We start from the raw sequence: 64297 nt of genomic DNA on the forward strand, positions 1-64297 counted from the left end.
ATATCACTTTTTTGTTCTCTTAGGACAAGAAGCTTTTACGATTGCAATTAGTCCTGTAAGAACCTTAGTGCTGCTTCCGGAGTGGCAGGATATTCAGGATGGGTAGGGTTAGGGCATAGCAACCGCCTCCTGTCTAGATCCATGAGGAAAAATTAGGGCACTAATCTCAAAGTCATGTCTCCCCGGAAGAAGGGGAGGCCAGCTCTGAACCAGCCTCTCCAGTCAAAGTAGGTAGAGGGTGGCACACCCTTGTTGAGGCTAGCAAGAACCTCCGAGGTTAGGGAACGAACCCAACCAACTCCAACAGTCATCTCCTGCAGAAGACTAGACCTATCGAATTGCTCCTGCAACCCAGAATCTCGACATTTGCGGTTAGTGATGTGCCGCTCCTGGACATCCATAAGGTTGCCCAGATTTAAGTGACACCTCGGTCTTTGCTGTGTCCAGTGTGGGTTTAACGGGAAGGTTATATTACTTAAAATTACCAGCCAGTATATTACTTAAAATATATGCGTAATTTAATAGCAGTATGTATTGAAATATACAAACTTAATTTAGCAAGAAACTCAAGGTGATTTAAACACTGAAAATACTTTAAGATGTATAATCTATAAACGACAGTCTTATTAGAACTCTATTTATTAATTTTCAAGACTCTATTTATTAATTTTCAGTTTTACCCCATAAGGACAATGTTAAATTTGGAAAAAAACCCTTTACGCCTAGACTCTTTGAAGCCGTTTGGTCGTAGAATTATGGTGGAATTTGGAAGATATGATTAGTACACATTCAATCGCTTATAGGTTTTTCTTGCAAAGCGTGTAATTTTTTGACATTAAACTGATGAAGTACATAAAATTTCAGATTTTCTGAATAACCAATACAAATGGAAGAACTAAAATGCGCCTTGATGCGTATTAATTGTATTTTTAAAATGAGACACTTCCCACAATGCAACGATTAAAAATAAGGGCGTAAAAGTTTTTGGAGTTGAACATTGTTCTTATGCGACTAAAATAAAGATGGCTTTACAGTACAGCAGGGTTTTAAGATAGAATAGTAGACGCAGAAAAAAGTAGATTAAATCTGGAGACACATAACCTTTGCAACCAAGACACAACCAACATTTTGGTGTCTGTCCACATTGATTGAAGTTTAGAATGTCATTTTTCGTAGGTTTAGAATTTAACCTCTTGGTTTCGTTACTAATTTCTTATCCTTGACTCTACCAAAGATACATGGTGAAGAACATTAACATTATCTATAAGTATGTTTTTTATGTATTTTACCAACATAAATTTACTATTTAAAACCGTTACTTTTGATAAAGATTCACTGGATTTCGCAGTTACGGTTGAATGGTTATTTATTTTAGAAGGCGCGTTAAAAAATAAATATTTTAAAATGTATGTGCTGCGAGCAAAAGCAAGCAAGTTTGATGAAGTGTACTAATGGCGTGTTTACGGTTGAACTTCTGGCACTCAGTGAGTGTTCTGTGTCTTTTTGTGGAACATGAAGGCGAGCTAAACCCCTCAGGGCTAGGTAAGGCTGTCAAGGTCACACTTGTTTGTAAAAACATAGACTTCAGCATTTAAAACACTTCAGGAAATAAACAACTCAGACGATCAGAATCCTGGGGATTCTGACACTGCAGTCTTCCCTTGTCCTCACAGGATCCTCAAGGGATTCGTAGATAACGAAATATTTAAAGAAATGTTAGATCTTAGCCACAACTAAACCAAAAATTCACTTATTATACCATTCTTCAATAATATTCAACTTAAACTACATTTTTGAGATGTGAATTAATAATCACAGGTGTGATTGATATTAAGGCTTTCATAGTTTAGCCGTTGCGGATTCTGAGATAGATTTAGCCTTCCAGGAAAGGGCTTGTGATGATGCATCTGTTCAAAGTCTATTAAGAACAATCAGACCTAATACCATTTCATAGGTGCAGATATGGTGGAAAGTGTTGATTCAATGCGAATATTGAGTTTAGCTCCAGTTAACCTTCCTCTTAAGTGCAGCAACTGAGATCTAATGTTGTTGCTGAATTGACTCCTGGAATCTGGAGTCGTTCTCTCCTGAAGGAATTTTAAAATAGTCGGCGAAGAAAAACTATGAAACTCAAATAAACTCATAACTCATTGATGTGTCATTGTTTCGACATCAGAGACTCTTAGACTTCAACAATTTAGTGCCAAATACTCAATGTCAACTCCTTGTCTGAGCAGAAAGTCTGTTATAATTCAAATCACCGCTGTGAGCTGGGTAAAGTAAGGTGAAGATGTCTTATTTCACTAGGCAAAGTTAAGGCTAAGAAGCCCACTGACACTTAACCTGGAGACCAACGGCTTAAAGGTGACTTCCGAACCACCACCAATGGCCGGGTAGACGGGCTGCTTGCAAGGACAGGATCGCTCAGCGGCCGCACATCGAAGCAGCAGCCACGCCCGACGTTGCTTGATCTGGTTAGCTTTTGGGTACACTTTGTCTTATGACTCTTCCTACAATATTTTAGTGTATACAATTTAAGTGTTTTCCTAAAATGTATTTTTTAATATTTACAAAATTATATTAGAGATAACTAAATGTCGACAACATTTTAAAAGTCTTTGGATTATATTCATATCACCTTTAAAATAATACCTATTCCATAATCTTAAGAGTATGTAAAGTCTTAAAGGGGTTTGAAGTTTCTTGAGTTAAATTGAAGATTTCAACCAGTTCATACATTTTTACATATGATTAGTTCATTTCTCTCTCCCCGTTTAGATTGCTGTTTAACTTTGGACACACTGTTTACGTAGGTAAATGTTATGTTAGGAGGGATAGGAATAGGATACGAAACATATTGGGTTGGACGTTAAGAACAAAAGATACTTGTTGATAAAATTACTAGTACTTTAATTCTAAATATTACTGGAGCGTTCTGTTAAAACATTTTCCTAATACACAGCCTTCCTTAGTTCTGAGACTATATATGTTGATGTATTATTCCAAAACAAAGAAATGTGCGGATAAACAGACCTGACTTAGATTGGTTTCCAATTCCAGTACGATTTAGTAAAAAAGATACACATTTACTTGTAAATCTGTGTTTATTTCTTTTTGAGACGTATATCATATTTGCAATGCTACAGGCAATGTAAGTTTTAGTACCAGTGCCACCAAGAGGTCAGCTATTTGTTCGGTTTACAGCCACCACGACGCTACAGTTACTTCTAGTCTCGGCCACTACGAGCGCTGTAAAATTAATTCTGTTCTTTGCCGCCAGGCACCGTGGTGAAATAGTACTCCGTGGAACCGCTAGGTGCGCCGTTGTAGAAATATCTTCTGTTGAATTAAATTATTGTTTTATATTTTAATAAACTAAACTGGAGTTTAAAGATTGACAATTGTACAGATATAAATTTTAATTCTACATGTAAAAAGAATCATGTCATATCATAGATCATGAACATACAGAAAATTATATTATTGGTATTAATTGCTTTTAACTCTCAGACGTAAATCAAAGTAATGTAGGAGTCATATGACCATACGCCCATATTGTACCTGACACCGAAATAAAACACAAATTTTTAAACTAGTTAAATTTTGAAAGCTGTCTGTCATTTTCTCTTACCTGAGAATTGATGGGCAGCTGATAATAACTTCACGCAGTTAAAGTAAAATACACCCTGTAGTCTGTATAGTATTACAAAAATATAAAGATTATCTGTTGACTATTAGTCGAAGAAAACTAGCTGAAACGTGGAATATATGGAATCACTCAATATTCTGAAAGTTGAAATGTTTTCCTGTGGAAATTGTTTTTCTACCTACATATAAAACCAACATATTTCATAGAGACTGAGCATCCAGAGACCAGAAGCACTCTCAGACCGTCTCTTAAGACATGCTTTGTCTAAAATCCTCCATTGTCTTAACAGGTTTGTCTTAATCAAATCAAATTTTGTCTTAACAATGGAGGATTTTAGAGACGAGGAGCTTCGAGTTCGTTATTATCTTAAGACAAACATATTGTAGATGCTAGAACATGTGGCGATAAAACCAGCCAGATCAGGAGTTGAGAGAACGGCAGACTGGGCGGGCATTCATAATAGCCTGTTCTCATAGGTCAGAAACTTTTAAAGGATGGAATCGTATATAGGCCAGTGTAAGATGTACAAATAATAATGGCCTTCAGTTTCTAGAGTCAGGAAGTGTACCACGAGCTGCTGGCTTCAAAAGGCGGAGAGTTTCTAGATTGTACAATTCCTACTGTAATCTTAATACGGTTTACATACTTATTTATTTATTTATTTATTTATTTTATTTACATGCAACAAATACAGGTTACACACCCAATTACATTGTGCATGTTTAAACATGCAATATCAAGATGACATGCAATAATATTCACACATTCAAATAAATTCAATCCAGTCCAGTGTTCACCAAAATAGTTCCATTAAATAGATTATTAAGCCTAAAGATAAATAACAAATACATATATATAGATATAACAACGTAACTATAATAAAATTATAAACAAAAATAACAACAATAATAAATAATCATAAATATTAACAAAGTCAAGATAAGCCATAACAAAAAGAACGCGCGCGCGTGTGTGCGTTTTTAATCACGTATACACATCTTAATAAAAAATATTGGTAGTGTAGTAATTTGTTAAATGTGTGTATGTAAGGTATTAGATAGTCTAGCTCAGTTTATATCCCTCTGACAAAGTCTTTTGTATTGATTAATACTATATGTAAAATATATCAACCTCCCCAGGCAAAGAATTATGCAATCTCATCATTGTATTCAAAGGTGATGAAAAATGTGCCATTGTACGAGAAAAATTAATGTGAAACAAATTTTGGGATCTAATTATAAAATGATGGAGTGTTAAAAATTAATTTTTGACAAGCAAAATGAATCCATTACTTCACCTCTCAGCAATTTATAAAGAAAAAGTAAATTCGCTAAATTTTCTACGTTTTTGAAGGACTTTCCATTTCAAAAATGCTTAAAAGTTGATTTATATGAAATCTCGAAGGTAAAGTGACCAGTTTCTTTAAAATATAAATATCGTAAAAACCTTTTTTGTACCTTTTCAATTAAATTAACGCGATTAGCAAAATAAGGATTCCCATACTATATTGGCAAATTCTAAATTTGATCGGACAAGTGAAATATACAATGTTTTTAAGGTTGAAATTGAATGAAAATTTGAAGACTGTCTAATAATAAATCCCAAGTTTTTGTAGGCCTTATTTACAATAGATGAGATATGAGGATTGAAAGTTAAAGTAGGATCCAAAATTACGCCTAAATCCTTAAATTCAAATACCCTTTCAAGATTACTACCATTTATGGCATAGTTATTCGAAATTGATATCTTTTTCCTTGTGAATGACATTACTTTGCACATACTAATATTAAAAAAAGATCTTATATTTACTAGTCCAATCTACAATTGCATCCAAATCCCCCTGTAATGCGTTGGAATCCTGAGGGCTATTGACTACTTTATAAAGTTTAAGGTCATCTGCGTACAGTAAAATTTGTGAATTTTTTGTGCAGTTAACAATATCATTGATAAACAAATTGAAAAGTACTGGGCCCAAGTTTGGACCCCTGAGGAACCCCTGAAGTTACTAAATATTGACTAGAATTGTGCCCCATATAAGAAACTATTGTAACCTATTAGAAAAGTAAGAAGAAAAAAAAATGTACCAATTTAGACGAGAAACCTAAATTATGCATTTTACTTAAAAATTAAACTGTGATCTACTCTATCAAACGCCTTAGTTAAATCTGTAATATATTACATCTACCTGAGAGTTATTATCCATTTGAAAATAAGACATATTCCGTAAAATTTAACAAATTTGTAACAATTGATTTCTTAGCTTGAAACCCATGCTGCCTATCAGACATCAATGGAGTCATAAAATTTACAATTTTTTTTACAAATATAATAATCTCAAATATTTTTGCAGGAGTTGATAAATTGCCAACTGGGCGATAACTCTGTACAAGCTTGGAATTTCCACCTTTAAAAATAGGTGTTACTCGAGTTAATTTAAACAAATCAGGGAAAACAACAATTAATTAAACAAATGTTAAAAATTACACAAAGTGGTTTCACAAATATTTCACTACAACCCTTATAAATATATGATGGGATTTTATCTGGGCCAGCAGATCGTTTACAACTAAGGTATTTAATAGCATCACTTACATCACCCTCAAATATCTTATCAATAACTAAGGCTAGGGAGGATAGACAAGTTCCAGGGTCAGTGAACTTTCCAGTTAAATGGGATGGAGTGAAAGTAGATTTAAAGTATGTAGCAAAATGCTTCCGCTATGTTACTATCCCCTTTAATAATCTGACATCCATCTGACATATGATTATTAGCATTCTTATGATTCCTTGAATTCTTTATAAAATCCCCAGAATTTTCTCACATATTTATTGATGCTACTTTCAACACTATTTAAATAAATATAATAATCCAATTTTATTCTACATTTAATATCTTTCCTTAATCTTTTGAACTCTCTCTTAAATCTATCTCATTAAAGTTTCGTGTTAACTTCCTTCTAATTCTTATTTTTTAATTTAATAATATTTATTAGTTCGTTACTATACCATACTGGATATCCACGTTTCACTTTGTTCCTCTTTGGACAACAGTTATCAAAAACTTGATAAATTGCTTTGTAAAATAAGTCCACAGCCAAATTAGGATCATTAATATTATCCAAAAAGGACCAATCAATGCTCCTAAGACCATGATACAACTCTACAAAATTTGTTTTTTTTTAAATTATAACTACTAATGCTGTTGTTATTACTATTTCCTGACTTATTCCAACCATAATGCACCATTCTAGCTTCCAAATATAAAGCAGGGTGGTAATTGTCCTCATTAACAATGGGGCTGTCACAATGATAGGCCAAACCCCAGTTCCAGCCAATTTGAAATAACAAGATCCAATGTTCTGCCCTGGTGATTAGGTATAAAATAATTATGCATAGACAAATTTCCCAAATTCATAAAATTACTTAACTCATTAAAAATGCTGTCATCTTTTTTCTAAATCTTCATGAGGAAGTATTCTTAAGTTAAAATCCCCAAGAATGCAAATTCTACATTTATGGGTACTACATAACCTTTCTACAAATTCAAAAAACGTAATATAAGCATCTAAATTAGAATTACACCTAAAGTATACTACTCCAATCAATAAAGTAAACCCCTTCCCATCCCTAACTTTAACCCATATCATCTCTTCTGACCTATCAAACTAACACATGCTCAGACTGTAAACAATTATTCCTAACAGCTAATAAAACTCCTCCCCCCTTGCCCATTCCACTCACTAGCCTATCCCTATATCTACGAAAAATACTAAACTCATTATTAAAACATTTTTCTCCATTATTTATTTCAGGAAGTAACCAGGTTTCTGTCAATGCAATTATGTGATAATCACAAGCCAAAACATTAGTTCTAAAAGTAAGTAGTTTTTGACCTAAGCCCTCTTACATTCTGGTAGTATATTATTAAGTACTTTATTACACTTATTCATGTTAGACATAGAGCACATTTGGAGAAAATGAATAGAAAATATAATTTAACAGTATAAGGCTCATTCAGTAAATAACCACATAATACTACCATATAACAGGCCTACTAGGCCTATATCAACCAGGCAACTAACTTCAGTATAAATATTGTACATTAATATAATACTGCTCATGATAGGCATACATAAATAATAATAATAAACATTACAACTAGCATTGTTCAAGCTTCTAAATTATGTGTTCCAAACTTAAGCTTAAAGTGTCTAACCTAATAGCTTTGTAAACAAACCTAGTATAAATATAACTAGCACCATGCAGTGAATAATACAAATAAGGAGGCCTACCTTTTTGGTAATAACATATTTCACTCTCGATACAAAAATACACAACAATAAACACCAAACCAAAATGACATGACACTAACACTAGGGTCCTCCACTCAAAGCCCATCTAGGCTGGCTTCAGTAAGAATTTTCACAGCTTTATCGTTAGTAGCCTTTCTCACGTAGATGGAACAATTAAGGGTCCCATACGTATTGGTAGCCTTTCTTCCTAGCAACTTCTCTAGGTTTCTGCAGTAGCTTCCTATTTGGTGATGTGAGCGATTCATTAACATAGATACTAGATTCACTGGCATAACCCAAGTCAGCCGCACGTAAGTGCTTCTTAGCCTTTCTCTTCTGTAAAAATTCATCTTTGTCCAGTCGGCTGATAAATTTTAATTATAATAGGCCTCTTTCACCATCTTCGCCTATTGTACCATCCGATGAGCAGCATCCACAAGATTTGTGGACCAGTCCTTGAAGTTTATTGCCATCGCCAATCGTTTAATCACGTTTTAAATACCACTTCGTATTTCATACATACACACATGAAAAATACAGCTGTGAGGATGGCACGTGTTAAGCTAAATAAAAAGTTATAATGTTACAGTTTGAATTTAAATCCGTTAAGAACCTAAAAGCATAATTGATCACATGCAATATTCTATTTTGTTATTTTTACATGATTTTGTAAAAGGAACTTTTGTAGTTCTTGAAATGAATTTAAAAAGATGGTTATTATAATTATTAGCACAGGTTGTGCTAATTAAATGAATAAATTTATGAACATACATGAATGAATAGTCAAGGACGTAGCCAGTGAGGGGATTCAAGGGGGCCGGACCCCCCCAAATTTTCTATTTTGTTTTTAACTTACTTTCTTAGTAAACGATTGTATTATTTAAATAATTCAGTATTACTGATATGTACTGCTGAAAGATCGTTCTCAAAAAAGAAACGGGTCAAGAAATTTTTAAGGAACTAAAAAGGACCTTACTCTTTGTCCACTACAAAAAATCAGTTGTCTGGACCCTCCCCCCCCTAAATTTTTCCTGACTACGTTCTTGAGAATATTCAATTATTTTAAACATTGGAAAATTTATAAAAGAACATTATAAAACATTATTTTTTGTAAGACATGAACATATACTGTTAGTTAAAATAAACAGTGTTTAACTGCATTTTACTTATCAAAATATTTAATATTATTAAAATTTTAATCTACAGAAATGTGACAAAATGTTTTCGTATTTATTTAGTATTATGGGTCTGCGATGGATGTAGGCAGTACACCTCGTAAGTACACATCGTACCTCGACTCCTGAAAATAGTTTACACTACCACCAGCTCAGGTGAGGATTAGGCCTGGGTTTTATTATGTTACGGCATTACAATAACAGGTTAAACAACTGAAAAATTCAAATAAAAGAATGAATAAGTTTCCAAATAAATATCCTTATTTTTATAAATACAAAACATATGACTTACTTAATTTGAAAAGATAATGAGAGTTATGAAATTTACCATCGTAATATATGTTAAAAAATGTCCAACTAAACTTTGCTTCCAATTTTCTTAATGTTTTATTACACTTTCAAATCATCCATTTTCAACAAGAAACTTTAATAAAAGAATTACTTAATTTGGTGATGTACAACAGGTTACGTACATATGGGAGTACTTACGCATCTTCCACTCTCTCTGTGACGGAACTAAGACAGTAAATATACTTGTATCGTATCTATGCATATCGATGACTAATGTTAGTCGACATAGGCAAGGGCTTTATAAGAGAAAATTACATATTTGAATCAGTTTTAAAAGCGTTGAGTTGGTGCAGTGCATTTGTAGCTTGGAATTTTGTTGTTTATCACAACTTAACTAATATATACTTACTTAAAATAATCTTCCTGAATACTGAAAAAGTAGAACAAACTTCTTTTATCACTCCATGTAAAAAAGGTTATTTAAACTGGGCATAAAAGTTACAAATATAGACGACTGGCTATACAATTGTGCAATTTACGCAGTGTGTACAAAGTTATAGATTTACGAAGTAAGATAAATTTATATAAAATATTTAATGTGTATTAAGTATAAGAAAAATACATGATTTAGACAAATTTAATAATAAAATAAATTTTGTATTAAGCCGGGTCCACACTGAACAAATGTTTGACAAAGATTTTTGACAAATATGTTCGTTGAGGTGATCAGGGACAAACATTTTTAAAAAGTTTGGTCAAACATTGTTTGTCAAACAAAAAATTACTGTTTGGCCAAACATTTCAGTATTTGCTAAAAACAGTCAGTGCTGAGCTATCAAATGGAACAGACATGAACGATAATTTGTTGTACCGTCGTCGTCGCCTTGCTTGTATAGCCGCGGCCGCGGCGTTTGTGTTCATCAACTCACCTAGACCTCGAAGATGGTGGCAGAGGCAGCTGTTGCAAAGGAGGTACGAGTATAGTGGTGAGGACTTGCGTACTGACCTGAGAGCTGGCTGTTTGTTCACTAAACTTTACACGAGTGTCAAATGCAGATTTTGAAATACTTGCTAACATGATAGGACCCATGGTTGCTAAGAAAAATACAAACTGGCGAGAAGTGATAAGTGTGAGTGATCGTTTGGCTATAACTTTACGATTTTTTTAGCAACTGGTGATTCTTACCATTCTTTGATGTACTTATATAAAGTATCAAAACAAAGCATATCCTAAATCGTTCCTGAAGTGTGTTTCTGCCCTTGTTAGTAATGTTGGAGGACATATAAAGACCCCCTAGCAAACCAGAAGAGTGGAAATCGATTGCAACTGATTTTAAGCGAGCTTGGCAGTTTGACCAATGCATCGGTACTCTACATGGCAAGCATATTGTGATACAAGCTCCAGAAAAACAGTGGCTCTACTTTTTTCAATTACAAGAGTTACCACAGCATTGTGTTAATGGCACTTGTAGACTCAGATTACTCGTTTATCTATGTGAACATTGGATGCCAAGGACGAATATCTGACGGTGGTGTTTTTAAAAATTGTAGTTTGTGGAGAATCTTGGAAAATGGAACAGGTCTACCTGAGGAAGAAGCTTTACCTGGAAGATTATTTGCTGTCCCATATGTGATTGTGGCAGATGATGCATTCGCCTTACATAAGCACATAACGAAACCGTTTCCCAGGCCACCAAGAAAAGGGAAGCAAAAAAAGGATATTCAACTATCGCTTGTCTCGAGCTCGCAGATGTTCTGAAAATGCCTTTGGAATTCTCAGGTCAGTCTTTAGAGTACTGAGAAAGCCCAATGCTCCTGGACCCAGAAAAATCTACTCTTGTTACATGTGCTTGTGTCCATTTACATAACTTTTTGCTTCAAAGCAAATCATCAGCAAATGTATACACACCTCCTGGTTCCCTTGACAGCGTAGCTCCAGATGGGAGTATTGTTCCTGGAGATTGGAGAGAAGACAACCAAGGATTAAAGTCATGTTATCCACTTCCTCGAATAGGAAGAAAACCCAGTGAGTTTGCGAAATCTGTGAGAGAAGAATATACAAACTACTTCGTCTCCAACATTGTAGTTGTACCGTGGCAAAATGACTTACTCATGAGCAGTGTGGGATGAAATCTGGTTTCCTTTTAGCATAAACAACTACAGCTGACTTTTTTTATTCTATAAAGTTTGAATTTTTTAATTGGAAGTGATGTTAGTTTAGATGTTCTTCGAAATTTGGACATTTACCTTAAGGCTGTAGGTAAATATATAACAAATCATACATAACTTAATCCATAACTATAACCTAATTATAATTTAACTAAACCTAACTGTAATCTAACTTAACTGTAAGGTAAATAAAATAAATATTACTCCACATTGTATCCTGAAAAAACTTGTATTTTCTTGAACAAACACTGAATACAACACTCTTAATATATACTGAATACAACACTGTTAAACCATCATTAAATTGTATTAAATGTAATAAAAAATAACTGCAACAACTGATTAGAAGTGTAAATGTTATAAGTCCTCAAAGTATCCAGAAAACTGTATTCATAGATGAGACTATCAATGAAGAAATATTTCCGATGTCTTCCTCTTCCACTGGTTTCTCAAAAGTTCCTGGTTGTTCAGATGTTTTGTTTTGTTCAGGTTTTTCAGAAACGTCCTTGTACTATTCCATTTTCAGCTTTAAAAAAGTATATTGTCTATCTTGTTTTTAACAATGCAGAGTCTCATGGGGTTTTTTGTATTTTTCTTATTCGGTTGGCAACGCACTCCCCGTAAACTGCATGCTCATCTTTCATTGGTTTTTGGCTCTTGCTGCATTCGTTGAAAACAAGTTGTCATGATATTAAATGCTTCATCAACTAGTTTTCTTTTATTTCCTCGTTTTGGCAACAGGCTTACTACTGACATTACTACTCGAAGTGCCACTAAAAAAGACTAGCAGACGAAAAAAGGTATGCTGGTTCTTGAAGGGCCAGCAGATGAAAGTAAATCTTCATTTTGACTCAATAGATCTTCAGAAACTTCATCCTGTGTCTTGATTGACACTGTTTGTCTAGGTACATTTTGTCACTTAAAAACAAAAAATTGTAAATCCCCCACCAAGCCTTTTTCTTGTCGGCAGTTCCCATTCCTGACTTTGGTATTACTGCCTCTTTTTCTCTTCTAAATTGTACTAAAAGACTTTATTTTTTTACACCTAAATCTTTAGCTATACTAGTGTAAGGAATCTTTCCTCTTGTATTTGTTTTTATAGTTTGGTTCGTTAGTGTCCCAAAGTAACCTGTGCGATTCGTACAGTTGTATTAAACGAAATTACATTATCTTTGTGTCCAAAAGTCCTTACTCATTGTTCTTCACTTACCAATCGAATAGAAACACAAAGAACAGCAACTCACTAACAGAAAACACCACAATAGACCTGTTTCTGACTAGGAACTTCGCATAGACTGACGACACACAGTTTTGCCAGTTGCCGCTCTGAGAGCAAACATCGAGTCCAAACAAAGATGGCGGCACTGTTCTCCCCTACCTGGAAATATTTTGTTTCTTGACGCGTCCACACTGGCCACGAGCAAAAATTGTTTGTCAAACATAATAAAACTTGCCCAAAGTGTTTGAACAAACATGTTTGTCAAACATTTGTTCAGTGTGGACCCGGCTTTAAGAAAATCATGCCATTCGGTGAAGCTATAACTCAAATACAAACTTTAAAAATTTCACATTTTCATCTTCTGCCGTTGTATCTATAAATTCCAGACTTTAACAGTTAATACTCATACAGTACAACGTTGATTTGTGATGGTACTGTTGCTTCAAGAATTGATCAACAACACGGTTAATATAACATTATTTAAATATCTAAATGTAAAATTAATTTACATAGATTTCCTGTAGGCATGAAAGTTAAGATATAAAATATAGTACAGACAAGAAAACTCAGGTATTCTAAGAATTAATTAGTTGTTTTCCACAAGTATGATGAAATTTAATTCTGAAGTAAGACAGAATAATCGAAAGGCTGTATGAGAGTCAGTGTCTCACGGCCTCGCCTGCTGCCGCCGCCCCTGCCTGTGCGTCTCATTCCTCTCCGCCGTGCCTTCCTGCTGCTGCCCTGGACAGTACATCGTCTACGCAGCCTCCTCTCACTGCACCGGGGCCCCACCCTGTCGGTGCCTACTCCGAGACCGCCGCTCAGGAGCTTACCACCAATGGCACAGGTCAAAAAAAAACTATTGTTTACTGACAGAGGTGAAAGTAGGATAGGGGCACCAGAATACGGTTTAAATTCAATCAGTCAAAATTCCAAATCAACAACTTCCAAATTTTCGAAATTCAAAAATGAAACTTTTATACTGATTCATCTTAATGCTCAAATTGGTACCAACAAGGTTGAAGAGCTGACACTCTTTTTGTGAAAAACTTGCGCCAGATATATTTATAATCTCGGAGCATGGCTTCACTAAAGAAAACATAAAATTTTTCAAAATCAACAACTTTGGAATTGGCCGGTTCTTTTTTGCCGAACACGTCCAATGGGGGGGTGGTGTAGCAATCTTTACTAGACGTTCAATTACTTTTCAACCGATCAAAGTCGGTTACAGCTGTGAACTGAAACTTTGAGGTTGAAGGAATAAAAATAAAAACAAATCAGTTCGGGAAAATCTTGGTCTTTGGGTTGTAGTACCGGTCACCGGTCACCCAATGGTTGTGTTGATGCTTGTTTTTTAAAAACTTGAAATTTTTTCAACAACATCTCAAACAAAATTCTTTATTTTGGGGGACTTTAACATAAACGTGCTAGATCATACCCACCCCCTTACTCAGCGGTTCCGCGATTTATTGACTTCATTTGGCTTGATCTGGTCAGTGAACTCCCCAACTCGTGTATCTGGCACGACGAGTACAGCCATCGACAATGTTGTCACTAACATTTCACAAGTCAGAGTTTCCGTGCTTGATGCCGCCATCTCGGGACCACCGCGCTCAGGTGGTTGAGGTCGTTGGGTGTTTCCCCGGATGTCGAGGGCCAGGCTCCGAAAATTCTAAGAGTAACTCGACAGCAGAACATTGAACAGCTCAGGAGTTTTCTCGGGGGTGAATCCTGGATCATTTCCGTGATGCAAATGGGATGTTCAATGCGTTTAATGAACGTTTCTTATTTTATCTGAACAGTTTCATGCCCTTCCAAAAAATCTAAAAGGTTTCAAAATTTCAAAAAAAACTTCATGGATTACTCAAGGTATTCAGATATCCAGAGACAAAATCAAGTTCTATCACTATATCTACATATGCACTGAAAATGAAAATTTTAAAATTTTTTCCGAAATTATAGAAGAGTGTATAGAAGAGTAACTAAAGCTGCAAAGGCCTATGACATTGAAAAAACCTTAAAAAACATGTGAGAACTTTTCTAAAACGGCCTGTTTCAATTTATTAATAATGCATCAAACCTTTTCTAAAACACCCAACAAAATCAAAATTATCGACAAACGGTACAAAAGTAGAGGATCCCTCGGGTGGTTGCTGGATTATTTCGGTCGTTATTACGATTCGATGACTGTGATGGGCGGAGGCACCGAGGGACCTCTCCCCGCGTAAGAGTTTCCCGGCGGCCGATGACGTCCATTGCTTTGGCCCCTATGAGCGGGGGGGAGGTTGGCTCGCGTCTTGCGGAGTCCTCAAGGCGAAAAAGTCCTGTGACATCCATGGGGCATCGTCATGGTTAGTTAAACAACGCTCCAAGCAATTGTTGGCACCATTGACCAAACTGATCAATTTTTCATTTGAAACAGGCACCTTTCCAGACAAATTAAAAATTGCTAAAAATCACTACTCGATTTTCAAAAAGGACGATCCTTGCGTGACTAGCAATTATCGTCCAATTTCTGTTTTGCCTGCCATCAGTAAAGTCTTTGAAAAAAATTATTTTTGGCACGACTGGAAAATCTTCCTTTCAAGATTTGAAATTCTGGATCCAGAACAATATGGATTCAGAAAAAAACAGATCAACAGTCGACGCAGTCACAAACCTTGTTGAACTCGTTGTCGATGGGTTGGAGAGAAGAGAACATGTGCTCAGCATATTTCTTGACCTCTCCAAAGCCTTTGACTGCGTGCATTATGCGACACTGCTGCACCAGTTAGAGGAATGCGGCATTCGAGGTTTGCCGCACAAATGGGTCATGTCTTATCTCAGTGACAGGGTCCAGTGTGTACAGATCGAGAATGACCTGTCAGACAAAACACAAGTAACCCAAGGTGTCCCCAGGGATCAATTCTTGGCCCAGTTTCTTTTTAATCTCTATGTCAACTGACTGAAATCATCTATCCAGTATGGTAAGTGATTCAGTACGCTGGCGACACGACTGTTTGTGTAAAGGCAAAATCAGCTGCTGAATTAGAACTCAAATCATTTCTTGATCTAAATCTTTATTTATTTATAAAAGCTTTAAAACTATCAATTTTCCACCTCAAGTTGAAAAGTATATATTTCCTATCTCGGGTTTTTGTCACTCCAGCTTTGTTTTGTACTTCTCCCAAATGTAGCTAAGAATCTACATTTGTTTTTTTGTTTTTAATATTGGTATTTTAAGATATATTTCAATACATCCCTATCGCCTAAATAATTCCACTATCAGCGGTAAACAATCCGATAAAAATGTTTATTTTTTTACGTTTTTAGTGTGCATTTATCAAAGTCTGTGCCACTGTAATTTAGCTTTTATAGATTTTATTTACCACCCTTCTGACTACGACGAGACCAAACCTATGACCTCTCGACAAGAGATACGCATGTTTATCCCTAGCTTATTGAGATGTTTCCTAAGCCATTGTGACTAAGCTTGTGAATTACAGGCAGTGCCGTAAAGTAACCGCGATAATAGAATATGAAACTTAGTCTGCACTGTCCCGTAACTCAGCCACACGGAGGCACGCCTAGAACTTAAGTAAGTAAAATAACTTAACTGAAGCAATTAATGAGATTTATTACCTGAAGTCATGAACATAAAGTTTACCTCAGAGTGTTTTGCAGCCTCATGTTTTCCACATCGCATGAGGAAATTTGAATATACGGTGTGGCTACATTTAGTTATAATCAGCTGTTTTGTTTTCTGTTTAAAACCAAGCATTGTTGTATTTATCTGAATTGAGAGTAGTGTTTTAGGTTATGTTTCACTTTTTGGTTACTTGTTAATTCGATAAAAAATTATAAATGAGAATTCATTGGGATTTTCTAATTAGAGTAATTTTTCAACATACTGTTTGCAAAATAACAAGCCCTGTGTGTCAACTTGTTTTAAAAACTTAAAAAAGAAAGATTTTATTATGAAATTTAAACGCAAAAGATAATAATTCATAGAATTTCAACTGAAATATTCCGAAATTTCAGTACAAAGATTTTAATTTCAAGTTGTTTATTTTAATCATTCCAGCGATCTCGATGAAACAAGACGACACTAACTATATCTTATATAAAGCTTCAAGATAATAGAGCTTGTCGACATATTTTACATTCTATTGCGAAGTAAAAGGTAATTGATTAACCCTCCAACTGGCAGTCATTTTTTCCTGTAGTGGCGGCATGTTTTCGAGCCTCGTGCAAAGGTTTTTAAAAAAATTTATTAAAAATATAAATTAAAAGTAATATATATATAGAAGTATATATTTTTGTGTTCAGAATTAAACATATAATAATATTAGTATTTAAATTTGGCCTTAAAAAAAGGTTTACTAAAATTTTTATTCCATAAAATTAAAAATTTACATTTTTTTTTTTTGTTATTTGGGGGGGACCATACCTAGCAAACCAAGTTATAGTAAGAAAACTATAAAAGTGAGAGTACCATTGTGTGTCAAATTTATTCTAGTTTCAGAAACACATAAGCATTATACAAATTTATGAAACTATAATAACACTATATAACAAAAAGCAGCGATGCGCATAAATTGTGAAAATAGGGTGTATATGTAAGAGTTTGCTAATAAAAGTGTTACTAATACAGTTTTACTTCTATACATGTTATATTGCATATTTTATTACTCAGAACGAAGTAAACTATACAGCAGTAGTAAAATAAATTCCATAACTTTTTTTTTGAAGAGTCGAAAAAAGTTTCATTTTGTCATTACTCAAAAATTTTGCGAAAAATTTTCGAGAAATTTATTTATTCTAAAATATATTTATTTGCACTACTGCAATATTTAACAATTCACCACACACTAAACACAACACTAAAACACAAATATACCTACTAAAACTTACTAATAAACACGACTCGTCACATCAACAACTCAGACGGCATCGACAACATGGCGGTCACATCTTTTACGTTCCAAACTACAAACTTGGTACGTTGCAACTACAATATAAAGAGGAATAAAACTATAGTATTCCTTAGGCTTTTTTTCCCCGAATCCAATGGTGCATGAATCGAATCGATACGTTGCCGGAATATACTGTTATGAGTGATTATGCAAGGGAATGTTTGTTTATCAAAATTTTGACGAACAACAATCCGCTAAGGGTTATGTTTATCAAAATTTTTGATAAACAACAGTTGGAGGGTTAACACACACGCTTTCCAACAAACGTTTTAAATATATTTACCACAAACGAGATACTTTCAGCAAATTTAACTTTAATTACTCAGGAATTAATCAACTGATACATTCAGTAACCACTAAACATCTTTGAAGTGAATTTGATCTAAAAATTAAACCGTTCTCATCGGCCTAAATATCACACAGAGAGTGAGCATTAAATAGATCTACAAGATTGCAAGATTGTTTCAAAGATTTTGTTATAAAACTTTGGAAAGACTATATGATCATCCTTTCATCACTATGTAATCACATCGTACTTCAAGTTAACGTTTTTGTTTTTATTGTAAAAACGTACTGAGTTTAGAGATAACATGTGTAATCCTTTATATTTTATCATTTCATCTCTGGAAAGCATAGATAATATTTTTTTTTATAAAAAAGAATACAATTGTGTTATGGGTGGTTATGAAAAGACAAATATATGAGCAATCTGATTTTATTGGAATACAGTTATATAAAATATGGCTTCATGTCTGTCATACATGGAGGTAGTTACCTGAAAATAAAATGAAGTTTTACTTATTATAAAAAACATAAATGCGTTGTTAAATAAATAATCCATCTCTTCTATGGCGCTGATGTATTAAATAAAAAGGCCTGTACTCTCTGATATATCGGCTGAATTTTCTCAAACATCGCTATTGCTATTAAAATTATTAGTATTTTCATGAAATTTTGATGTAATTTTATTATGAAATAATGATCACTGGAACTGGAAAACCTATAATAAACGCATTACTATTGAGTAAAAGCACAACCATTAATCAGGCTGTTGGTGCACAGTAACTATTTAAACAAAAAGAAAAAGAAAAACCCGTAAAAACAATATCAAAATCTTTGGAAAAATGATTGCTGAATTCTTTTTAAACAGACGAAATATAGTAGTTACTTCAGAATTTTCAGTAAAGGAAAATGAACAATAAAAGTAATAAAATACTGTACTATAACTTTTTAGTTATTACAAACGGGATACTTACATAATGAAACCGTTAGTTTCTCTTAGCTTTAAGCATATAGTCTGTAACACATTCTCCTACTTCGCAGCCCTTCAAATTCTTCCCCTTTTCTGAAATAACAAAATGTAAAATTTCAACTGATTAATATATACAATTATGAGCGTTGCAAACATAAAATGGCGGTGTGATATCACCGCACAATTAGTGTAACAACAAAATAATCGTTACCTAATGAAAACATTTAGTTTCTGTGTAGTATTTAATATGTAAATTGTATTCCACCTCGACGAACTGTTTGTTACATTTTATCGCTGTCAAATTAATCACAGTCATACTCAATATGTAATAGCTTCACATAATACTCACACCCACTTTTGGGACAGTGAAATGTACTCGTAGATCCACTCTTTAACCTCTAAAACACGTAAAGAGTATTAAAAAAAGTTTATTCGAATATACAGTCCCATTTGTACAGACTAGAGCACAAACAATTGTTTACTTTACTGCACCGACCCGGTAACTGATTGTACCTTATCTTAATTGATAACAGTATTTGGGGTTTTCCGACGTTGCCAGTTTGCCCAAGTAACATGGTTACCATTTACTACTGGAGAATCCTTTAAACGATATTTAGTAATTGGATGAATGAAAGGACAGCCAAGATTTAGGAGTAAGGAATATGAATGTATTGTAAGCTATGTTCTATTTTGCGCTGATGCAGCCGTCAGGAAAGTGACAAAGAACTGTAGAGGTTACAAATTTCAAATACTGAACTCACATTAATTGTTTCTATAGTAAATTTAACATACTGGGTACAAATTAAGTTCAATACACCTGGATATATTCAACGGATTGATATATCGATGTACAACCTTCACCATACTTATTGAAATACTTTTTTGGATTTTATGAATGATGAAAAATTCCCGCCTTTCGAAAGGGAGTACGAGGGGGTCACTTTAAATTTTCAAATTGCAACCTCTATCTTGTGCCATATCATAATGGTTTATTTATTAGAAGCATGATGACACGAATAAAACATCTCTACGACGTTCCTAGCAAAAATTATGGGCAAATAACGTAAAAATTATCTGTAATAATAATAATAAAAATAATAATAATAATCTGTAGGGACAATGCCAATATCTTGCGCATATCAACACAATGTCTGATATCTTTTAGTAAGACTTTAAGGAGCCCAGCTCTTTGCGTAGTATTTAACGCTCTGGTGTGCATAGTTTTTGTAAGAGGGGTCTTTTTCTAGGTGGCATTAGAATGTAAGGGATTATTTGCCTATAACTTTTAAGAACATTTAAAGTACACCCTTTTTCAAAGATGAGTGGAACTTTTTAACCAAACAAAATTCAAAAAAGTATTTTAGTAAGTATAGTGAAGATTGTATATCGATATCGCAATCCATTTGGAATGTATCCAGGGGTGTCAGGCTTAATCTATACCCTGTATAATCAGCTTACCACATTACCGACAACGTGGTTAGCTTAGACCTAAGTACGAGGATAAATTGTATATTTTTCCTTGTAATTGGGTAACAACCATAAAGCATGATAAGAATCTTGGATGATTTTGTTAACTAGCAACCATCTCTGAAATATGAATAGACGCATTCAGATTGAAATAGATTAAACCCTACAAGTCGCTCAGCGAGCATTCACAATTTAATCATGAATGGTCATGCAGATTCTTATTTAGTATTAAAAACATTAACGACTGGAACGTATTACAATATTGTATCAACTAATTTCAAACCGAATTCAATACGTCAACATTGATATAGGTGTAGTCATTTGACCAGCTGATAATGAAACATTTTGCGGCCAGAGAAGTGGAAACCTGAAATATATTACTGCCTGAGATTTAACAACTGGACGTAATGGCCAAACAGTGGTTTAGGTTGCTTCTTCCACTTCCTCCACTTGTGATAAAGATAGCATATATTTTTACAAGCAGTGTTCGGTAGACTGTTTTCCCAAGCACTAAACAATTTTTTAAAGCAATACGAAGTAATGATTGTTTATATTCAATACAAAAAAATATTAATAGTGAAACTGCAAATATGCGATTAACCCGATACACTGGAATACCGAAAGGCAGGAGATAACATTCCCAAGGCCAGACAGAAGGATGGATGGACCCCCCCAAATATTTGAGCCCAAAATCAATGCAATTCTTACTTGGGCCAAGTTTCAAGTCTCTGGTATCATTCTATCAAGAAGTATCACAAATAAGGACAGTTACTGTATATACTCTGATTTCGCAAATTGTACCTTAATTAATAACTACAACCATTTATCTTATTAATGGCTTATCTATTAATAAACAATCATGAGATCACTTTCCATTGGTGTTTCTTTGGCAAATTTCAATTTATTTTTAAAGATTTTTTACTTAAAATGATAGGAAATCTTACGTTTTTCAGCACATTCTATTAAAAGCGTTTTCGCCCGAAGGACTGCCTCAGGAGAGTGATTTTTCATCAGGCTGTCGACCACGTCTGAGGACATCTTAGTGTCCATCTCGCCTGACTCGTCCACCTGTCACATGCGTTCAAGGGTTAACAGGACTAGATTAATGTTCACATAATTATGGTGCCAGCTTTAACATCTAGTGATGGATACATACTAGGAACTACGTACAAGTTTTCAGTTGATCCTGTTGGAGTTCTGTAAAAATGCCATTTAGTATCGCTGTAAATAGTTTATTTTTCTTTCACTCTCTATAAATGTTCTTGGTATTAAAATGTCTGGAATGTTTGGTTACCATATTATACCTTGTAGCATACTACTTTTAAATTCCAAAAATCGTTTAGTTAGGTCTAACCTTCTACTTATTTAAGTATTAATACTGAATGAGATTATACAGAAAACAGAACTCGTTTAAAAGAAGAAACATGAAAAATTTATGTTCTTTTAGCAAGTACTTTGGTGAAACTAATAAAAATGTTACAAATAAATCCAGTAAAATCTACTAAAATTATTTGATAAATAAATTTAAAATGTATTTTTTAATTAATGATTTAATTTTGCTCTTATTATGCTCTTTTACTTACAACTTTCAGAGTTCGTAAGACGCAAGAAATGGTGCACTGAAAAATACAAGACATTTCATTAAATGGTGAATCCAAAAAGTATAAATATATACAAATTCTTAAAAGTGAAATTTATCAGTAATGCACTACGTAGTTTTTAGTATGGGCTAATACAAAATTAATGTTCCTTTTAATTCATTTTGAATTTTTGGCAGCCATCTTGAATCCGCAATTTTCAATTTAGATTTAATATTTTAAAGGAGAGTAGGATCAACAAAAGCGTGACCCCACCCTAACCCTTAGCCGTAAAATATTGAAAACAAACATAAAACATTAAATTGTGTAATGATTTCGTTTAAACTTTGAATGTTTTTACTCCTGTCTTTGAAGAAGGTTCAATATTATAGTAGCATGATTATGGAATTTCAAAAACTACATCAACAACGAATTAATAGAATCGCCTTATGACGCAACAACTTCAACTAAACCAGCATGACAGGTAAAATTATTAAATTTTACAATATTCAATCGTCGTATAGTGAAAGATATTGTATTTAGGACGGGTGCAAATGCAAAGTTTCAAAAATACAGTTCTTGTTAAATATAACTATGTAGAGAAACACTTTTTACTAAATGGTAAAACTTCTTGCCTTGTATTTCTCTCGTAGATCAATCTTCTCCGTGCCATTTCTGCCGAGTTCGGCCATGTCAAGTTCCTCTGTAACATAATATGACAAGTTACTTTTATTTTTACACTTCGCATTCATGTTTATAAAATAAGTACTGATAGCCATATCCTCAAACGAAATATTAGAAATTATTTAAAATTAGGTCGATGGATACACAGTTTTGTAAGTTCCTTGTTTAATTTACGGAGTTCAACATGTGGGAAAGGGCTTATTTGGCCTATACACTTGTAAAAGCTCCGCAGTCTTGTAAAAGCCCTGCACACTTGTAAAAGCTCTGAACTGTTGTAAAAGCTATGCACACTTGTAAAAGCCCTGCACACTTGTAAAAGCTCTGTGCACTTGTAAAAGCTCTGAACTGTTGTAAAAGCCCTACACACTTGTAAAAGCTCGGTACACTTGTGTAAAAGCTCTGAACTGTTGTAAAAGCTATGCACACTTGTAAAACCTTGGCACACTTGCGTAAAAGCCCTGCACACTTGTAAAAGCTCTGTGCACTTGTAAAAGCTTTCCATACTTGTAAACGCTGTAAGTTTTTAGTACACTTAGGATTTAGTCAGTAGATTTTAACTATTTTCAAAATGGTTAAAGGAAAAAATTATTTCCATATAATCCAGATATAGATTATCACTGGCTAATAAGCAGTTAAATTTTCAATCTGCCATTTTACTAACTGTTGCTTTGTCTTACTATCGCATTATCGTGGGATCATTATAATCAATATGAATGGATTTTCTAATGAACTTTCTGTTTTGAAAAGTAAGGATTTACTAGAAACGGTTTTACTAGAGCTCATAATTTATAACATATGTACATGTATAATAGAGGTTTACTGTTAATACTAAATGTAAATAATCTTTTGATGGAGTGCAAAGATCTGCTTGATTATCACTTCATTATTTTATCCCTGTAATTATTAACAAGTTATGAAAGATTAAATTTCCTATTACCTATATATATTAAAACAAATCTTAACTACCGGATTAAATGAATAAGGTAGAACCTCGCCACGCTGGCTGCAAGCAATATTAAGCCACGTGTGTCTATATGTCACATATTAAAATGTCATATGAATGTTGTTATTTATTTATTCTACCTTCATCATTGTTACCCATAAGATCAATGTAAAGATGTTCACTAACGTTGAGCCAAATCCTATAGAGTGACATGCACCACCATCAAACTGTATCTTGCCCGTATAGAAATGAAGGTTCATACAAGATTTCAATTTTTATGTCATTTTTTCGAGATACCGTGCGGATAGACAGATAGACAGAAATAAAATTTGTCCAGCCTCTCAATGACAGGCTTCGCTAGCGCTCAGCCAATAAACCGGTTTGATTTGACAATTTTTTACCGAATCTCCATATTCTCTCCACGGCGAGGCTGAACTATCTCAAAACTTTTAATTTTATAATTAATTAGTTTTTTTTAATGTTTGAACCGCAAGATGAGAATCACCGGAGTTACTTATTCTTTAGAAATCTAAATCACTAAATCTCTAAGGCTTTGAATCTACAATGACATAATTGTGTGGTAGCAAACAATGTACTGAGTACGGGTCTGTGTTGGTGGTATACTGGAGCTAAATAAAAGGTTAACAAACACATTATGTTTGCCAAGAACACAACTACTAATAACATACTTACTCTCACCGAAGCCCGCTTCTTTCCTGCATTCAACGATTATTCTTTTGTACTCTTCTTTTGAAATCTCTGTCTGGAATAGTAAAACACACGAGACATTAATCTTGTCTACAAAGCGTTTAAGAATTATGTAGACTTACGTTACTATGAAGACCATTGCGTGACATTAGTCATCGATCAAGTTGAGAAATTAGGTGGTTGATTAACGATTGTTAATCTGCAGTATATAAAAAACTACAAGTTAGAACTATTTACTACCTACAATACAGTAGATACTTTAAACTCTGAATGGCTTTACGTTTTGAAATGCTTCGGAGGACAAAATGTAAAACGTCACAATTTTGAAATTAAAAGGAGGTTCTAAGGATAAAAAAAATAAAATCTTAAGTTACGAGCATTTATAGGACAATAAAATTCGGCATGCAGTAGCCGATTAAAAAAGAATCGTCCTCAAATGTGAACCTTTTTGTTGATATGGAGTTATTAAGACTTTATTCCATTTTACTCATATACTCCCATTTTCAAAGGGCGAATTTGGACTGCTGAATATTTAGGCGTTTGAAAATTGGGTAGAAAATGGAGTATTAAGAATTCTTAGACCATGTAAGCAACTGGAAAAATCAAAAAGTTAGAATTATTAAGTTATAATTTATTTCAAGGTTGGTTTAAGGAGTCAAAGTCTTCAAAGTGATACATAATGAACTTTGTATACACGATATTTATTGGAATTACAAAACATTTAAATAAACCTTATTCTTAAAACTGTGTGTTGAAATGTTAGTTTTTCCGACTTACATTGCATTTATTAACCCTGCAAAATACCAACGACATCGTCATCGTTTGGCATTTTCCACTACGTACTTAAGTCAATAGTTTTAGTGTTGGGACCTACACTACTGGGTGGATGTGTATGATAATGGTTCATACTGCTTTTGATATAAGTTAATATTGTTAAACTATTATTGTGTGTGTGTGTGTGTGTGTGTGTGTGTGTGTGTGTGTCACTCACCTGTTCCGCCGCCACTACACAGCCGAGTGCCAGGATCAGCAGTGTACTGGTATTCATGGTTAGCAGCAGTAGACTACACTGCACGGTGTACACAGGGTTTGGTATTTATACCACTGATGTTACTCCACAATACACATCGGCTTTTTATTATTAATGATGTTTTAATATTCACAGCGCTGCTTCGTATTTTTGTATTACGCAGTTTTTATGGCACCACTTTAAAAAACTTCCGGTTTAGTTACCTCGACACGATGTTTTCGCATTATTTTGTGAGCGTGGAAAAGCAATTTCCGCCATAATTTTGGTTGTTAACATGCGACATTAAGTTTACCATTGTGCTTTTGTTAGTTTGATGTGCAAGGTTACTTAGTTACATTTTTTACTAAGCCTATGCATGAGTATGTACATGATAGCTTTATTTATTCATATCAAAGGATAAATTAAGACACAAGTAGCCATTTCTTTTAATATTAATCTACTATTATTCAAACATATTTTCTTCATTTCCCAACATTTCTAAGAGTATTTTGTGAATACTAAACGTTTTCTCAAAAAACTATATTTTCATACAAACATTTCTCATGGTTTTGACCATTACTAGTAATAAACTAATCGGTAGAAAATTTGATGGTTTTGGCAGTTTCCAACATTTTCGTTTTTAATATGTCGAGAACATTTCCTCTTTTAATCATAAAATTAAGAATATCGGCTATGATAATAGTTAACGTTTGTATTGTCTTTATTTTTAATATTTAATGGATATATGTCGGACTGTTATCATTTATTTGTCATTCACTTTTCAATCACATTCAAAGTTACTTATTTCCGACAGATTTTGGAAATAAAAATTAAAAGAAAAAACCAATGGTCCAAAGTATAATGTACGTTTGTTTAAAATGTATTGGGATGTTATTTTGTTTTCTACTAGTCTAAATAATTTACAAAATTTCTCTTAAACTCATATAAATCTGTCCACCTCCTCTATTCTCTGGATTCTGCAACTAGATCAACTCAAACGCACCTCTAATAATAAAATTCTCTAACATAATATTTCATACAAAAAGGTCTAAAGACTACCCGTTGCACTGAATCAAGAACGGGCTTTCTTTATCATAAAATAGGCGTATTACAATAGAAAATAATCAATAAATGAAAGGAACCAATAAATTATTGGAGCCCCCTTCCCCCTCCAGAGCAACTTGGAAGAAATACGCACTAAATTGGATGCCACAAACAAAAGTGCAGACGCTCCAGGAGAGCGGGGCTTTTTCAATTACAGGATAATTTACTTCAGTTGGTCGCGGGGGTAAGGAAGTGTGCTGTCTCCCTATACTTCTTTGTTTGAAGTTTTGTGAAGGAAACAGGATTTTCCGGACATTTACCATCGTTCAGTGATACAAAAAACAGTAACACTACGTTTCGAAACCTGCAATTTGTCTCTTCTCCACGTAAATAACTAATCTAACACATAATTACACACTAGATTAAAATAAACAAATCATATTAGAGTGTTGTGACACGCGTAAGTCAGGAATCACAACCACAGTGTTGTGCGTCAACTACACTAACTCTAAAACACGCACCTTATAAAAAAAACTACACAACACTAATAATTAAAACTGAAGTACAGAATACATCCATATACGGTACTGACTTGCACCAGCAAGAATTGAGGAAAATTGTCGAATTTGATGTTTACTACTAATTATATAAAACAACTTTACAACAAGGTAGGACTACGCCATACAATGTCTCGCGTAGCAGGCTTCGCTGAAGCTGCATGCAAACCATCAAAACTATACCTCATTTCATTCTGGAGAGGTCCTGACAACAGATAGAAAGAAGGACAATCGTAAAGAAATTGCGGCAGGACAATCTCCGTCCGGCAGGATAAAGAGAAGCTGTGTCGGCCTACTGTGTCATAGACTTCAATGACGCTCAGCCAATCTACATGGTTGCACATGTACCAACATAGAACACATTATTGTGTATGTAGAACGTACTGCAACGCAAGAATGTGCTGAAATCAAATCTTGTCACAAATTATAACATCGACTTTAGATTATTTTTTTTACTGTATAATAATCGTTACAGAATGAGAAAGTACCAAAAGAGTTAAAATTATCAAACGGTATGCCTTTATTATCGTTCTTTGTTACTCATGCAGATTGTTTTACGATTCATGACGGCAACATGGTGAGCATGTTAAATTCATACAAATCGCCATCCAAGAGTTTTGGGGCTTTATTAATACAAGTCCTGGTTTCCTTTCCTATAATTTTTATAATATAATGACCGTTTAGGATCAGAATAAGACTACCTATATTAACCACCCAAATCTTATAAACATTCAGATAAATATTTATTAAATTGGCCGTACAGAATTTAGTTTTGAAAATAACAAATCCATGGTATACGATAAAACATCTTATATACATTTAATGTTAAATATAAAAACATTATTATAACATAAACCCATCCCTGCCACCGTAATCAAACATTATCTTTCTACATTAATTGTGTTACTATAAAATGCTCCTAATTAAGTTTGTGGAGGGAAACGAGATTTTATTATTGCAGGGGTTGTAAACCCTTTTATATCCTTTTTGCCTTAAGGCAGTGGCTCATTACCAGTTTTAGATTTTATGGAGCAAACACAATAAATATTATTTGATTACGTGGTCAATATAAATCATTTTATAGAATATAACAATTAAGAATTATATAATGAAGTTTTCAATGGGATGTTTGAAATCCAAAGATAGTAAACTATTCATAAGCTTTGAGTATAGCAACAATATCAAGGATTACATTGTCTTTGTTTTGATAGTCTATTGTCTATTGTATACAACTGTGAATAGCAGATAGTCTTCTGCTATAGTGATAGCCCCATGCCCTGTGAACACACTTCATTGTCCTTTATTGGCACAAACCAATAAGATGTATACTGCAGCATAGCAAGAAATACATTAGTATCTGAATTTTATAAACCGTGTACAGTAATAAGTACAGAATTCCACACAAAAGTGAAAATTTTCAGTTAAGACACAATTCAGCGACAAACACATTATGTCTTTCTTTTGTAACATAAGTTTACATATTTGGAAAGGATATTGGATTTGATAAACATACACAATTCTCGTAACTTAATACATAAGTGAGTGAGTGTTACCCGAGTAACAAATAACTAATAGTTAATTAGGTATTGTTCCGGGTAGACTTATTGTTGTTTTATCCTTTTCTAGATGATCTGTCAAAGCTTTCAAAGGCTGTTAACCATTAAGAATCAGACAGATGAATAACAACAAACATCTACTATCATCTGTTCAAAATCGTACAATGTACTATAGTTATTATTCTTAACTTTGACAGGTAAATGAAACACAAATAGGGCTACTATCTGTTAATTGAGCCAAAAAGGTAGCTTTCAAAACATCGGGACGTAGCCAGAGGGATTTTAAAAATAGGAATATGCCCATATGTTAACCAGGGACCCTAGGAATTCCCATTGATAATTTTAGTACAATCGCTTAAGTAGTTTTTACGTGCTTGAGTACCACACACAAGCACACAGACAGCCACCATTAGATTTTTATATAATAATGTAAATAACAAATACAGTGGATTTATATAGTAAACTAATCAGTTTAGACGAGGCAACGGTTGCCATAGTAACCGTACTCTCGTTCTTTGTATCACCTAGTATCAGCGCACCGTGAGCAAACACAATAAGCACTGCTGCAGCAGCTGATAGCGCAAGTCAACCTTGCTGATTGCTCGTTACGATATCATATTCCTCCATTTAGCCCCTGGAAGCTCACTTCATTTTGCCAACAAGGCTGATAGTTTTAGCAAGAGCTTTTAGCAACAATCATTCAATTGTTTAGTTTAACGTTTTATGAAAGAATACATGTATTAACCAATCAAATATAATAATGAATGGCTAAATTGAAAATTTAAAGTACTGAATGTCATCCTTGCTTTAAAGTAATTATTGATGTTGGACAATTTAAGAAGAAGATATGATTTTTCTAACATGCAGTGATGGAAAATGTCCAACATCCAGTTATTTGTTCAATGACTGTTAAATATCTCTTTGAAACGTAATGGAACACGAAAATAATTCCCTTGTCACACCCGGCATTCAAGTATTTTTAGAATTATTGAAGTATTAAGGAGTATTTTAAGATCCTCTATCAATCCAAGAGAGAAAACAATTGACTGAAAACAAGAAACCAAGAAAACGACTGCCTATAAGTGTTAAAGATTATTTTTTATTTTTTACCCACCTGGTTTCCTTTTAAATAGTTTTGAAATATTTATAAAACAGCTTGATATAATACAACAACAAAAATATCAAATGACTTGAAAACGTCAATCCATTAAATAAGTTAAAAATTACAGAAATTTCTCAACAAATCCAATTTGGTTTAACTTATGATGGAATCCAAATCTATTTTTATATGACCAATAACAAAATTTTGGTTAATTGATCATATTACACACTTTCTGAATCCAGTAGTTGCAGTGGTTATAAAAAATCTTAATAATTACAAAAGTGTTCAAGCCAGTGAATTGGAAAAAAGGTAGTTTCAATTTATACTAAGTTAACGAAATTAACAAGTTCCAAGAACTGGAGGCTTCATGTATGTATTCAAGCCTTTTACTGGTAGTAGATACATTTTAAAGAATATTTTATCACATAAGGATTCAAATTCTATGTAAGGTTGAATCTGTGGTTACTTGCACTGTATCATTGATAAGCCAAACAATATTCTAACAAATAAAACGAAATATATCATTATACTTTGTATATTTGAGCAAACACAATTATAATTACTATAGAAATCCAAACTGAAGCAGGGCTGTTCTTACATTCAATAGCTGATCTTGCCATGATGATACATAATTTGCAATATTTTGGTGAATAATGTGTACTAATACTTCTAATGTGAATTCATAAAAATACAAGATAGCTTAATATGCCAGAGTAACACATGAATACATATAAGATGATAAGAAACTAAAATGTCAAGTTTAAAGTTATTTTATAGCTATTATACGGTATCCAGCGTATTTAGCGTTTGAATGTTAGTAGGAAAGTGTAATTTAAAGAATTCCACAAGAATGGAAGTAATCATATGGACTAAAAATAAACATGTTAATTAGGTTTGATTTAAATAAAAACATAAGTGTTTACATGGTTCCAAATATACATCAGCTCACAATGTACTTATGTTGCCAATGGCGCAGTGTAGCGGCATGGCTGTTATTGTGAGACAACCGAATCAAGCAACGTCGAGCGTGGCTGCTGCTTGGATGGGTGGACCGCTGAGCGACCCTGTCCTTGCCAGCAGCCCGCCTGCCCGGCCATTGGTGGTGGTTCGGAAGTCACCTTTAAGCCGTTGGTCCCCAGGGTAAGAGTTACAGAGGTCTTGTTAGCCCTAACTTCGCCTGCTAAATTAAGACCGATTGCTTCTACACACAAGATCCTAACATTTACGTACTTCTTAACCCAAAACCTAGCCTAATAAAAGATATTCTTTACTTTGCTTTACACCAATAACACCCTTTGTCGCTTTAAAATCCATCAACATTTCAGGCAAATAATTTATGAGCTTTGGAGACAAGTAGTAGTACAACGCAGGAGGTTCTCACCAGCTTACCTCGCTTGGAACAACAGTTACTGTCTCTTGAGTGATTCATCGCAGAAAACTAATAATACATGCATTTTATATAATCGTTAGTAACGTTCGCTAGTAAAAATCCAATTCTCCAGATTTTACCAATTGGGTTTAAATTATAAAACTGTATAGAATGACATAAAACATGTAGTTATTGGTAGAAAAGGCCTATGTATTAAAATTCACAAAAAACTAATCCTGAATCATTGGAATTCTTTTAGACGCATTATAATTTATTTTGAAACTTTTTTAGCCGATTCAGATGATGAGATTTGTACGTTTTCGTAATACTATCCCCCACCCACTGTTTAACCCCCTACCACCATACTGTAGACCACTTCCAATGTTTACATTAGTTTTATGTTTCACAGAGATATAGAGAACATTAACGTTAAAACTACGTTACGCTCGCTCACGTAACGTTACCTACTGATGCTCCGTGCCGAGTGCATCACAGCAGGGTTACGGATCCGTAGGTCGGGTAGAGTGGTTGGTAAAGATGGGGCGAAACAACTTCGATTTCTGATTGGTCCAGTCAATTTTTGTGATGTTTTTAATTTTAGACGGATTAACTTCAAAGAGAGCGAACGAGACACTATCCAATTCCTGGATCATTCCCCTTAGAGATAAAACTTTTCTGGAGACAGGCAAAGTAGGAAAATGTTTTTTGATCACTTATTTTATCCCTAAACCAATTTTCAATTAGGCCCAAGCAAAAACGGCTGAAGATAAAAATGTAGGTGACATTTTTTACAACATGTACATGAGCTATAGCTTCAGGTATTGACATGTTTTTATTAATTTTCAATTGAAATAAATTATATTTCTCAATTACCGGTAACTTACGTTTTTAATCATAGTTTTGGTAGTGAAATTAAATTTTGTATGTGTAAAAGATGCTATTCCTTCCAACTAATGTAAAATCTGTAAAAAGTTTATATTTTTATCTTAAGCCCATTTTTCTTTACGCCTGCTTATAAGATGTCATATCTAAAATTTTGCTGCCATTTCTCGAGGATTAATCAAAACATTCTTTTATTTATCCTGTCATTACAAATGGCACATTAAAGGATGTGTCCAAATTATTTTTAAAAAATAAAAAAGTTCCAACAAAAAAAAATTGCACAAGCTTGCGTGATGTAGGATTTCGGTGGGCAGACGTATAAACCGGTTCTTGATTTTCCATACTATCTTAATCTCTCTAAAATAAATTGATCTAAAAATCTGTGGACATTCTAGTGCCGATAGGGGAGGAATTTCCATCTTACTGATAAATGAAGTGGTATTAATTTTTTATAACTTGAAGATAAAGGCCTGTTTTATAGCAATATGTAGTGTGCCTATTTCATATTACTTCTCTGAAATTTCAAGAAAATAAACGTTATTTCATTCTTTTTTCGTATCCAGGCATGTCATCCCACTTAGGTAACCCAAGACTTTTTCCTTTGCAGACGAATCCAGTTCTTTAGTTTAAGCTTTTCCTAGGTAAATATTCAACGCCGAACTGGAGATGAAAATACCAATTGTATTGTAACTGGCAACCTATTTCCTGCAAACCCAAGAACGAATAAAACCTTATTCGACAGAGCAGCAGTATCTTATCCACAACTTTACGCAACTTTCATCGCTCGGATAGTGTGAAATAAAACTTTAGAATTTCCTTCTTCATTCAGTATTTAAATTGTCAATATTTAGTTTATACTTCGTATAAAACAAATTTATTCAATTGGACCCAGTTTTTAAACTCATATATTTTACAAATCGAATCTTGATAACAAAGGTTGATAAGAGGGTTCTGAATCTATAAGTTTTGTCTTTATCAACACTCTCCTCGACTCTCTGAAGAGAGCTTATACGCTCATACGTTCAAAACTCGGTTAAAATTCAATTAGCTTCTGCAGTCTTCTACTCGTTGGGGAATTCCTTACTGGAAACTAGGAGACGTGTAATATATATGGCTTGAGAGGATTGCGCAAAAGGAGTGAGAATGTATGTATAAATTTTTATGTCTTATTTTATGTAGAGATTTCTATGTCTGATTGGTGTTTTTGATATTAATAAAATACGTGCTAGTTCATCTGAAGGTGTTTGTATTGCCGATCGAACCTACTATCGAATCCTCTCACATTATCCAAGTCTAATGATTCACAGCCAAACCTTACTTTGGTGGTACGCTAGTCTCTTACATGCTAGTTAATCTTACAAGGGAGTGAGTGGCAAGGCACGCTTGGACTCTCTGTCGCGTTGTATATAACATTTATAAAAGGTATAACACAACGTTTCGAGGATTGGAATCCATCCTCTTCATCAGGTGGAGGAGGTATTAATACATACAAAAATAACGAACAGAAATAAGTAAAGAAGGGAAAAAAGGGTTCAAACATACCCAAAAGCTGACTGGAATCCAGTCCATTCGTTGACCCTTCAAACCTTCCATCGTCAATAACAATCTTTAAACAAAGGAACAAGTATGTTGTCACATCAATAAAGAATTTTTGAGTTTGATTTGAGTTGAAAGAAATGTCAAGAAGTTAAAGAAGGTTTTAAAGTTACCTTAAAACTAATAAGTTGACAAGTTCGTATCAGATTAATTTTATTAGAGTGGGTGGTAATAAAATGACTAGTACAATGATTTTGTATCAAGCGATTTTATTTTGATTGAACTGATACTCCTCAGCGGCAAATCACAGATTGAACGTAAAAAATTCCACGGTTGAAGCGAGTTTTGAATCACTCTTCGAGTAACGTTTGTTCCTTGGAATACTCCAGTCTAGGAAACATTCTTTAGAATATTCTACAAACAAAACATATAACAGTAATGATTAGTCATTGCAATATTCTCAAACTCAAACATTTTTAACATGATCACCCTCTTAACATTATCAGCTAATAAGCTTGAAACAGGTCCTGCAACTTAGACAGTACATAACCTACTTCTAAAATAACTTGGTAATTTATTCAGTATCTTTCAATCATTCAAATTTAATATCGATAACTAAGGTACCGTAACCTGCAAAGTACAAAGTGTCCCGTTAGGTCGTATAGGTGGATCCGGCAACTGCAGTATGTGAGCAGCCAATGGGAAGATGTGAATGTCCTCGAAAGGCTCTATACTGAGGTTTTCCTCAAAGTTAGGTCCCATGGCCATAAAGAACGCCCACATAGATGGAATAGCAGGGTCATAACCGTGTTGTCCTGGTTCTGGAAATATATTTGGTACAACATAAAAGTATGGGATTACAGCATAGGGTTTGTACAACATATTATGATTCGACCTTATTTTTAAACAAATAAGGGAATACAAGTGAAACTGGTTGTTATCGTCCGATTTCCACATTGTTTATTACTTCCAAAAAGATTTAAAATTCAAAATAAACAAATAAATATTAATTTAGTACCATACTGTAAGTTTTCTTGTAACTGAATCTGATTTTACAAAAAGTCATTTTTAAGAATTAATTATAACTCACAGTTTTTTTTATAAAGACAACAGAATATTTTGGTGATCTTTGTGCCAGATCAGAAGTCTTTTATATGTATTAAAAATACTAAGAGCTTACTTGGTAGCTTTCTAGTTTGTTTGTGGAGGAAACAGGATTTTCCGGACATTTGCCATCGGTCAGTGAAACTAAAAATCAGTAACACTACGTTTCGAGATCTGCAATATGATCTCTTCTTCAAGTAAACAACTAACCTAACACATAATTAAGAACTAGGTTAAAATAATGTTTAGGTTATTTAATGTGATAAGTTAGATACCTACCAAGAAGATACCTATCAGATTGCAGATCTCGAAACTTAGTGTTACTGATTTTTAAATTCACTGAACTATGGCAAATGTCCAGAAAAATCATGTTTCCTTCACAATCCTTCCATTGTCAAAAATAAATTTCAAACAAATAGTTTGGTAATGAAGAAATCCGAAATACCAAATACTGACTTCTCTGTCACCTACAACGTTCGAGTATATTTAATTATAAAGGTGCAAACTCAATGTTGTAAAGATTCGTATGGCACTTTACAAATTTTAAAACATTCTGAAGGCTTTAGAAATCAGTTGGACCTAACATTCGAATTACTGTGAGAACTATACATTTTTCATGTCACAAAACAATCAGAATAATGTTTAACTCTGGTCTAGGTAGAAATTATATTATTCAGACGATACGAGTAACAAAAGTTGTATCTTTAACTTAGAAAATTTCGGGACATTAAATAGTAAATTTCTACTGTTACCAATGGTTTTGTTCAGAAGAAAGCACTTAATGTTCTGCAATGAAGAAGATGATTACTATACAAAACTTTAAAGCTTACCAATCGACTGTGAAATAGAGGAGATCCGTATAATTTAATGGTTTCTCGCATCCCCCCACCCCCCCCCCCCCCCACCCCCCCCCCCCCCCACCCCCCCCCCCCCCCACCCCCCCCCCCCCCCACCCCCCCCCCCCCCCACCCCCCCCCCCCATCAAGTTTTCATGTAGAATTTATAACAACCTGAATAAATTGACTACTTTCACATTTAATTTTCAGTCCATTATATTTTAACTATTTGCTCAAGATATTACAATATGTTTTTAAGTAACTACCAATTCTAATGATCTTATTTAGAGATCAAATGTGTATTTTCTCATGAAAAAATCAAAGTAATTTTTAAAAGCAACATTAAGCTGGAAAGGAGACTTTTAACACAGCTCCTTCTTCCAACCAAGGATTTTACATTTTTAGGATCTTGTAGTTTATTTTAAACCAATTAATTCTTTATGTCTTTGACTCCGAATTAATTTGGCAATCTTGGCTGAATTTGAATATCTAACTACAATTTATTACTAAGAAAATTAAAACTCAAGATTTGTCTGGCCATTAAATAATTTTACACTAATGAGGAGTATTCAGAAAGTAAGGAACATTTCCATCTGACGCCGTCAGGTGCGCACCAATAGCGTGTACATTGGTGTGATCGTGTTTCAGCACCTCAGTCAGTGTCCAGCCATGGCAACAGGAACATCTCCGTGCTGTCGGTTTTTCCTATATTCAAATTTGAAATGTGTGCTGCAATTGAAAATCCCATCATTTGCGAAGTGCCATCATTTTTTGTTGGTAAAAAAAACTTAAAAACAATAGAAATTAATCGGAAACAACTGTGTAAAGTGTACGGGCCAACGAAATGACTTAAAATTCTGTCAGGAAGTGGGACATTCAGTTTTAAAAATGCAGAACAAACATTCATGATCAAGAGAAGAGTGGACAACCGAGCATGTTCGTGAAAACCGATGTCTCACATAACTGAGCTTCCTCTATGTTTCCCACAAATTTCACGGACTTTATTGTTTGAAATAACACAAACAAGGGACATTATTCACTGTACACTCTATCTGAATTCTTTAGATCAAATATCTAATTATAGTGTAATAGTTTTTCCATTCATAAAAACTTAAACAATGACAGTAATAAACTGCAATTGAAATGTTCGGACATAAATGTGTTTAGCACAATTCAATTAATGCTGGCTGGTGGGCAATTAGCAACATCACTAATTGACACCTGTTTCATATCAAAGGCTGTATTAATAAAGTTTTTTCAGTGTAACAATTTGACTTAAATATTGGTTGTGTGGATATTCAATGGTTGACAAGAATAATAATTTAAACAATGTATTACAAAAGAAATTTGTTAGTTACGATCAAGTATCATATATCATACTAAATTCAACAAAACACATACAAGTAAAATTAGTTGAAAGATTCAAAACATCCAATTAATTGTCTAATTTAGTCCCTTATGTGATTGTGCAATAAATAACCTTAACCCTTTGAGGTCTCAATAAAAATTGCTTCGACAGTCCTCAGGTCGTATTTAATTTCTGTTAGATATTATCCGGTCGACCTATTGTCGACATGCGAGCGTTCACCGAAACTGCCGCGGTCGACCTATAGTCGACGACCGATCGCAAAGGGTTAAATCTGCATTGCCAAGTTCCAAGATATTCATCCTACCAATAAAAACTCATCACTATCAACCTAATCACAATTCAAGCTAACCTTTATCTGGATGCTTCCCATGGGCAGGACATGGACGTTGGCCAAACGGAAATCTTTCACAAGACGTGAATTGATCCGAGAATCGTCGAGACACGTGAAAATTCGCTGCTTCTCAGGGCGTGCCCAGACACGCCAGTTCATAGCCTCTGCTATTCCCAGAAACACTTTTTCTTTGCCTAAAACAATGATTTGATTATTAAAAATTGTAATATAAAATGTATATTAAATAAAGTCCAAAGACCAACCTAAAAAATGAGAACCTTCTATTGTAATAGTGGATACCAGATATTTCCTTTTGCCATTCATCTCTGCTAAACAACCCTTTTAAAATAATCTACATCTTGGGCTATGCTTACGTTACATTTTTTGCAGAACTTCTCGTAGATTATCCTCCCCTGAATGTGAAGAGTCAGTAACTACATTAAAAACGATTTCTTAAGTCCAGTATTCATTTAGTTTAACTTTCACAACTAGAGCCAAGATAAGATATAAGTACTGATGTACCAAGTTTTATTGCTTTACCTGTAATCATTAGGGAATTATCAAGCCCGTGTGGGACTTTTTTTACACCCTGTACATATATACATACATACATATAAACTTTACAAACCCGTATATAAAAAAAAAAAAAAAAAAACTGGAAAAAATCCAGCAAAACAACATACTGTATATACAAGAGAAAAATATAATATAATAAAAATATCCTTTTTATCTGATTATGTAAGAATTACATTATAAACAATTTTATAGTAAATAAATATAATTTCTAAATATGTTAGTCTTAAAAGGTTTCTGTTTATTAAAGTATTTTGTGTATTGATTACGTAACTATTTACTTTGTTACTGTAGTTAAAGAATTGTACCATTATCTGACCTAAAATAACTTCATTATTGGTTTGAATTAATAGGGATGAAATCCAGGGATTGTTATTAGTTAATAAAAAAAATCAGCACACTTATCTTGAAATATATCTTCTAGGAATTCGACCAGTAGAGAGCATGCTGTGCAATCAAAAATTTCTAATTATGTGAAAATGTGTACTGTTATGTGTTAGTTTAATCAGTGGATTCTAAAAGATAGTTTTCAAGGCAAACCGGCTGATTTACTTTAGTGGTTTGTTCTATTAGTAAATCAGGCTAATGTATTGGTGTCTACACATTATTTTACCTATCGTGTAAGAGCCGCACACCACCAGGGTGCGAGGATGTTCCTGCACGTGTGCTTTCACGATGTCGATGATCCTCCCGATCACCTCCTCTTGTGTTGGGAAGCAGTACTGGGGGTTGCAATAGCTGCCAACAACACAAGAGCTTACAACTACAACATATAGTCCATGTGTGTAGTTCTATTCACTTAGAAAAATTTGCGAAGTCAGTGGATAGTTTAGTAAACAATATCAATTAGATCTTAGTTCTTAGACTTATACGGCCAGTGTAATCACTATTTTATAGGTTTTCCAGTTCACACCGCGTTGAAATATTTCAGCCTAGGAGAGCATCTTCAGTCACAGATGTTAAACCAAAACATCTGTTGTGTTATATTTATTTGGAACAATAAATTCATGATAATCACAAAACACACCAGAGTGACTATGACAATACCCCAAGAGGGCTGGTTTTTATACTTTCCAGTTGAACCCACACTGTGTACAGCAAGACCCATGAGTCACTTAAATCTGGGTAAACCTATGGATGTCCAGGAGCGGCGAATCACTAACTGCAAATGTCGAGATTCTGGAGTGCAAGGATGGATCGATAGGTCTAGTTTACTGCGGAAAATGACGGCAGTTGGTGGGGCTCCCTAAGTGTTAAAGGCAGCTACTAGCCTGGAGTGTTACCCCTGCCTGCTTTGACTGGAGGGTTTGGAACAGAGAAAGCCTCCTCGTTTTTTCAAGAAACATGACTAAGTTATAGTACACGCTATCCCCCTTCATGAATCTCAACAGGAGGTGACCTTACCCATTCAGCAATTTAGCGTCTGTTCTCGCGTCTCAACTCAGCTTAAATACAGGCGTGTTTCGTTTCTCAGACTCGGGAAAATGGGAAACTATTTAAAACTTTTCCTTATTTCATTAACAATGTCGATGATTTGTGCAGGAATGGACGGATGTATCTCAAAAATAGGAAATGATTTTAGCTCTTGGCTATGATACATCCAACGGTATGGTTTGTTGAATAATGAATATAAAAGGGGATAAATGTGATGCTTTTATTATATCAGAGCTCTTACTATTAATTGGCCTGTAGGAGCGGTTCTCACGAGCCTAGAATTAAGCAAACTAAATCACTACAACTCGCAGCGAACAGTCCTGGTGCGATTTGGAGCGGTTTCAAACATTGACAGAATGCAGATAAAAGCTGTTGGCCATGGCAGCGAAATCGCGGGACCCTTTAAGACAGCCAACGCAAGTTTCCGCGTTTCCAAGTTCCCCCTCCCTGCCTCATTTAGCAGTAGTCTCTTGCTGAAAGAACATCAATGAAGAATAATTTTTATTTTTATAATGCTTTATGTTTCATGATTTAAGGCGATACAGAAGAGACTGAAGGGTGGCAAGACAGGTTTTAGTTTATTCCATCTTGAGTTCCAGAGTTCTATCAAGTCAGTTTTACCTAATGCTACTGCACTCATAGCTTAGGGAAGACGCCAGAATTTATAAAACTTATTACCAAATGTCGGAAAAATCTATTTACGAATAAATGTGGAATATTAACTTTTGTGATTCCACAGCAGATGGCTACACTATAATTTTCAGTTTAAAATGAACAATTATTATCAATTGGCAAATTCTTTTCATCACAGTCTTTTCAAAGGAGGAGGTGTGGCCATTTTTATAAAAAATTATTTAAAGTTCGGGCGTTTTAAAGCAAACTATAGTTTTGAATTGGACTTTGAAATTAGTGGCATAAGTGTTTCCCTAAAATCCTCTGAAAAGGTAAACATAGTCGGACTGTATAGATCCCCCAGAGGCTGCACCAATACATTTTTGAGAAACTTGAATCACTTTTGGCCTTTTTTCAACTAAAGTCCAAGCATTTCATTATAATTGGCGATTTCAATATCAATGTCTTAGACCACACCAACCTCATGACCCAGCAACTTCGAGACGTGTTGAATTCATTCGGATTGGAGTGGGCTGTGAACTTACCCACTAGAGTGACCGCTACATCGAGCACATCCATTGACAATGTCATCACAAACATTTCAACTGCTGTGGTCTCTATATTGGACACCGCCATCTCTGACCATTTTGCGCAGGAGGTTACATCCTTGGAGTGAGGCCGGAACCCGAATACCAAACTAAAAAACTCAAACGGTCTCTACATTCCAGAAATGTTGATCATCTCTGTCAGTCTCTTTCAAAAGAATCCTGGACTTTCTTAAACAATTTAAAATACCCAAATGAGGCGTTCAACGCATTTAGTTATTGCATAACCACACATCTTGATGCCACTTGCCCATTCAAAATGTTCAAGGACAAAATAAAATTTCAAAAAAATCAATGGGTTACTCAGGGCATTCTCAAATCAAGAGAAAAATTAAAGTTTTACTACTCCATATTTAGGGAGTCTCAAGATGAGCAGTTTAAAACCTTTTTCAAAAGCTATAAGAGAATTTACAGGAAAGTCATAAAAGCAGCTAAAGCATATGACATTGAAAGTAGACTGAAGAGAGCAGATAACATATCGAAAGTAGCATGGGAAATTATTAACTCAAATTTAAAACCAGATTTTTCAAAATTTTCAAAACCAATAAAAATTAAAGTTGGGGATGAACTTTTACAGACCCCTGAAGAAGTGGCCAGGGAGTTTAATAATTTTTTTGCAAACGCGGTGCCGAACCTGCCTTTGAGCGGCAGTTGGTCTAGTTTGGAACCTATAAGCGAGGACGAGGTGGCGGGAGTGATACGGGGATTCAACACAAAAAAATCATGTGACAACAATGGCATGTCAGTGTGGCTAATCAAACGTTGCCTAAAGCACATTTTTGAAACCACTGACAAGACTGGTTAACATGTCCTTTGAAATAGGACTGTTTCCAGCCCAGCTAAAAACAGCCAAAGTGATTTCAGTTTTTAAGAAGGACGATTCTTGCCTCGCAAGCAATTATCGTCTCATTTCAATTCTGCCAGTTTTAAGTAAAGTATTTGATAAACTTTTTCTTGCAAGACTCATGGATTTCCTCAATAGGTTTGACATTTTGTCTTCAAGCCAATTTGGATTTCAAAAAAACATGTCAACAATTGATGCTATCACAAGACTTGTGGACGTGATCGTGGAGGGTTTTGAGGGTCGGGAGCACACAATTGGTGTATTTCTCGATCTTTCGAAGGCCTTTGATTGTGTTCACCATGCTACTCTTTTGTGAAAACTGGAATCGTATGGGGTACGTGGTCTGCCACTGAAGTGGTTGAAATCGTATCTCAGTGACAGATATCAGTTTGTAGAAATTTCCAATGTTCAGTCACAGAGAGTTCCTTTGAATCAGGGGGTCCCCCAGGGATCTATCTTTGGACCTGTACTGTTCTTAGTTTATGTGAACGATCTTGGACTATCAATTCAGAATGGAAAGATAGTCCAATATGCGGATGACATGACTCTCTGCGTCAGAGCAAAATCAAATACCGCTCTGGAAATAGAAACTATTGTTGAACTGAATTCTTTTATTCAGTATTTCTTGGACTTAAATCTTAAAACAAATAATACAAAAACGAATTATATAAGTTTTTTTCTCCGTCAACAAGTTAACGAAATTCGACCCATTGTCATGGTAGAGGACACCCTTTTAGAGGAAGTGGAATCTACTCGATTTCTAGGAATACATCTCGATAGAGGATTAACTTGGACCGATCATGTTGAGCATATATTTGCAAGGGTTGCTTCAGGCATTTTTGCCCTGAGGAATTTGGCACAGGTTTGCTCTTTTGACGTTCTAAGGATAGCCTATTTTGGCCTTTTATATCCCCATTTGACCTACGGCATACGCCTTTGGGGTGGATGTGCCAGGATCAGATTCAACAGAGTTTTCAGGCTTCAGAAAAAAGTCATCAGAATCATGTGTAAACTGAATCCTAGAGAGTCGTGCCGCTATGCTTTCAGGGAGCATGGTTTTCTGACTTTACCCTGCCTCTATATCTTGGATGTAGCTCTGTATTGCCGATTCCGATGTGAGTTAGTGCGTGGCAGGGACGTCCACAGGTATGATACTAGAGGTGGGGACAGCTACAGGATGCAACATCATAGAACACTGGCATCTGAACAACTTCCTTCACAAGCTGTTGTCAGATTAATTAATAATCTCCCTGAGAGCATAAAAAATGTCAACAACCCAACCCTGTTTAAAACTCGATTAAAGGACCTTTTAGTGTCTGAAGTGTTTTACTCTGTAGATGAGTTCATGTTACGCCGCTGGGACAACTAATTTTTTGTAACTTAGTACCAATACTGAAGCCATGTATGAATGAGAGGGAGAATGTAATTTAATGTATGTATGCGAGCAGTGAATGAATCTTAGAATAGCAAAATGCAGGATTTTTAGCTTTATTTATTGACGTTTGCAAATACAATGTAAAATTGTTTGAAAGCAATAAAAATATGATTGATTGATTGATTCTCAGGAAGAAGCCAGGGAATTGGCCTTAAAACCAATTCCAGAAGAAAAAAATAAATTTCTGAACAAACTAAAGGAGGGTAAAAAATCAAAAAGACCTTACTCTGATGGATCCACACCAGAAGTTCATCAGAGAAAGAAAACAAAAAACGAAGGAAGACAGGGGGAACATAAGGAGCAATCTGCACAACCCCAGAAACCTTCATATAAATAAGCAGTAGAAGGTATAAGGGTGGGGGTTCTACACTCCAATTTTCCCGAGACCCTACTCACAACAAAACAGATGGAGGAGATCCGGAGCTTCATCCTGGAAGCTATCGTGGAGGAACAGGAGGGTCCCTACTCTCTAAGATTCTACGATATTAACAGGAGACAAGGAGTTCTGATCTTCAACTGTGAAAACACCAATACCGCTGAATGGCTTAAGGGAAAGCTAGATTCTTGGGAAGGGGCCAGTCTGAGGATTGTACCAGAGGAAGAAATTCCACGTGCAAGAATTGCGACTGTCTATCTTCCTAACAGTATACATGAAACCACTGACAAGATTATGAAGTTTTTGAAAGTACAAAACAAAGAGCTCTCTGTCGGAGAATAGAACGTTCTGCGTAGAAGCGACGAGGGAGAGTCAGTACTAACCAGGATAGGTAATATTACCAGATCACCCACTTAGTCTCACACAACACGCTTACATAGAAGGTAAATCAACTACCACCGCTCTCCACAGCTTAGTGGGAGAGGTGGAGAACACCTTAGAAGAAAAGGAAGCCCTAGTCAGCGTCATTATGGACATTGAAGAAGCTTTCAACCGAGTAGCTTATCAATCCATGGAGACTGCTATGGAACGTTTTGAAGTTCCCCCAGATGTAGTCAAATGGATAGTAGCCCTCCTAAAAAGAAGACAAGTAAAAGCAAAGTATGGAGACGAATCTGCCGCAATCACGGCCCAGAAAGGTTACCCCCAGGGGGGAGTTCTGTCTCCTCTCCTGTGGGCGATGGTGGTGGATGATCTTCTTAGCAAAGCAGAGGGGAACAAGGTGACTATGTTATGCGGACGACCTAGTGCTTATGATCAAAGGAAAAAACAAAGGCACAAACACAAAATTAAAGTAAGGGAAGCGCAAAGGTCCTTTTAGGACAAGCGCAGGGACAAACTGTCCTTTTCCCTCAGGACAAAAAAAGCTGTTGATAATAATAAATGAAGACCACGCAGCATATACTCACGTTGTATCTAGAAACAATTTGGAGATGGTGATGCTCCGCAGGGAGGGCTGGTGAGTCATGGCGCGGCAGGCTCGGAAGTCACCCACATGGAGGTAATTGCGCCCATTGGTCAAAGAGAAAAGGAACATGACAGATCCGGGGCAACTGCAACAAATAAAAGGTAAGTCATAATTGTACATTTTGAAAAGTTAATAGACTGGACACCTGTCTAATCTACTTTTCAATACTCAATCACTTGAATTTATTTGGAAGAATTTTCGTAATGAGTTAAATAGCTGATGATGTCATGGAAAATCACAATAGGTGACAATCTACTACAGTTATATAGGTGTTGAATTAGTGTACGAACAATAAACAAGATGTTGCTAAGTGAATAACTAACATAACTAACTTACTGGTTGGCGTCCAGAGCTGTAACCTCAACACCGCAGATAATTTCTGGCTTATTGAGCTCCAGAACACGCAGTAACTTCTCCGCAACCCGCAGCTTCATATGTACCAGGTTCGCTGAAAAATTTGCAATCAACAGCTTAAACAAAAACTATAATTATCTGATGGAATATATTTATTTAAACTTGTGATTAAAAAAGATAATAAAAAACCCTAGAAAATATTAAAAATTACATGTGAATATTGAGTTCAGTTCCACTTCACATTCTGCTTAGTACAGCGTCAGAAATCTGACAATATCACAGACTTGACTCCTAAAACTGAGTGTCATTAGGCATAGTTTTTGTAGTATACTATAATACATTGCAGCTGCTAAAGTTTGATGAAACTTATTGCATCGTCTAGTAACTAAACTAAATATATATATTCTAAAAAAAAAAATTATAGTCGAAATAAATTAAATAAAACTTTAAAATCAATTAATAAAATAAGTAACAACAATAATAATAAAAAAACAGTAATAAAAAGTTAACAAACAAATTAACTCTTTGACCGCCACTAAATCCATTGGTTTCCCTATAATGCCAAGACATCTATAAAGTATATTTTTCTTTAAGTTAAAAGCTAATTTTTTACTATAAATATGTTATAAGAGGTAAACGCAAAAAAATATTAAATAGGGACTTTTAGTTTACATTAGCATATTTATTGATAAAAATCTAAAAATAACAATTTACTATATTATGAATTTGATCTAAATTCAAATTCTTGGTACAAACTAATAAATTATATAAACTACTAGTTATTAGAGCAATTCCTTATCTAGGGTTTCACAGATAAGGTCAATCATCTTATCTTATCATCTGGGCAGATAATGGATATATTTGGTTATGGCTCTGTAGGACACTCCAAACAGATGAGCAGAAACAGGTGTTTGGTGCTAGACACCCCTCCCCCAGAAACAGGTGTTTGGTGCTAGACACCCCTCCCCCTGTAGTAGTGGACTGAATTTTGTCTATAAATACTTCCTTATCAACAGTGATAAGCAAGGAACATGCACCTGCCATTTCCATGGTCTTTTGTGAACTGAAAAACTCTACAAGAGAAAAAATGTGCAATATTGGATATATTCTCATGTTTGGCGTTTTGGTCAAAGTCTGTCATTCTGATGTATCCCTCTATGGATGGAAGGGTTAATAACCATACACAGTTGTATTCAGATATTAAAATTAATATTAAATAATATTTTTGTAAAATGTAAAATATATACTCATCATATGCCTGTAAAGTAATGACTAAACTAACCTGTGATTTGGGTACAATATATCGGGAAAGAAAAGCTTTTCTTCAGTCCGATGTAGTGGTCTGAGTGGAAATGGCTCAAGAAGTACATTTTCACTCCAGGAATATTCCAGTACTGGAATGCATCCACAGCAAATGGTGTGTCTGTGTGGAAAAATGATAATTTACAGAACTGTAACATATTGGGTTTTATATTATGAAGGTCAGTCAAATTTAATAATCTTTTTCTCTCTGTAAGTGACACAGGACAAGTGAATTGTCTTTCCAAACATATTTCAAAACAAAACATATTCTATGGAGAATTCTTGGACTGAATAATCAACTGATATAAACAATCCTAATGCATTTTTCTTGGAACTCTGGTACTAAATACCTTCCATTCATATGGTATGATGGTCCATATAATTTATTTGAATTAAAGGAAAGTAAAAGATGTTTTCGTTGATAACTGTAAAAAATCAGAAATATTTTTGCACTACTATCCTGTCATTATTCATAAAAATAATACCCAGTTTAGTTCTTAATTTTTAATTTAATAGCTTATACAATTACTTTGAAACATAAATAATATTTAATATTTCCAACAAAGTAAATAAAACTCAAACATACATGTGTGTACTCAGAAACAGTACATGACATTATTATTTAAATCCTAGATTACTAATATATTGCAAATCATATTTGAAAAAGTAAACGAACTCATCAGAATTTACAATCAAAATACATATTCAAATGTTAAAAAACACCACTACTTTATCAATACCACGAAAAATAAATATTAAAGCGACAAAAAAGATAATAAAAACGGTTATGGCATAAGAAAACTATGTCATATAAAAGAGTGAATTACCATTAAATTTTACAGTACAATATCAGTAAGTTGTCAAAATTATTGATAATCTCGAAAGTATAAGGAAATAATCCTAAAATAGACTGTTACAAAAACTCGTAAAACTGTTAGCCAGAGTCACGTTTACTAATTACCCTAGTCAATATGTTAACTATGCTGTTAGTAACAAAAAAGGGAATGTATCAAGTCTGCAATAAAAAAATTATGGTGTATTTATCAATCAACATGATTTAGACACGACTGGAAAGACAATTTTCCGAGCTGAAAATATTGGTTATGAATAAAATGTACCAATACTATTTGCGCAAAAATATAAATTATGTTGCTTAATCCATTTTTATGGATTTTCAAATTACTTAAATACGGCTAACATGGATGAAGTGTCCAAAAACCCTAAAAAAAAAAACACACTTAAAAATATACCTTTTCAATCAATCAATAGCTTTATTAGTTCAAAGTACAATGTACAGTATGAATGGTGTCAGATGGAAAGTTAAAAATATAAATTATAATTATAAGAAATTTGTATGTGTAAGTTATCAAACTCATAAAAGAATACAATACATGGGATAAAATTAAAATTAATAACAATTTCTTGGAAAAATAATAACAAGAAACAAACACAATAATAACAAGAAAGTCAATGTTTTTTTTTTCCCCCTTGGGGCGGCCTACTGCCATGCACTTAAGCCTCAAGGGCTTTTTGCGCACCCCGGAAACACACCATGAGGCCCACCAGTCAACAACTTCAGCAGTTCAACAAACCGCTGAAAACAACCTATCAAGTCCTCCTGGGAAAATTCACCGCCCCTGTCCAAACTACCAAAGATGTCATACCGCTCTCTTGCTATTGCAGGGCAATCAAAAAGCAGGTGCTCAGCAGTCTCCTCCTGCTCATCACACCTTCCACAGAGCGGATCCTCCTGAAGGATGCCAACTCTGTGAAGATGCTTCTTCCTCAGGTGACTATGCTCCGTAATGAGGCCAATGACCTTAGAAGACATTGATCTGTTTAATGAGAGAAGGTCCGAAGCCACCTTGGAGGAAGGTGACTGTAATACCATTCTACTCACTCTCAAACCCGGATGCAACCTCCACCTTCTCCCATGCTCCGCGCGAATCCATTTCGAGACAACCCTAGAGGATTCACACCTTGGAACACCACAGAACGGTTGAGGGCCCGTTATAATTGTCGCTGAGCCCTGGTTGGCCAGGGCATCAGCTCTTTCTTTCCCAACAATCCCCTCATGACCAGGAACCCAACAAACGGTTACATTGTTGATTCTGGCAAGGGAGGAAACGGCCTGATAGCAATCCCAAACCAGTTTGGATTTGATCACGCAAGAATCCAGCACCATCAGCGCTGCCTGACTGTCCGTGAAAATGTTAATCGTCTTGCCCCTATATCGCAGACGAAGATTCTCACGAGCACATTCCATAATAGCTGCGACCTCCGCTTGAAAGACTGTCGAATACGGACCCATAGGGACCACCAGCTCCCTACATCTCACTCCCAGAATTCCAGCGCCTGTGCCGCTTTTTGTTTTAGAGCCGTCTGTGAACCATTCGAGCTCCGCTGGTGGAAGAGGTTTCTTCCCCTCTGATCAATCATCCCTTGAGGGTAAAATAATCCTAAAGGGTTTGTCAAAGGAAAATTTTTGTGGCATCTGATCAGAGATCATGTGCAAAACATCCTCCTGTATCAGAGTGCTAATTCTGCAGTGCCCACCGCTGCAGCCCGACCAGAGTCCCATCTGCTGAAGACAGTAGGCACTCCTCCTGGCCATAGCTCGAATGACAATGTCCAGGGGGGCGAGGTTAAGACAACAGTCCAGAGCCGCGCCTGGTGCACTAGGAAAAGCCCCAGTGATAGCAAGGCAGGCCATCCTTTGGATACCCGCCAGACGAGCTACTACCGTCTTGGCCTCCGTTTTTGGCCACCATACGACAGCTCCAAGTCAATGTTACAGTGGACTCTATTAAAATTACATTGTTTTTTTATAGAACTTGGAAGACAGTATAAAACTTTATTCCTGTGTATGACGGTCTCCTGGTATACCTATGAGAGGGAAAGGCAAGATCATTTCGACCACACGCATTGTGTTGATGATGAATACCAAGAGTGGGTAAATCAATGCTTTTTCTTTTGACATAAAGCAATGTATCATAAATGTATTGGCAGAAAACGGTCATAATTCCCGATTCGGAGAAGTGATGGTTTATAGAATTAGTTTGATCAATTCTGGGGTTACCTGGTATTCTCTTGTAGAAAGGACACTGCCGTCCAGGTAGGCCCATGGAGGAGAGTGATGTATCAGAACTGGAACAGGAACTCTGGACTGTGAGACTGTCTTCACTGTCGATTTTCAGGTCCGACGGGAAACAACCTGTCCGCATCTTGGTGAGCAATGTCTGCCACCCGGACCTGTCTGTGAAGTACAATCCACCATAAGAAAACTTGTAACATATGGGGATCTATGCTCATTCTATACAATATTTCATTCCGCATTCTTAACACGCTCACTGCATTGTTCAATTTGGTAATCTTCCTCATACTGTGACGTGAGTCTCCGGTAAATCATGAAGGTTGTCTTTGGTATCTGATAATTTAGGTTATGTCAGTGCTAGAACGTTCTATGTGAAACTATTTTCTGTGGGGAGCTCAACTAACTGTGTACAATGTTTAATTTGAACTCGTTATGAACCACCCGTGACACACTATTTATATCCTATTAGTTAAAAGAAAATAAACTTTACATTCCATAAAATGTAGTAGGTTTGGTGAAAACCAATACGGTTTTAAACTACAAGTGTACTATGAGTAAACTGGTCAACCATGATACAGTAATTGTGTTAACAACTTATTATCCAGCAATTTATTAAATACATAAAAAATAAACCAAAGTTTTAATCCTTAAAAATCAATTTGAGTTTTAAAATATATTAAAATAAAAACACAACTGAACAATTAAAAGTATGTGCTTACAGAATACACACATTTGTAAAGGTTAATTATGACCATTTTTTATATTTTAACATCGAAAATTTATTTTTAGGAGGTAAATATTTTGGAATAAACAAGACTATCAATTTCTGTACCTCAATAGCTGACATTTGTTTTACTATTATTTTGTGTCCCATTGATGGTTTTTAACTATTTTTCTACCCTCCTATTTTGATCTCTAACTTGTGCAATAGATAATAAAATCTTTTAACACTTCACAGACTTTAAAATTTAGTTTATCCTGTATAATTCATTATTGAGCAAAACATAAGTTATTAAAAACCAACTTACTTAATAAAGTAAGCAATAGTTAAAATTTAATTTAACTGAGCAATGGTAGATTTTTATATTCAGAAGTAAAATCTGTATCTGTTACAAAGACAATCTTAATTCTGTTACTTAAAGAGAACCTAGCAATCAAGTAATATGTAATTAATCTGATAAGACAGATAATGCACACTGTACTATAGCAGTATACCTGTCCTTGTGACAGGACAATGAACTATAGCAGTATACCTATCCTTGTGACAAGACAATGTGCACTGTACTATAGCAGTATACCTGTTTTGTGACAAGACAATGCACACTGAACTATAGCAGTATACCTGTCTTGTGACAAGACAATGCGCACTGTACTATATCAGTATGTATACCTGTCCTTGTGACAAGACAATGAACACTAAACTATAGCAGTTTACCTGTCCTTGTGACAAGACAATGAACACTGAACTATAGCAGTTTACCTGTCCTTGTGACAAGACAATGAACACTGGACTATAGCAGTTTACCTGTCCTTGTGACAAGATGTTACAGATATTCAATATATAACTCGTAAAATGAACTCAGTTATATCTATATTCCATGTCGAGACAAACAACTTACTGTTTAAACTTATTAAGCAATATAGGTGTCATACAATTCTAAACTTGGTGCAAAGTTTTAATCTTTGACAGAAAAATATTAGAAATAGGTGTATAAACAAAAATCTAAACTAATTGAAATTTTTTAGGCAAAATTGGATTAAAACAGCTGTATACAAAGCTATACTAAAAATAAAATATATTGATGTAATATTTTTAATTAAGTTATACATCACCTTCCTGATTAACTGTGGTTGTGAGTGTAGGTATAATACAACTTGGAGCTTTAGGTTCATCACTTTTAACACTAGCTTTAGGAGGTGATTTTTTCTTGTTACCAAATAGCAACTTTTCTTTCACGGATATTTCACTGCTACTACTTTCACTGTGCAAATGTAAGTTTTTGACAACTCGTTTGTTTTTAGTAGGTGTTGCCAACTTGCCATTTCTCTTAGGTGTGATTTTTTGTTTTGACTTAGACCTGGACACAATACAATCTTCAGAGCCCTCAGAATAACTCAGGTCTGAGGTGTGGTCATTCGTATAAGATTCACTAGAAGTCGATGTAGACGTTACAGAAGAAGACGCGAGTCTGTCAGTAGATTCAGCGGAGTAAGCAGAATCAGAATGGTTTGACGAGGAAGAAGTTCTTTCACTGGGATTGAATGAAGAATTAGTGTTCTTTGAAGCAGATGATTTTCCAGAATCTGACTCTTTATCGGATCCCGTGTTCATTTCAATTCCACTGGACACAGATTTTAATGAACCATTCAAATATACTGGAGCTTTAGCAGGGGTTCTCAGAACTTTACCAGCTTTTTCTTTACCGACGACTATAACTTCACTACTTACAGGTCCTCCACTTCTAAGCCTACTTTTCATCTTACTAGCTTCTTTTTTCAAATTCCCTTGTATGGTCGCAACTATAGAAGATAAAGGTATATCAGAATCTGAACTGGAAGTCAGAAATGCTGATGGTTTTTTGGGACACTTTGGTGGAATCATTACTTCAGGTGAACTTGGAGTTGTGTCACTGAGATCTTCGTTTTCTTGTACAACGTAATCTGTTGCAGATGAATTAGAGTCAGCATGAGAATCTAATTCACTGCAACTGTATAAAGACTTTGGTGATGATATGGGTTTGCTTTCCAATGCTCTAATCGATTCTTTATTTAATTTTGACACTGGAATGATGTCTTCAAAATCAGCATCGACTAACGAAATATTAGTGTCATTTTCCTTTTGTTCCTTAACAGTCTTCTTGTTTTGAGGATTAAGAATTTTTTCGGACACACTGTTTGATGGAGAGCTAAAATTATCTTCTGTTGATTTGGTTTTTGTCAAATTACATACCGGCTTCTTCTGCATAACTTTTGATGGAGTACTTTCACTCTTACTCTTAACACTCGAAAGTGTTATTTCACTATCTAAATCCGAGTCTTCGTTTTTGCTTGTCGCAGTGGTCACACTTAAGCTGGACAAAGGTGAATGAGACCTTGAATGTGTTCTGCCTAATGTTACCTCTTTGCCTTCAATCAGCTTAACATTCAAAACTGTTAACTTGTTTTTGGAATTGTTCTGGCAGTTTCCTTTTTTGGATGAAGTCACGTCTAAATCATCAGAGTCATCCGTGACAGTGTTTGTTTGTTCCGCCTCCGAATGACTCTGCAAGTCTGTTGTTGATCGGTCAAATTTAGTTTTGCTGTGAACATTTATTGTCTTTAATCTGTTTCCAACACTATTTTCTGATATCTGGACTTTATCATTGGACTTTTGAGAATTTCTGCGGGGTCGCTTTGGTTGAACTAAAATGTCTGAATCAGAATCACTATCAGTGCTCTTATCTATCTGGCATTTTATTGGTGTTCTGGCTTTTCTCGGTGAGTGGCGCATGACTGCGGGTTTTCTTTTCTTAGGTGAAGGTTTTATTTCAACATCTGGAGGTACAAAATCAGACGAAGACCTGTATGCAGCCAATAGTTTGTGTGTGAAATCTCGATAATGAAACACATCTGTGCTCAGACAGTGCACTCCCTTCACACATTCTGAAACAAAATAAAACATGAAAATTAATGCTGAATTTCCAAAAATACTGTTGAATATTTTTCAATAGCAAGGCCTCACAAAGTGAAAAGTTATCAAAAGTTATCAATATTGGTTAGTGTGACTTTTCAATGTAAGGATTAAATTAAGAAAGACCAATATAAGCTCCATCTTCAACATTCTTTTGGTTCTATGACAGTATAATTTTATTAATCAAAACTTTTCCCTTTTGATTTCCCCAAATACTGAATAAGTGACAATGGTTTTAACCCATTTCAATCCACTGGAAGTCGTCATGTGTGGAGAAATTGATAATTTTGATAACAATTCACTACATATTAGAATTTAAAGTTGACAATGGATGTCTTTGCAATGGATACAATATGACAATAGTTTGACAATGGATACAGATGGTTACAAAAACTTGGCACTACTAAGGACCTTGCAAGTCACTCTTAAAATTTTGACAATATCTACCTGAGGAATAACTCTTGATAAAAAGGTCCTAGGGGCGGGCATTAAACTTGGTATATATGTTTCTCTTGGTTCAGGGAAGAACCGTATTTATTTTGGGGTCAAATGGTTAAAGAACGGTCTGAACATCTGTCTGTCCGATAACTTTTTCATTACGTTCTCCCATGTCCCTCTATACTCCTTTATATCAATTTATAAAGTTTTACATCATAACAACTTAAACACTTACAACTTATTTAAATATAAGTTATTGATAACTAATGTCTGTTCTTTTCTTATTTATGGCACATTTAAAAATAATGTTAACAAGTCAATCTAAGATTTTTCTGAACCTTTTTATCATGTTACTGCATGGTATAAATGCAACCTTTACAAGTTGTCAACTGATCCAAATATGGAAGACAGGTATAAATATTGGCCAATATCTATATTGACCCACATTATAAATAATTATGGTGAAGAATTCCAAAGCTCTTACATTTTAGAGAACAAAAACATCTTGCTTGACCCTTAATAGTGTACGGTTTGTGTTTCCATATGCTTTGAAATGTTTAAATCACTTTTGAAGGAATGCTAGTTTATATTACCCTTAAGTGCAGCTGCTTTTCGCACCCCTTCCCCATCACAAAGTTTGGAAATAACATTTAATGAATTCTTGAGTGCAATGGACCGTGTTTTGCAATCTGAACTGTTTTTCTTGAGTAACATTATTATCAGTTACTACTTGTAATGTTTTAAGTTAGTATAAATAATTTAATCAATGTTTTTTTTATGACTCGATAAAAGTAAGTGTTATCGTTTGCCAATAATTAAAAGGTTAAATAATTAGTTAAAAGGTATTAAAAAATATATTTCACTATTATTAAAATTTAAATCTTTCATAATTTAATTACTATAAAACCTTAAAATGTGATATTAAAAATACTTTTAAAATCTTTTTACTTAAAAAAATCATTTTTGGTAAATAAAAAGTGTCTTGAAGGCTAGCTAAACCAACCTACTTTTGGAAGTATGTCAGGTAGTTTCTGAAGAATTACCACTTCCCCACACAATAACAATGTTATACAATGATGTGACTGTGCTTTATTCTAAAATTGGAACATACTTTGCTTCCATAAAGCAATCTTGTGATGAAGCACATTTGTGAGATGAACTTGAGATAGTATACAATCCATGTTCAGCTGACAATGTTCAGTATGCCATTAAGAACCAAACTAGTCTCTCAATGTGCCTGAGTTTACTGACAAAAGGACCATTTCCTCCGTGTGGACCGCGCTGTAGTTATGCTGTTCGCAAAAAAGGGGCCAACAAACTCTCTCTTTTATAAAGTTTGTACATACAAATGTAATAGGTAGTACTGTATAGTTTTCTTTGTAAGAGTTTGCCACCTTATCTTTTTACATCAGCGTGGCTTCATGAGAAATCATTTGATTATGACAAATTTACCTATAGGCATTTTAGGAGCAGCTTATTCAGCAGTGATGAAGCAAGGTTGATACTACGAAGGCTATTCAGAAAGTAGAATGCGTTTTGCTCTGTAGCCGCTAGGGGCGGAACTATCGTGTCCATTTTGATGTCAGGGCATTTCTCTGTTCAGTGGCTATCCCACCGTGGTTCCGGTTGCTCCTTCTTGTTTTACAAAAGCAGTTTAAAATGTGTGATGCAATTATATATGTCACGAGTTGTGAAGTGCGGTTGGTAATACAGTAGAACCTCGGTTAACCGAGGTAATTGGGACCGAGGGTACCTCGGATACGGCGAACCTCGGATAACACGGAACGTAACCTAAAAATCGTTACCGGGGCTAAAAATAGCTCAAGATATACTAAAACATGAACAAAAGTTATTAACTGAACTGTTGTTTAGTTTATTAGTACAAGAAATGTTATTAGTACGCAATAAAACGTGAGAGGAAACGGTAACACTCACAATACTAAACACTGTTTTAATATAACACTCAATTTATTGCACAACTGAATACGTATGATATAGGCTACACAATGTACAGAAGTTTAGTTACAGTACAGTATTCCTGTTTACAAAATTAAATCAAAGAAATGAAAATTAATTTACTGTACATTGTACAAAAATAAACAAAGTAAGCTAATCTTTTTTCCCAAAGAAATCAGTTATTGTTTTTTGACTTAGATTAGAGGATCTTAGGCTAGCCGCCCTGTTGCGCCAGCGTCGCAGCCAAACTAAATCGTTTGTTGTTGCGGTTTCTTGTTGTTCAATGTATGCCAGTGCTCCCTCGATCGTTCTTAGACCTTCTGTATGTGATATTTTCTCAGTCGCCCCATCAGGTTCATCGCTGTAAAAAAAACTTTTGTTTTACGTAACCGTAACGCAATCAAAAGGCAGCAGTTGGAATTGGTATGAAATTAGTTTTGGATTGATGAATGGGCAACATTTAACTAAAGTGTAACAAATATACTGTAGTTGTGTTAAAAAATTGATGTTGGATTATGTTTTTATGTTAAAATTTTGCATAAATAAAAAATCAAAAACTTACTTGTCATCATCTTCTGGTTGGTTGAGCATCTGGATAATCACGTCATCAGTTAGGGCCTGATCCTCATCTCCATTGATCCATTCACTGATGTCCTCTGCACTGATGGGCTCAGCCACTGGAAGGTGGTTACAAAGATTCACAAGCTCTTCATTTTCAGGAGGACATGCTCTTGGCTGGTTTTCAGGAGCAGCTGTCTCTTGGCGGCTTGCCTTTTCAATTCCGAAAAGTTTGCGCCATGACCTTCTTATAGTGTCCTCCCTAACGTTATCCCAAGCTTCTGACACCCAGTAGACAACATCTTTCATTGTGATTAACTTGAGAGCATCAGTGACACCCAGCCCGTCCTCTAGCTTCTCCAGTAGATTTCTAAGCAGCCTCTTTTTGTAGTTTCGCTTAAAAGTTTCTAGAACTCCCTGGTCTAGAGGCTGGATGAGGGCAGTAACGTTTGGAGGCAAAAATAAGGCTCTAATGCCATCGCTGACTAGCTCATCAGCATCTGGATGGGACGAAGCGTTGTCAAGAATAAGAAGGGCCTTGCGAGGGAGTTTTTTGTTCTCCAAGAAAGCTTCAACGACTGGAACGAATTCCTCAAAAAACCATTGTTTGAAAATCCGCGAGTCCATCCATGCGTTTTTCTGGTTTGTGTATGTGCTGGGAAATGTGTCCACATTAGTATTTTTAAAAGCACGTGGCTTTTTATACTTGCCTATTACAACTGGTTTGAGTTTCAAACTTCCTGCAGCATTGGCACATCCTAAAACTGTAACTCGATCTTTAGATTTCTTATACCCAGGAGCTGATGTTTCCTGCTGACTGGCTAAAGTTTTTGAGGGCAACATTCTGAAGTTAAGGCCTGTCTCATCACAGTTGAATATTTGATCGGATGTAAGACCCTCACTCAAAATCAATTTTCTTATTTTTTCTTCAAAAACTGTCACATCAGTTTCATTACCTGAAAGTTTTTCCCCAGATATATTAAGTTGCCGCACTCCATAACGGTTCTTCCATCGCATTAACCACCCGGAACTAGCGGTAAAAGGTTCATCGCCATCGCCAAAAGATTTATGGAAATCTAGCGCTTTTGCCTGCAAAATAGGCCCACTTATTGGACTTCCCCTTGCTCTCATTTCCGAAAACCATAAGAATAAAGCCTCGGAAGTTTTTTCATACTCACACTTTTTAAACGTTTTTCTCTCTGAATTGCAATTGGAATTTAAGCTCTGAGCACCCCATTTTTCTAACTCAGCCCTCTTCCTCCTCCAATCTCCGACGGTAACCTCACCAACACCCAAGTCTTTAGCGACTGTTCTTATTGACTCACCATTGTCCAGACGACGAATCGCATTTAGTTTAGTCTCTAAGGACACAACGACACGTTTGCGTTTAGCACTCATTTACACCTACTGTAACTGCACTTAAACACACAATAAAAAAACAGTGATAGACACTTGACTTGTAAAAGTAAACAAAGGACTGCCACTGAGACGAAATGGCGTCTTCGGGCAGACCGATGATGCACGAACACATCCGAGCTGAAGCTGTACACCAGGACAGCCCACTAGATGCGCAATAAGCTACGGAGTCGAATCGGGGTGGTGGGGAGAGCGAGTGGCTCAGTCGCGTCTCGGCATTGAAACAGTTCGCATTGGTCCGGCGGCGAGCGGTGTCGGGTTACAACACCTGCAGCTGCTCTGGCGAGCGGTGTCGGGTGACAGTGCCGTATGCATTCGGCAAAGATAAGCGCTAAGCTACGCAAATATTTGGCCGAGGAAACACAACAGTTGCCAACAATTTACTGTACAGTAGTTTTAACGCATTGCAGGCTAGCGTGCGTATTGCGATAAAAGGAGCACCCAAACGCTCATTACTGTACGTAGTTTGTGCGTGTTTCTTTTGCTTTTTAAATAAAAAAAATCGTCCGAGGACGGCCTCGGTTAACCCGGAGTCTCGGTTAAGCGAGGCTCGGTTAACCGAGGTTCTACTGTACAGTTTTGTTGGCTAAGCACAATAAACCATTTGAGACTTATCGCCAACTCTGTGAGGTTTATGGGAATGATATGATGGTTGAGTGCGTCAGTGGTGCATTAGGTTTAAAAATGGCCGAAATAATGTACATGATGACGAATGAAGTGAATGGCCAAGCATTGTGACCGATGAGATTGTCTCTTTAAGTCAATGAGAAGCCAATTCACAATAACAGAACTCTCACACTTAGTTTTTCTCAATTTTCAAGGAGATTGTTATGCAGAAATGATTACCATTCATTTTATGTAAGATGGGTTGTGAAAATCTTAACAGAAACTCATAAAAATCAGCGTATGGGTGCTTTATTGATATTTTTGGACACTTTCGAAAAAGATGGTGAATCGCTGCTTGATCGAATAATTGCAGGAGACGAGACATTGATAAAACACATCAATTATGATACCAAATTACAGTTTATGGAGTAGAGCACACACACACACACACACACACACACACACACACACACACACACACACACACACACACACACACACACCCAAAAAGAACCAAGGAAATGCATGCAAACATTGTTGGCATGGAAGATTATGGCAATTTTTTTTGTGGTACGAAAAAAGTTCTTATTGATTTCATGGAAAGTGACACAACCATAAATTCTGCGAGGTATTGTGATACCTTGCAACAGTTAAGAAGAACAATACAAAGCAAGTGCAGACAGAGGTTAGTTAAATTAAAAAATTTTGTTTTGCATGACAACACCCGACCACACATGGCAAATTGGACTCGAGAAATCCTGGATGCTTTTAAGTGGGAAGTGTTTTAACATTTGCTTTACACTTCAGACCTTGCACCCAGCGAGGTGATAGCGGTTTTCAACAGTGAAGACCTAGTTTGCAACACAATGCTTCTTGTATTTTGCTTTTTGTTTATACAGTGGGTGGGGGAGAGATGCTGTCTATGTCAATGGCATTTTAATTGGTCACTCAAAACATTTTTAATCGAAAGAAGTACAAATGTTTATTGATATCCCTAGGAATAGAACCTGTGACATCTTGGTTAACGAACTGCAGCCATAAACTTATGCTATGATAAAGATAAGGTGAGGATTTGGCAAGTTCTGTCACCATACTTTGAGTAAACATCCATCTTTTGGATTTTCTCCTAATTGTATTCGCTGGATCAAATCCTACTTTTCAAAAAACAATATTTTGAGTATGATTTAGGGGAGTGTATACTGAGAGTTTTATTCCGATTTTAAGAGTGTCTCATAGCTCCAAAATCAATCCAAACAACATTAAATTACTATTGTAAATGTAAATAAATAATTCTGTGAACACGATACTCTTAAAAGGGTGTAGGTAATGGTATAAGATAGATAAATATATTGACTTCCAGTATTATATTAATGAACATGAATATTATTTACGTAGCAAAAGGAGACACTGGGCAACACCGTACCTGTATTGTGCAATAACAATCTAATGTTCCATAATGAACTAAAAATTAAATAATAAGTTATCTTACCTTTCATCCTAATACAATATAAAATAAAAAAACAAACTTAAAACAAGACCCACTACACAAATTGTACTAAGTTTCAGCGAAGTTTACATCACCACTGTTGTAAAAATAGGTATTTTGGCATTATCCTAAGACCACCTTTTGTTACAGTAAAAAAAAACTACAGTTACAACTACATTCTTAGAAAGAACAGACTATTTGATGTACTGTGAAAATTACGTGTTATTATAACGATCGGTTCTCGTTTTATGGCAACACAAAAGGAAGCGATGTCAGCGAGAAGTAGGTCACTCTGCACCTATCTACTTCTTGTTATTACAAGATATAATTTCTGGTACATGATCTGAAATTATCAATCGGTGGGCGCCTTCACCCCACACTTCTGGCGAAAAAAGAAAAACATCCCTTGAGATAGCACATAATTCAAGCTCAGATCATGTAAGTCCTTGTAAATGTCATCTTTAACTTTGGTACTACTGCTAACATATTTAATGAAACCTAATATAAACCTACTTAGATAGCCTAATAACAAATAATCAATAGGGACAGATTGGCCTTCTTCTCGCCAACATAACTTACTTATGGAAGGCAGAAAAAAGAACCGATCGCCATAACGACATGTAATTCTCATAGTAAGTCAAATAAAGTCTTTTCTTTCTAATAATGTAGTTGTTTTAGGTCCCCAGATGATAAAAAGTACTTTCTTTATGACCCTAGTAACACAAATTGTTAAAACAATAGTGGTCTCCAGATAATACAAAAGTACCTAGAAATAATACATAATGCATGTATAAAAATATTCACATCTTCCTATTGAAATTAAATATGCAGCAAAATATCACCAATGCTGAAACTGAATAAATATTTCTATAATAAAATGTACAGTACCAAACATGAATAAATATTCCTAACCCAATTATCTCTACATATGCTTATTCCTCCTTAGCTTATAAACCCTACCCCATCCCCGAAACCCTGATTCCGCCAGTCCCTTAAACATGTTATTTTCGTTATTGTGCAATATATGGTTTGTGCTTCCCTAAAAATTCTGGTAATGAAAACATACTATTTTAAGAAATTGTAACTGTAAATGGTTTTAGATCATATTAAGTAATGTGACTATTTAAAGTAAATATCTATATTTTTTCCTTTTGCTACATACATCTAAAATTTAGATACGTTAAGTAATGAACATAAGTCTGTTTATATATACATATATATATATAAATGATGTATATATATGAATGATGTATGTATATTTCAATTAGCCTATGTGTGTTTATATATAAAACACATGGTATGTTTATATATAAAACATAATTTTCTACCTTTTATAATAAAGGCTACATAAGATGGCATTCCAGAGTGCAATGATAGGCAATTGGGGGTTAACTCTGATTTTCTAAGGGAGTTCACTGAATGAAAGGAGGCTACTACTAAACAACAGAAAAAATAACTTTATAAAGACCTATGGCAACAAAATGTAATTAATTTTCTAAGGCCTATGTCTACTGTACCTTCATTATCACTATCATACGTTCTTGTCATACATTCAGATACATGCAAATCTGGTGGAATACTTATAGCTTTTAAAGGTAATTGGCAAATAGGACAGAACGAAAAACCCTCAGCCATTGTAGTATACTGTGTCTACACTTAGGCGAGTTAGGTTAAGACAACCAACACCAACAAGTTTCTTTCAATCATCTCCCGCCATGCTGAAAATCTCTTGGCCGACTTGACAGATTGATGGAAACGAAAACAATAACGACTTGGTACAGGTTATAAGACTATGCTAAGCGGTGAGGTCAAAATAAGTTAACAGGATAGATTGCCAACAAGGAAAGTAATAATTATATAGAACATGTATACAATAATAATTTACAACATACGACTTATTTTATAAGCTAGTGAACTAAATTTAGTAATCAATTAAATTCTCAGAATCAGAATTATAACATATAAACGCCGTTCTAAAGTATTAATGTTATAAAGTAGGTCTAAAAACCTATAAATTATTCGAGTGTAAAATTGATAAAGTATGCACTGAGAATTCAATTTTTTTAAGTAGCCATTGTACGAAAGGATTTACATTTTTCATCTGTTACTTTACATTCAAAAAGTAAATGGTTAATGGCTTGATCCTCTTCCCCCTTCCTTCTGCTTTAAAGCTTACACTCACAATGTGAATTATATAAAATCTAAATTTTATGTATATGATTAAATATGACGAGTAACCAATCCGTAGCCTTTTGAATAATTTTATATACTTTCTGTTTCATCTTACCAATGGGAACCATGGAGGAGTAATGTCAAAACTACGTTCAGATTGAAAATAGTAACTTTTTCCTTAAGTTGTTCAATCATTTAACTACTAATGAAATCAAAATACAATATGGTTTATAAAATAATTCAAACTTATTTTAAGGTACTGGCATGTTCTGCTGCGAAATTTACTTTTTATTTACCTAAGTGAAATATGCTCGTCTCGCCTTAAGTCAGTCATGTCATTAATCACGACTAGGGTTGTTCCGATACAAGTAAAGTATCGATATTTTTGTCCGATCCAAGTACATTTGGTATCGATACTCATGTTTCAATACTTGGTATCGGAATACTTGGTATCGAATCATAAGAGTACTTTTGCCTGTTGTTAGTGTTATTTAAAATGTTTAAACACTTTCGCACTTGCAACTTGATTTTTTATCGTAGATTGATATAGTTGATTTTGTTCCAAAAATAAATGTTAAAAATGGCTCCAAGGAAATCTCTTAACAAACCCCCTTTTACAATGGGAGGAGATGAGGTATGTTTCCCGGGGTTGTACAAAGAATCCAGAAAATTTATTTTGGTTACTGCATCCTCTGGTTCTTGTGAAAGTTTATTCTCCAAAGCTGGTAGTTACAGTAACTGAAACAAGGAATAGGCTCTCAAGCAAGCACTTATATATGCTTTTGTTTCTCGGAGGGCTGTCAGCCGACGAATAGTTCAAGTAATTTATGTGTTAATTAAATGTGTTTAAATGATTATACAATATATTATTTGGAACTATAGTTTAACATTACTAAATACCTACAATTTGTAACTTATATGTTAATATTACTATATACGGTGCTTTAAAGACATGTGTTAAATCAGTTTTGTCCCTCCTACTCCTTTATAGTTTCACTAAAATTGTTAAGCTGTTTTTCTCACAATAACATGCATTACACCAACTGTTAGTTCGATAAATTAACGTTTTTAACCGTAAACTATTATTAATAATTCTTTGGGGTTGTTGTTTGATATAGTGTATTAACAAAAGTATGAAGACAACTCCATAACACGAAATTTACCACGAATGACTACATACGGACGTGGATTGACTCTTTGTACTCGATACTATCAGGTATCGATACTTTTCGTCCAATACCTGAGTAGTATCGAGTAATTTTTACCGATACCGAGACAAGTACTGGTATCGATACTTTCGTGGTGTCGGAACAACCCTAACCATAGCACAACAGTAAAATAAATCGAAACATTCTTTTTAGCATATGTACTAATACTTTTTTCGGGTACCTACAGCAGTCAGCCAGTCCAGCGTTTTTTTACTTGTCAATCCCAAACTCCTTACACTACTATAGTATGGTACAGCCTCCGAGTTTTCCATTATTTATCGTCCAGTGTTAAAATCAACCGCATTAAAAAGTCTAAAATGCCCAATTATTATGGTTTAGATTTGTCCGAATTGAGTTTCAGTCCGTTTTTAGTCCATTGTTCAATGTGTCGAATGTCCGAGTTACTGCTTTAAATAGTTTAGTTTATGTTACTAACATAAACTAACATAAATACAAAAACGAACATGCCGTATCTGTAGATCATTAACATAAGAGTGAAACTTTTCACATATAGTGAAAAAGATAAATGGCTAAGAATGTATCCTTGTTGCACGCTACACATAACAGACGACTTCTAGTCATATCTGATGTCATCTACAATAACACACTGCTTTATTCTACCTAGTATGAAATTCCATGTAAGAGTTTAGTGGAAAATCTTGTATGTCTCAACTTTTATACTAATAGAGTGTGTGTAATGAAACTAAGAAAACCTTTTTACAAACTAAGGCTTTAATCAACAAAATTCAACTAGATAACCTTAAATATTCAATGTATAAACTCAATCAGAATGTATAACAATTACTTAATATCTTCTTTAAATTAACATGTGATCTAGTTATGTTTACATGGAGTAAAATTATATAACATTCTCCCCCACTGAATTTAAGAGGTAGTCATTGAAACGTTCAGGGATCCTTCTTATTCTTGATCCTCTTCGAGGAGAAACTATTTTATTTTCTTGATTGAACTGTTCAGATTCAACTTCAGTGTCTTTTGAAAAATCTTTCTTATTTCCTTGTGATGCATCTTCATGTTCATCCTCCACCTCCTGTACTTCCGACCAATTGGATAAGTCTGTCACCATTAGACTTTTATCACCTCGGGGAGCTAAGTGTTTTAGTGAAACAGTAGATTCTCTTCCATTGGGGTAACGAATTAGAGCGTATTGTGGATTTGCTTCTACTAATTCAACTTCATCAACTAGTGGTTCGTATTTGCTGCTTCTTACATTTCGCCTAGTTAGTACTGGACCAGGTTGCAGTAACCATGCTGGTAGTGAAGTACCTTTAGTTGATCGGCGTGGATGTATGAACATTCTCTCGTGTGGAGTGCAGTTTGTTGCTGTGCATAGTAAAGAGCGTATCGAATGTAGAGACTCTGGAAGTACAGACTCCCAGTATCGTTGGTCCAGTCCTTTGGATTTTAGTGACAGTGTAACGGTCTTCCATATAATTCCATTATACCTCTCAATTTGTCCATTTCCTGCAGGATTGTATGGACTGGTTAAACTTGTAGCAATCCCCTTTTGATGAAGATATGCCCTTATTTCATCAGACAAAAATGATTTGCCTCTATCAGAATGGATGTAATTTGGTATCCCATAAACAGAGAACAAGTTTTCCAAACATTCTATCACAGTACTCGAAGTCATCTCTTTGCAGGGGTAAGAGAAGGGGAAGCGAGAGTACTCGTCAATAATATTTAACATATATCGATTTCTACTTGACGATGGTAGTGGTCCTTTAAAATCAATATTGAGTCTTTCAAAAGGTGAAGTGGCCTTTATCAATGTGTTGGTTTGTTTGTGGAATCTAGGTTTGACCTCTGAACAAATAGGACAAGATAAAGTCATTGATTTGATCTCATTCAAAGAATATGGCAAATTCTTGCTGCGTACCCAGTGATAGAAACGCGTTATTCCTGGGTGACAAAGAGCCTGGTGCATTTCAAAAAGTTTGTTGTCAGTCGTAGATGCATTACAGATCCGAGAGAGTGCGTCTGCAGAAACGTTTTCTTTACCAGGTCGATATTGAATGTCGTACGAGAAAGGAG

At 34.9% G+C, this 64297-nt stretch overlaps 4 protein-coding genes across 4 annotated transcripts; all 4 read right to left on the minus strand.

Annotated features, from left to right (window-relative positions):
- Nucleotides 1-18452: 18452 nt before the first annotated feature.
- LOC124356197 (general odorant-binding protein 19d-like) lies at nt 18453-25594 on the minus strand. Its single transcript, XM_046807381.1, has 7 exons — nt 25373-25594; nt 24367-24436; nt 22682-22749; nt 22053-22088; nt 21414-21537; nt 19007-19095; nt 18453-18525 (listed from the first exon to the last, which is right to left on the minus strand). Exons 1-6 carry the CDS (start codon nt 25427-25429, stop codon nt 19019-19021), a joined length of 432 nt encoding a protein of 143 aa, XP_046663337.1. The 5' UTR covers nt 25430-25594; the 3' UTR covers nt 18453-18525; nt 19007-19018.
- An 8091-nt stretch (nt 25595-33685) lies between these two features.
- Nucleotides 33686-34252, minus strand: LOC124356198 (ectonucleotide pyrophosphatase/phosphodiesterase family member 3-like). The gene is made up of 2 exons (XM_046807382.1): nt 34067-34252; nt 33686-33850 (listed from the first exon to the last, which is right to left on the minus strand). Exons 1-2 carry the CDS (start codon nt 34217-34219, stop codon nt 33827-33829), a joined length of 177 nt encoding a protein of 58 aa, XP_046663338.1. The 5' UTR covers nt 34220-34252; the 3' UTR covers nt 33686-33826.
- A 2788-nt stretch (nt 34253-37040) lies between these two features.
- Nucleotides 37041-60605, minus strand: LOC124353527 (DNA cross-link repair 1A protein-like). Its single transcript, XM_046803406.1, has 8 exons — nt 60380-60605; nt 50566-52374; nt 48718-48894; nt 45619-45759; nt 44319-44430; nt 43924-44067; nt 38263-38387; nt 37041-37270 (listed from the first exon to the last, which is right to left on the minus strand). The coding sequence occupies exons 1-8, from the start codon at nt 60495-60497 to the stop codon at nt 37074-37076; spliced, it is 2823 nt and encodes a 940-aa protein (XP_046659362.1). The 5' UTR covers nt 60498-60605; the 3' UTR covers nt 37041-37073.
- LOC124353528 (jerky protein homolog-like) lies at nt 54864-56068 on the minus strand. The gene is made up of 2 exons (XM_046803407.1): nt 55359-56068; nt 54864-55157 (listed from the first exon to the last, which is right to left on the minus strand). Exons 1-2 carry the CDS (start codon nt 55979-55981, stop codon nt 54950-54952), a joined length of 831 nt encoding a protein of 276 aa, XP_046659363.1. The 5' UTR covers nt 55982-56068; the 3' UTR covers nt 54864-54949.
- Nucleotides 60606-64297: the final 3692 nt, after the last annotated feature.

This window comes from Homalodisca vitripennis, chromosome 2 (genome assembly GCF_021130785.1).
Source record: "Homalodisca vitripennis isolate AUS2020 chromosome 2, UT_GWSS_2.1, whole genome shotgun sequence".
Lineage (NCBI taxonomy): Eukaryota > Metazoa > Arthropoda > Insecta > Hemiptera > Cicadellidae > Homalodisca > Homalodisca vitripennis.

Coding starts and splice junctions, on each gene's coding strand:
- LOC124353527 (XM_046803406.1), bottom strand. CDS start 60,497: ATGGCTGAGGGTTTTTCGTTCTGTCCTATTTGCCAATTACCTTTAAAA. Junction 38,388..43,923: donor AAATTGTTTCTAGATACAAC/GTGAGTATATGC, acceptor TGTTGTTGGCAG/CTATTGCAACCCCCAGTACT. Junction 37,271..38,262: donor GTGCGGCTCTTACACGATAG/GTAAAATAATGT, acceptor TCATTGTTTTAG/GCAAAGAAAAAGTGTTTCTG.
- LOC124356198 (XM_046807382.1), bottom strand. CDS start 34,219: ATGTGGGCGTTCTTTATGGCCATGGGACCTAACTTTGAGGAAAACCTC. Junction 33,851..34,066: donor GGACACTTTGTACTTTGCAG/GTTACGGTACCT, acceptor TTTTGTTTGTAG/AATATTCTAAAGAATGTTTC.
- LOC124356197 (XM_046807381.1), bottom strand. CDS start 25,429: ATGAATACCAGTACACTGCTGATCCTGGCACTCGGCTGTGTAGTGGCG. Junction 24,437..25,372: donor GTGTAGTGGCGGCGGAACAG/GTGAGTGACACA, acceptor TTACTATTCCAG/ACAGAGATTTCAAAAGAAGA. Junction 21,538..22,052: donor TCTTACGAACTCTGAAAGTT/GTAAGTAAAAGA, acceptor CGCATGTGACAG/GTGGACGAGTCAGGCGAGAT.
- LOC124353528 (XM_046803407.1), bottom strand. CDS start 55,981: ATGGACTCGCGGATTTTCAAACAATGGTTTTTTGAGGAATTCGTTCCA. Junction 55,158..55,358: donor CAACCAGAAGATGATGACAA/GTAAGTTTTTGA, acceptor TTTTTTTTACAG/CGATGAACCTGATGGGGCGA.